This window comes from Atractosteus spatula, chromosome 1, assembly GCF_055471065.1.
Source record: "Atractosteus spatula isolate fAtrSpa1 chromosome 1, fAtrSpa1.hap1, whole genome shotgun sequence".
NCBI classification, from domain to species: domain Eukaryota; kingdom Metazoa; phylum Chordata; class Actinopteri; order Semionotiformes; family Lepisosteidae; genus Atractosteus; species Atractosteus spatula.
The window spans coordinates 6,650,884-6,706,714 of record NC_142706.1 but is presented as its reverse complement, the minus strand read 5'-3'; the positions used below and the strand labels follow the sequence as shown (position 1 = coordinate 6,706,714).

Below are 55,831 nucleotides of genomic sequence, written 5' to 3'. Positions count from 1 at the left end.
AATTTGTAGCACTTTTAATAAAAATTACATTTGTTTGTCCATAATGAAATTTTGAACGAGGTCGCAAAACTACAGTAGGTACAACCTGAGAAGTCAGTTTGCAAATAGAGACGATATGTGCCTTCGCAGGTTCAGGTAACACGGTTTTGAAGGACGAATGCAGTACAGGCTCCGTGTTGTTAGGGGATAACATCATGGCATGTTGGGCAGAGTTTGTCCAGTAACCTTAAGAGACGTTATCCCAGAGCAACTCACACCCTGGGCTGCGCTCTTTTCCCTCTGCAATGGTGTCTTTCAGTGGGTGAGTGAAGCACTACATTTTGTAAATATTAACAATAAAAGTTTTGATAGATACTTGTTGTATCACTTGTCAGGGGTGTGTAATATGAATAAGCAGGCACCTGCTGGAATGATACTATACTCCTGGCGTAATAGCAGGACTGCAGACCCACGCTGATAAAATCCCAAACTGTGTCCTTCTTACAATTCCTAAATAAGCTTGAAGCGCTAGACTGCTGCCAGAATGAAAAATAGAGGAGCAGCTGCATCTTCAGATTACACTCCCAGATTAAACCCTTGGTCTCCCTCACCTTGGGTATTGTATCTTGCTCTGTGGAGGAGACCTACTGTACATGGGAGTATTTAATAACTCAGTTTCCCAGCCACGTTCTTTAAGAAAATGGCTGGTTTAGATCCTTGAATCAGTTAGCTTTTAACTGCCAAATGGGTTCCTCCTCATTTTAAACAGATTAGCAGAACCACAGGTTACACAATAGAGTCTCTTTAGTCTCTAAAACCCCATTGGCGTTTTTGAGATTGAGAGTGACTCAAGTGGACAAAGTGGACATTAAGGCTCAATGATTTCAAGACTGAGACAGGAGTGTCTGGGAAAGAAATCCATCATAGTTACAAGATACTTGTATAAGTGATTACTTCTTTAAATTAATAAGGCATTGGAAAAAATCTTTTTAATAGGTAACGTATTAGCTTACATAGTAACTACGCACACCACATAGATCACTGATGACTTAATCCTTTAGACAAAAATCTTATTAGACAAGAAACAATTTAATGTCTGATGGCTCTTCATGGTAAAATGACTAATTAATATTCTAATAATATCTATTCTAATGATTTCAGTGAAAATAATGAAGCAGACAGGTATTTGATGAATCTTAAGTATTTAATAACACAAATTAAACAACATTATAAAACATGGTTCGTTTTAAAGTTTCTGCAATACTGAAATTTTGTAAACCATTTTCATTTTAAATTTGACAAGTTTGATGACATAGTGATTAAATGGAACGCGACAAATGATTAGTGATAATGCCCTTTTCATTTAATACATTTCATGCTGGTTTCAAATGTTCTGATTAGAATTGCAAACAGTATTTTTATTAACAGTTTAACCCCAGATTAGTGTTTGTTAAATTCGTATTAATCAGGTTAGATGAAACCAGCGACTTCAGCGATGTCAGTACTGTATGTGCGTCATAAAAAATAAAACAATCGATCTTATCTTCAAGTGTAGAAGCCCACTCACATACCTAAGGAATCAATGATGCAGTACATTACTACAACTACTTGCAAATTACAACATTTTTTTATTATTCTATAGATAAAAGAAGCACTGCAATTATTTCACAATTTTACTAAAATAAATGAAAGCATCATAACATCTTTTTGTTAATATTTTTCAGCATCAAAGTAGTCAATTCTGGGTCTTCATTCTAAAAAAGAAAAAAATAAAGACGCTCATTAGTTACAAAATACTGAAAGGGTTGAATTATTTAAATCAAGAATTTAAATAGTTACTGTTTAGGATAAATTTAAAGAGGGATTTTACTATTCAAATATTGTATCTGTTTGCAGTATGCAGTGTATTCTTCTAAATAATGAATAAACTTCCCACTAATTGTAATTATTATAAAATAAATGTTTTTACTCACATCTCTAATCCTCCTTCTCAGGCTCTGTTTGGGTCCCAAGAGCCTGAAATGATACAGGTACAGTATTTCTGGTGAGAGACTCTGTTGGTATTCTGACAGTCTTTATACAAATACTAATATCTATCTCCTTTACTAGCATCTCCACACACAGCATAGATAAACCATTACAAACGAAAACATTCAATATTTTTTAAAGACTTAGCTAAAACAAATCTACTCTGTGACAAAAATTATTATTAAATGAAAACAGCATACATAACTACTTCAAAGTATTCACTTATGCTTACATTTCTTTCAATATAAGAAGTAACTATTATACCAGCAACATAAACATGTTGGTGCACTGTGTTTGCTCTAGTAAGACTCCTATTATGGGTCTCTAGGAGAAGTTTAACAGTTTTTTCAGCTGTATTGCGGGAGGTCGGTATGGTTAAATTTAATAAATTATAACAGAATGAATCTTACTGGAAGCTGTGGTCCCACAATTGGCCCCATTGGTCCTGTATTTCCAAAGCCAAAGGGATACAGCTGAAGGGAAGACAAAAACATTAATAGGCATTATTATTTCTTTTATAGTTGCACACATTTTTAATACTTTGGCAGAAGGAACTTTTAAGCTTACAATCTCAAGGCTTGGTCTGCCAGGCTGGGGGATGGACTGTTTAATAAATCCTCTGGAAGGCAAGAGCTGAAAATAATTAACACAAAAGTCAAAATTTTTCATTAATGCACAAGAGAGAATTACTATAAAAGTTTTAAAATACTGATACCCAGACTGACCATCATTAAATAGCAGCTTATTCTTATTCATGGTTGTAGCAACGCGGACTTTATCTTTTTAGGATCATAGCAGGGTGGAATTACAACCTGGACATGATTATAGTCAATTTAAAATGTATTCCACTAAAATCTGATTTTAACACTACAATACATTATTAGTTTATATTGAGCATCTTTTTCAGCAAGTACAGTACTTCATTCTTATTGATACTCAATCGCAAATAATAAAAAAAACATTATCTGAAACGTCTGCCACACATACTGTACATGCAGGTGATAATAACAAAATACATATGTGACCTTTTGGGGATGGGCAATTAAATTTATCCAAATTTATCCACTCTATTTTGGGGGTGTTGTTGAGCAAGTTGTTTTTATTTTTAAGAATGACAAAGCATTAGCTTTGCATTCAAGGTTTAAATAAGGATTCTGCCTTGAAGGGCTTTGAGCATGTTTAGAATAATTAAATATGAGCTTTATTTATTTAGCTATATTTAGAACTGTAATTCTTCCTTGACTGCATTTATAAATGTCTAAGTCTAAAATAAAAGTATTTGACAGGGACAAAATTATCTCGCCTTACTGGATGTGAATGAGTCTACGACCAGTGAGCATAATCTGGACTTTGTCTTACTGTAAAAAGTAATCATACTGACTTCTCTAGAAATGTATGGTGATTTGCTGTTTGAATCATCTGAAAATATGTTTTTTTTACATGCACGTTTGAATAATGAAGCAACAGACTGCAGTTAAAGATGGATGAGCTGGAATGCAAGAAGGAAAGGAGAGAATCTCCATTCACTCCGGACGTTCAAAGGCTCTAGAAGGGACGAGTAACTATGTAATTCAAGTTGTGGTGCTCTGACATGTTTCATTTTTCTAGGTCTTGGTTGTAATTCCACAAGGAATTGCACAATGATGCAAATGCACGAGGGGGTAACCTCCATGGATTTAGTGAAATCCTTAAAAAAGTACACAATTCACCTGCCCCTTACACACGTCTCCATAAAAAACAACCAACCCATCAAAAGCCAAGAAAACAAGCTCTGACTTACTGATCCAGGTTGCTGCTGAGCCCCATATGGGACAATCTGTAACACATACAGAAATGGAATTTCAGCAAAACAAAATCAAATACTCAAAAGAAGGAATGAGGTGTCCTTAACAGGAAAGACTTACGATTTCAAAGCTCGCTCGTCTTGCAGGGCCAACTGGTTGTTCACCTCCTTGCACAAAATCGGGGATTTGCTAAAAATAAGCACAAAAACATGCAGGTCATTAGTAACTTCAGGGAACAAAAAATATTAATTACTTGCAGAGCTTTGAAATACTAGTACACGTGCATAATAACATTTAATGAATGGATAAGCTATTTTAATGTAATCAGAACCAAGTTCGAATCATACTGCTCAAAGGGAGCAGCTACAGGAATATGCAGCATAACAACAGTACAAATTCTCTCAGAGAGTACAAAATCGACAACTGGACAATGTATGATGAGGCTGGCCATCTCTAGTCCAGGAGAGCCTCCATCCAACTGCTGTCACAGGTCATCCTTGAGTTATCAATTCATAAAGACCTGGAGCATGTGAGTTTTAATCAATTTAGCATGTCAGTTGTTTTGAGTGAGTTATTAGGTACTGTAACTGTGGTACTTGAGAGTTACAGGGTGTTTATATTTGCATTTCAAATGAAACAACTTTAATACATGTGCAAAGCCCCTGCTTAAGGAGTCTGAACAAAAGCATTTTAAGTGTGTACAAACCGATGACCTAAGAGAGACTCATTAAGCCTGTGGCACTGTGGCACTGTAGGACAGGGGTTGGCTAGTCCAATCCATGCCATCAATAAATTAAAGGAAAGTTGTCCATTCTTCAAAGGCGATGACTGAGCAGTGGGCCTGTATTTGCCAATATAAGGGAAACCGAAGTGATGCAGCACTCTACTGTTCATGTATATGTGTGTGTGAATGAATTTCAGATGTTTGCTGTGAAATGGCATGATGATTTAAAATGTGGTTCTGTTCTGAAGGCTAATACCAATTCCTGCTCACCTGCTGGGGCTCTTGCAGTATCTGAGGTGCCATCAGTGCTGGATTATAGTCATAATACAACTGGGCCATCTGCATGCACAAGAAAGGATTCAGAAGCGTTCGAAGGCTGAGGCCTCTATCTCGTCTTTGTACATTGGATTTTATATTAACTACTAAAAGTTAATTCAAAAAGTACCACTAATCTTTAAGTTCAGATATATCATCGCTTCATTAATGCAGTATTACTTAAAATAACCCTAGAGAGAGACTGAACCAAATTTACAATCCCAGTGGGACTCAGTGGGAAATCTGTTTTGGTATTTCTTGATTTTCATGTGCATTCACTTAATTTAAATTTTTTTCTCTCCTATCTATGATTAATCGAACATCTTTCATTAAATGAGTTATGTCATGTAGTCACAATTAATAAATAAAGCATATTCGTAATAATAATAAGTGCACCATTTGTTAGGAGTTCTGTATTATCACGTACTGTATGTAAGCCCATTTAATGCATTTTTGTTATACTTACAGGAATGGCCAAAGTGGAGCCAATGAGACATGCTAGCAGAAGTACAGCCTTCATTTTTTCTGTTAGTGAACCTGCCAGAGATAACCACAGATCACAGAGTTATTTTACCCTTCTTGAGGAGCATAGTTAACATGGAAACATCTGTGCTGAGAAATGTGAGTTTCAGCTATCAGAAGAAGCAAACATTGCTTTATACCTGGCTATCATAATTCTGCTAGTATACTAAGATGTATTAGAACTGATGCTATTCCATATATTGTTTTATTTTATAAAATAGAGTAAGCTAGCATTTGAGGCCAACTCTCTAAAAGACTGCAGATACCAGAAAGTACTGTTGAGAAAAAAAAGAAAAAAACAGCAAGGTTCTAAACAAAAGGAGAGGAATTATTTTAATAAATTCACCTGTTATAAATACAAAGTGAAGTCTTACATATATAATGTATATAAATAAATGATTTAGCATTGCTAAAGGTAAGAACTGCTGGGAGAGAGCATACAGGTTAGCATACGGTACCTTTCACGAGGTTTGAGCAGAAAACTGCGGTGGTTTAAAACTTCAAGAAAACCTCTACCTATTTATATGCTTCAAGCTCAAGGCAAAAAAAAAAGAATCTACACACTGCAAGATCTGGGGAGCAGCCAGTTGGATATTTTTATGCAGAAGCAGTCTTCACTGCACTCTATCTATTCATTATGTTCTATGCAAAGTAATGCGCTGTTCATAATTATGTATCATGATACTTTTATAAATCTGTCTTACTGACTTCCTTTATTATCATCATTATTATTTTGCAAATACAGCCAAAAAGGTTTATTTCACACCTGAGTAATTGTGAATGCAGAGTTAAAACTGTTGATGCAGATGCAGACAACATACAATTGAGTAAAGACATCAAGAATGTGGGAAATGAATCATCTGTGATTATTATTTCAACTGCTACTCTCTTACAAAAATACGGACATTACTGTAATAAATACCATGGCTTCATGGCAGTAATTTGGATACTCTCATTAATTGTTAAAGTATACTATGAAATATATATCATTTTAGAAGCCATGATGCTTGCTCGTGCAAAAAGATTTTTGTTCTTAAATATTTTAAAGTGTATTGCTATGCAATGATTCTGTATGACTTCCTGTTTGCAGCAACATATATCCTATAAACTATACACATATTTCATTTAGTCCCATCCCATTCTATTTGTTAAATTAAACCTATATTTATTATGACACATTGCATTAGCAGAACATTTATTTAATTCTCTCTACAAGCACCCTCCTTTCTTGCCCCTTGCTAATAAGAAGACTAAGATTAAATAAAAATTCAATTGAAGGGGGGAGAGAATGTCTGTCTCCTCTACAAATAACTGCCAAAATTTCATGGGGCTTATTCTTTCCTCTGACAGTCCTTTGCCTTTGTGAAAGACCACAATGTGAAATATAACTGTGGACCTCATGTCTCTATAAATCATCAACACCTTAAGGCTGTAGAGAAGGCGAAACTAGAACAGGCTAATCATAACTGGCTCATGTTAACACTTCTCCCAGGTGAATGGCTGTTTACAGTATATCTTAAGGAGATGTACAGAGCTGTTGGATTTTAGACCTCAAGGACTAGGTTTGGAAACTCTTGTGCTTATTCATTAAGTGGAGGAGATCAATGATCCTGACCTGTGAGACTGTAGGCCATCCCTAGTCTTTAAACTGCCCAGTGGCCATGCCGATAACCCAGAGTGAACATTCATTAACTGATAAGGTTTGAAAACATCTGTAGTTTGTAGTCTTTATCCATGTCTGTTATGGAAAAGCAATGTGTATTGGAGCTCTGCCCCGTTTGTATGGCACAGACAGGCACAAGTCCATTGACAACTCCAGCAGCTTGGTCGTCTCACCACACATGATCTGGCGCAGGCTGTTTGCATGAGAGGTCATGTATTTCCCAGGTCCCTCTTGCACAGCTGCCGCAAGACGTATCCTAACACTGTTGCTTCCTTTCAAAATACAGTTTTAAGCATACTAATATTGTGACAGTCCTGCATTTAATTGTAGAATAAAAAATTGGCTCTTGTTCCCATAACTTGACATGAAATAGAGAAAGACCATATATGCAAACATACTGTTTCTAATCAAATGGCTAAGATTTAATCCCTCTCTTTTACTGAGTATTAAATTAGCTACTTTCTAATCTCTTTGCAAAATCTGTCAGAAGTGCCAATGAGTGGTCTAGGAATTCATCTCTCATTTCTTGACTGATTCCAGGCCCAGGCAACCATTTTAAGTGCCACAAGTTAATATGGTTAAAATAGGTTACACTATTTCCCTGATTTTTTCCTGTAAAGCAGAACCACTATTTCTGAAAACATGAGAATTCTCTCTCTTTTCCTACCATGCATAGTATTTGTACTTCAGATGCGTGGTACAGTTGTATTTCACAGTTGGTACAGTTGTATTTTTTCTGGTTCTACGTAAATGTATGCTTCTAGTACTACAGTCTTTGTAATCACAAAATGTTATGTTATGTTTGCAAATTATTGTAAATACATTTTTTTGTCTTGTAAAGATTGCTGCACTGTTTGCTACTTTTTTTACCATACGAAGGAACATGAACCATTAAGTGTTCTGCTTTGCATCCTTTGACAAAAAGTAATAATAACTTCTGTGACTGTTAACTTTTATATTGTGCTTGTTTTACATATTTATATTATAATCTCCTTTATTAATATATTCACACCCACTAGGTTATCGCAGTACAACTGCAGCATTATGTTCAATTAAACAAACTTACAGTATGTATGTAAATCCTTCTCCATATCTTTTAAGATGAGGTCACAATATTAACTTATGATTCTTATTAGAATGTAAGATTTTTGTCTTTAGTTGTAAATACCTTTTATGAATATAGTTTTATACCTTTTTTGTCCATGTAAGAATAAAATTTACAGAATAAATGGACAACTTCATGCAAAGGCTTTGGAAGATAAAGGTGTACATTTAGGGTATAAAAGTAAAAGTTAACAAACAAGTCTTCTTTAGAATTGCTGCTTTTCTGATCTGTTATTACAGTGGAAAATTGATATTGAAGATGGCAAATTCAGAGAAATGATCGCTTGTGATACTAGAACTGTAATGTTAGCAGAACAATAAGAAAAATGATGAGCTGGTTGAACTTGATTTAGGTGAAAGCAGAACAGCATACTTTCAACTCTTTATTTTACATTTTCTCATTTGGCAGAATATAATGCTGCAAATGGTTATGTCTCTACTGAGGCAGCTATTTTGTAAACGCAAGCATTTTATAAATTGCAACAATGCAATTTAAATGTGTTTTTTTTCCTGAATGGATCATTTTATCGTGATCAAATTGGGTGGTATTACACTGAAGGTGATTTCCTTATCACAGTACTTAAGTACACATCTTTTATGGTCTTAATTAAAGTTTCCATAAAGGAAAAAATGCTGAAGTGAAGGGAAAGATGAACATGATGATAATATAAACTGACACAGACCCTTCCTTTGTGAGTCAAGAAACAGACTGAGTTCTATCGACTCCCTGTGCAGTTTAAAGATGGAAATGCCCAATACTGGGTTAGTGGAAACTATCAGTTTGCACCATTTAGCTGACTTGGCACATTTAGAGTACACCGAGAAGTAGACATGGGTTTGGCATTTTTTAAAATAAACTTTGATTTAAAAAATCATAGAACCAGAATGGGAAAATATGTTTATTGAATTTTAATCTTTTTTAACAGAATTTTTTTAACAGAAAGGAGCTAAAACGAAGGCTGTGTTTTGTGTACATAGGAATATACTGAGAGGAAATAAATGAGAATGAAAAGTAAACATTTACAGAATATTTTGATGGTCAGCATTATTTCTGAATTGCTAAGAGGTCAGTAAAAAAACACAACTCAATTTGCTGAGTTCGTGTAATGCCACTTGTGAGGATGTCATGGTGTACCTTCATTGTGCACATTCTAACTGTAGTACGGTCTATAATGCCACCATTTCATCATTCACCTATATACTGTTACTACTGACACCTGGAGAGGAACTATGCATCAGGGTAAATGAACATTGGAGAGCTGCAGTTATAAGTTGCATATAGTTTTATTGTCCATTCAGCAGCCAATTTGCCTCTGTTACGCTTTGCTGGGACAAGTGATACGGTAGTGTTATCGATTGTAAGCCTTCTAGTAGCTCAAACGCCACCGCATAAGAAGACAATTGTTGAATAAAACACCCAAAGCCATAGCAAATGCTTGCAGCAGAATTTTAAACAAGATAGGCAGTGGCAGAACACACCACTCTTGAGTTTCTGCGATAGCTGGTTCTGCATCTATTGACAACAAGGAGACGGATTTTCACAGTGTTATGTTGTTGAACAGGATCAGTCTTGAAAGAGTTCAGGCTGTGGTTTTTCACACCTGCAATTTCCGATGATAAACGGAAACAAACAAAGATTTTGTCAAATGAACCTTCAGGAAATCATATAACATATTTCATTCACAGAATGCTCTTTTAGATGCACAAGAGTCTTATACACAATACAGTTTTTTGCTGTGTGGGTCACATGGTGCATTTGAGTTGTCTACAGCTATAGTATTTAAATAATACATGGTGTACTGTATCTGTCAATAGATCAAACACAAGTCTGTATGCAGTGTGATGATAAGAATTGGGATTGAGAATGAAGGTGCACAAGGTCTGCAAAAATGTTCCTCTATTTAATATGCAATGCTTAGATGCCATCTCTGACAATGGTGGATAGGCTTTTGCTGGGTAAGGACAGGCATTATCTCATTTGATAGATGATGGATTGTGTGGATGTTGATCTTACTGTAACAGCTGTTGGAACATGTTGTAAGGACAAACTTTTCAAAGTCTCAAAATCTATGCACATCCTTCAGTGTTTGACTTGATATATGTCAGTGCTAGTGTCCTTTTGCAGCTAACCATTGTTTCCACTGACCATTATTGAAGGTCCATCATTCTCTCCAGGTCCTGGTAATAACATTTTATGGCCCCTGGCTTGTTTCTGTCTTGATAGTTTTTTTCTAATTTCTAATTTGCCAGCAACTACTGTATATCACTCTGCGACTTACAACTGGCAGCCCACTGAAGCAAAGCAGGTGTGGGCCTGGCCAGGACCTGGATGGGAGACCTCCTGGGAAAAACTAAGGTTACCGCTGGAAGAGGTGTTAGTGGGACCAGTAGGGGGAGGTTACCCTGTGTTCTGTGTGGGTCCTAATGCCCCAGTACAGTGATGGGGACACTAAACAGTAAAAATACACTGTCCTTTAATAAAACCGAGGGTCCAGACTCTCTGTGATCATTCAAAATCCCAGGGCATTTCTTGAAAAGAGTAGGGGTGTTACCCAGGAGTCCTGGCCAAATGTCCCCCTGGCCCTTACCAATCATGGCTTCCAAATAATCCTCATCTATCAAATGGCTTCGTTGCTCTACTCTCCTATGCACTGATAGCTGATGTGTGATGAGCAGACTGACGCACTCTGGCTGCTGTCGTATCATCCAGGTGGGGCTGCACACTGGTGGTGGTGGAGGGGATCCCCATTCCCTGTAAAGCTCTTTGAGTGGAGTGTCCAGGAAAGCGTTATGTAAGTGTAAGGAATTATTAATTTCAGGTGAATCTTCTTGTGAGCCCGAAATAAATGTCCCCCGAGCCAGCAGCCACTAAAGTGTATCCTCTTTAAATAAGAAAACCATGCTTTAAAAATGATTTTTTGGGTGACCCGGTAGTGCAGTGGTTAGCATTTCTAACTGAATTGGAAGAAGTGGTTAGAATACACGTGGATGGTAACATTGCTGTCTCTCTTAAAACGTTATTTTGTTTGGGAACCCATTGATGGAGATCTTTGATGAAAACTAAACAAAACAAAAAGTACACATGATCTTCTCCGTGGGAGATGCTGTTCAGTGTCCAGTGGTGGGTTGCTGTTCTGGACGTGGCTGTAACAGCCATTTATTGGATACTTTGGTTTTAGGTCATAAGGTATCTTTTTATGGTGTCCGTACTCTTGTTATTGTGACCAGCAATACTGACTCTTAAATCTTCCAGGCTGCACTGTTCACTGATGCAAATTCCGATTTGCATCAGGCTGTCTGAATTGACACATCATCAGCAATTGCCTTCAGTGATCAACAGAGGCATATGCCTGGTGTGAGTAATCTCTTATGATAATGCATACAGCAGCCTTCTTTTCCTTAATTTAACAAGCTGAATACCAAAACTATTGAAATTTATTGTGTATATTTTTGGGTTCAACAATATTTCATTGTTTGTATACAACATTCAGTATGTGATACCATATTTAATAATACCATATTTAAGTAGGTTTTAGCTGGGCTGGATGAAAGGCCTGCTAAATGTTATTAAATTAACATGAGCAGTCTACATGTTTGTTTTCCATTAGGGTGCAAATGATACGAATAGGTATGGAATGTTTGTCATTCATAACTCGGAAATAATTGGTTTAAAGGAAACTTGTTGTTGCTGAAATACAGAGCATGCTTCTGATTAAATATGATTTGATGCAATTTTTCATTCTGGTCATTGACCTCAGTGACCTATGCATTTCATTCACAAAAAAATACTACTGAAAATAGAGAAGTATTGCATTATATGTATTTTATTAAAGACATAATAAAAAGTACATGAAATACCTAAGCACACAATTATCAGACCATTTTCTCTCCACATAGCAACTCCATTTAGGATTAACTACTTTTTTAGGATGTCATTATTCTGTAAAAACAATTATGGAAATTACAGGAAAAAATGAAGTGCGAAGTTTTTGTTTAAACCGATGTCAGCAGCAAAGGCAGATGTCTCAGCTTTGCCGATGTAGAGGGGGATGTCACGCTGTTCATAGTTCTGCTTCCCTGGGTGGAAAAAACAAAACTGTTTATATATCCCAAAAAACAGAATTATAGCTGTGGTGTGTTCTGTTAAGTATGTGCCGGACTGCATACTTCTCAGAGAAGGCTTTAAATACGTCTTATATTTTAACAGAATATGACATTGAGGTGCAGATGAAATAGTTTTTACTTCTGTAACAGTGTGGCAGTGGGAGGCGCCGCGGCAGGCACTGGTATAACGTCAACGACCCTAACTGAGGGACGGAAGCACCGGTGTGAGGTTAGCAGGGACCAAAAATAACACAGAAGGGGTGAAAAATGAGACAAAAAGGCAAAAAGAAAGGTGTACCGCTGTCCATCGCGACCTCCAGCCTGGGCTTACCCTATTTAAACGGGGTCCAGCCGGGTAGAGCTGGGCGCGTAAGGCAAAAATAAAAATAAAACCTTACGCGTGAGCAATCCCCTCCGGGACTGTCGTTGTAAACAACTCCCCCTTCTGGGAGTGTCCCTGCTCGTCCCTTCGTGGGGTATCCAGTGTGCCCTGTATAGGACCTGCACAGCTGTGCCTGGGATAGCTGCGACTACAAAGGTGAGGCGTCACCCTTCCTCCAGGGCTCCGCCTCCATACTGGGCATGCCCCCACGTGACGCCACACTTCACTCAAAGTAACTCCCGTTCCAATTGGCTAACATGGTGTAACGCTTACGGCCGACAGGTACTGTGTAAGAGCCGGCGTACCAGAGCAGGTGACGTCACCGCCCTTCCCTGTGATAGCAGGACTACAGCTACTGGGCTGAAGAGAGATCTCTCTTTAGCTCACGGGGCTAGGTCGCTGCAGAGAGACGCGGAAGTCCCGGGTTCGAGCCCCGGACGGTGTGGGGCCGACCTGATGCGGCAAGGGCGCCCGCCTGAGCCCCCGTTGCGTTACAATGGCATCAGAAATTGTCTTGTCTTAGCATATCAAATCAAGCACGTTTATAACACGTAAACATACATAATGGTTGCATCTATGGATGTGCAAATTAAGTTGGTCCCCAATATATTCTTGTAGACTTGGGATGAAAGCTCTAGATCAATGTTTTCATTTATTAGTGTTGTTGTCATAATAATATAATAATTAACTATTTAAATTCTGTGAAACAGACACAATTGTAAATGCATCATTAACAAGAATGCTTACCTTACGATTCTTTTCATATGGTCTATTAATATCCCATATAAAATGGGTACATCTGCAAGAGAGAAATATAAAATATGTATAAGCCTGGAGAATTATGGAAAACATGTAGAGTAAAAATAGTGCAGATGTTTTCTGTTCTTACAGGGTGCTGTGCTTGTGGTGGGTAGCCATATGGATAAAGCTGCAAAAACAGGGAAAGGATATTATTGAATAATATATACACTGTATACACTGTTTATATAAAATAGTGTGTTGACTGGTATGACGAGTTACAGTTGTATATTGGTGCAAAACCATTTAGAAATAAAAACTGCTGGTATTTGAAAGAATTTACCTTTTGTGGAATTTTATATAGTTTCAGATAGTACCCAAAATAATGTATATCTCCAGTAATGGACAACAACCTGTCAGCTGAAGGCAGTTTTTCAAACAAATAAACCTCTTCTTTTGCTTAATTCTAAATATGTTGGTCCTGCTGTCTTCAGTTATTCATATGAAATAATAACTGAAAAGGTTAGATCATATTGAGCAAGCCAATGGCACTCGCAAGTATTGCTCTAACTTTGTCTCATTGCATGGTTATCAGTTGGTTGGTGAAGGTTCTGTTGTAACATTGAAGAAGCTACTTCCTCTTAACTGCTACAGTAAAATACCCAGCTACATAGAATGGTATGAATTCAAGTAGCTTTGGATAAAAAGCCCAAATTAATATTTAACAAATTCTTGGCAACACTATCCTAGAACTAATCCTAACCCCTGAAACCAACCGAACATTATACTTTAGTTCACAATAGTTCATAGCTGATGAAAAACAGCATGCACAGTCTTGTTTTAAAAAAATCTATTTATCTCTTAAAACCACTACTTTTTATCCTTCAGGCTAAGAATCAATAGGAAAAAAATTCTTACAATTTCAAGACTCATTCTCCCTGGGTACTGAGGCATCATGGGGTTAGAGAATCCAACAGAAGGCAACATCTACAAAACAAAATAAATAGAGTGTGTGTTAAAGCTACTGTATGAATTTATTGCATTCAGCTCTACTGTGCTACTGTTTGTAAAACCTCATTAAGTAAAAATGTACATTCCTACCTGCTGGGGATATCCCATAGGCATCACCTGAAAGGTGAAAAAACAAAGAGTATCAAAAAGTATTAGAACTGAAGAGTGCTAGGAATGTAGTCACTAAACCTGCCACAAAGCCGTTGCTATCTGCCTGCCTATCACGGAAAGGAAAATGAATTAACGTGCTCTAGGATACCACTTCCCTCAGCTTTGTGAAAAGCTCATTTCAAAGACCTAGTTCATTGAACTTTGTTCCCATCCTTCAACTTGATTGCCTCCTCTTAAAACATATAACAAACCTGAAAGATGTTCCTTTTAAGATATCTGTCTATATATTATATAATCTTAAAAGACTTTGCCCCTTACGTTCTTTTTCATAACTGCTAAAAGAAAGAGGTCTACTAAAAGAATATTTTTTTATTGGGTTAAATGACCCAATATCAAGGAGAACTCATGGATACCAGCACAGGCCAGTCTGTATATACTCCTTAACATTATAATGTTTGGCCAGATCCAACTAAGAAGAAAACATGCTCTGCCTCTACACTGCTGCTGGATGGCTAATGAGTTTGTTGTACAATGCTCCAACCGATTCTTTGTTTTTATGATGATAGCTAGTAGAAAAATATTAGTACTGTGCCACTCTAAATATTTGTCTATCACCTGTGTTCTGTCCCATGTAACACACTCCCAAATACATAATGTTGCTATTGACAAGACTCACAAATGGTTACACATTATTATTTTTGCTTAATCTATACAAAACAAATGGTAGTGTGCTGTGACCTAAATAGGTACTTTGAAAATCACTTCATAAATATGAAGCTTTATTTTTCTATGAGAAATTGACAAACACGTACTGTACAGTACTTGACAATAGCTGGATATCTAAGGACCTTCTATGGACCCTCTATACTAGACAGAGTTTTGAAGATCTGATCACTCACTACATCTACATCAAGGTTAGCAGCAGCTCCGTGTCCTTGTGTTGGAGATGAAGGTGCAAAGGGTGCAGGTTGCTGAGGGTGAGAAGGAAAAATTAGTGAACTTAAAGCTGCAGAGTTTGGACTCAATCTAACTAATATGAAAAATATGGCAGATATTTAAAATCATGTACTGTAGTGAAGCAGAACTCGTGTACTGTTTTGAACTCTTTAAAATGTGCACGAGGTGACATTTATTAATGTTGTGGTCACATATTTAGCCATTTTGCTTCTGTCTGTTAAGTAGGTAAAAAAATCTGGCAGCAAATAATGACTAAACATGTATTTTAGCTGTGTAGAAAATAACTCATCATTTCAAATCAAGAAGTCAGATTAGAATTGAAGTTTCATTTATTCAGCTCAGTAAGAAAAGCAGATAAAAGTTCCTTCACCTGTATATTTCCGATCAAAGCACTCCACAAACTAATAGGTTTGTTGTACCATTCTCCAACTGATTCTTTGTTTTTTGATGATAGCTAGTATAAAAACATAAGTACTGTGGCATTCTAAGGATTTGTCTGTTAATTTCATTCTGTCCCATGTAACACACTCCCAGATACACAATGTTGTTCATTACAACACTCACAAATAGTAACACATCATTGCCTCTTCTTTATCTATACAAAACAAACTGTAGCTGTGTACTGCTGTGACCTAAATATGTACTTTTAAAATCATTTCACAAATATTAATCTGTATTTTCCTATGAGGAATCGACAAAATCGCTAGCAGGATATCTAAGGACCTTCTACACTATGTGAAGTTTTGAAGGAATCAGGTCACTCACTACATCCACATCAAGGATAACAGGAGCTCCGAGTCCTTGTGTCCGAGATGAAGGTGCATAGGGTAGAGGCTGTTGAGGGTGAGAAGGAGAAATGACTGAATTCACTGCTGCACAGTTTAGACTCTTAATATTAGACTAAATACCATGAAACACATGAAACACACACTGACAGATATTTAAAATCATGTACTGTAGTGAAGTGAAGATCATGTACTGTTCTGAACTGTTTAAAACAGTATATTTCTTAATGTTGTGGTCGTGTGTTTTGCCAATATTTTTCTGTCTGTTGGGTAACAAAATCTGGCAGCAAACGATTATTAAACTTGTCATTTATCTGTTCTACAAATAAATCTAGAGGTTGGACTAGAATTTATGAACTCAACTCAATAAGCAAGACAGATAATATTTCCTTCACTTGCATAGTTCCAATCAAAATACTCCACAAACTCTACTGTTGAAGCACATACTGTTCCAATTCTAATTTTAAAATTATAAAACTGATGAAAAACAATCCTTAAGATTTTTAGGTTTCGTTCTTTAATGAGATTTGGACATGATTGCTTGTTCTATTTCATTAATAAGAATTTTATATATGATTTTATACACATTCACTTACTTATTTAATTTTTTGTGCAGGTTTGTGCTTGATTTAAGAATTATGTAATTTCCCTACAACACAAATTCTTACTTGTGTGCAAATACACTGGCTTTAAGTTTCTTACCTTTGATCCCACATTGCCAAATGGACTCAACTATAAAGCAAAAAATAAAGAAAATGTTTCACACCGGGCATGTGCAACGAACTTAAACATACACAGTGAAACACGATCCACGGGGCACAGGTGTAAACTATGTGTGAGTTCATTTAAAATCAGGAAGAGGAGGCTCTTCTTTGCCCAGAGGGTTGTAGCAGTAAGGGGCAAACTACCTTGTAATGCTGTTATATGTGCTGTCCTTTTACACTGGATAATTTAAAATTAAAATTGGGTTACGTTTGCTGTTATATGTATTCCATTCTTTACTGTGCATTTTTTCAGAGCTACAGTATGTGGTCCATTTATTTACTTAAATACATACAGTAATCATCAAGAGTTTCAAATCCCAAAAATAAGATGACAAAAATCTTATTTATATTATATACATTATACATACTGTAAGTGAAGAAAATGCATCAATCTCTGTTAGGCCCAAAGTTGTTCCTTTGAACCAATTGTTTTGGTTTCTTAAATTTAAAAGCCATACTTACAGGAAATGCCAGGGTTGTCCCAAGAAGGCACACAAGCACAGCTACAGACTGCATGATGTTAGTCTAAGGAGCAAAAGAGAGAACATTAATTTCTTCTCAGACAAACAGATGTGCCATAAAATCTGCGTACTGGAAAAGTGATGAACTTAGCACACTTCAATAATGATAAAGCAAAAGAATAAAACATAACAGTTTAAAAAGGGACGAAAGATCTTTTATTATGGTGGAAGTGTCTGCTTTGAAGGTTTGGGGTTTTCAGTTCATCTACTTTAAAGATCTCCATGGCTACGCACCACCTAAGACTTGCAACAGTTAACAGTTGCAAGTCAAATCTAACCTGAGGCCCTATTGCCTGGAGAGAGGAAATGTAAAGAAACACAACTGGGAATTCAGGAGTTCCAGAGACTGAACTTTGAAATGAGCAGGTGGAAATCCAGTAGTACGTTTATGAACAACGTACTGAAAAACAAAATACGATCAAGAAACATGGACTAAAATTGCAGGTGTTAGAATGTTAGTTGAAATAACGAGAGCAGGCATATGCAGTAGTTAGAAAAATATCACTGTCATGAATGGAAGTGCTAAAAAAATACAATTTCAGATTTTTAAAGCTATACTTATTTTTCATGAAAAGTCTAATAGGTTGACTTCCAAAAATAAATCCTGCATTGCATATTTGATCTAAACTCTACATGCTACTGTATGTAACGATAGGTATGTAAATATTGCACTCTTAGAGAAAAATTAGAAGTTTATTTTGCTCTTGAATGTCTGGTTTATAAATCTCCCTGCAACTTAATTGCAAATACTGTAAGTTTGGTTATAATAGTGGTAATTTATGAATCGACTGACAATTTAGAAAACTTTTGTTAGTTTTCACTTCATGCCATACTGTATATTTTTTTACCAGGTAACTTTATAGAAACTGGAACACCACCTGTTCCTAGGAACGCTTGACCACTATGAAATGGTGTTTGGTACAAGGTACATGTGAAGTGCCTTTCGTTTTGAACTTCTAATGAATGCTGTAAAGTCACATCTCAATTATACAAATAAAAAAGATCAATAAATCGGTAAACGAAATGCTAGTAGTTATTAGACCTCACTATTGGGGTACGGAATTGAATAATTAAAAAAATGTTCATTACTTTACCTTTCCTAGATGACTGGTGCTTAGATGTGGCAGAGAGATGTCTTTCCTGTTTCTCTGTTCTCTGCACTCTCCAGCGTCCATATTTAAACCCTGCTTCACTTGGACAGCAACCAATTGGAGCACAACAGGGCTCCAGCAAAACCTAAACTGTAATGCCAAGCAGTTTAATTTTATTTAAAATTAAAGCATAGATTTTATGTAATTGTATAGCATTAGATGATGCTTACAGCAGGAAAAAGGAAAGCAATATAAAGCAGTTTTAATATTTATTATGGTTAATTTCATGAGTTCAAGTCTAAGTGGCAACCAGAAAGCTGATTGTTAATTTTCTAATTTTAAATCAAAGTTTATTGTTTCAGTTGATAAATAATATTTGTTGTTTGTTGCTTGGTGTAGAGATTATACATCAACTCCTAAATTACAGCTGACATATGCACATAATGCATCTTGCAGAAAGGGTATTTATCCTTCATGCAAATAAGATTCAGGTGTTTAAGGCATTTCCTGGATATTTTAAAGTGTATCTTGGAGACAGACACTTGTTTTGGCTAATTAAAGATTGTGTTAAGTAGTTGTAAAATGGCAGTTTAAAAAAATTATAGAGAAAAGATTTCTCTTTCCGTTTCTGCTGACTGTATGCTATATTAACTGTGCTTCATTCTGCACACTTTTGTGTCAGTAAATATCCTTAACCAAATGAAGTATGTTAAATAACTAATATACCTTTAGAAATAAATGTTTTCACATCTTGCTGATTCCTTTATCCAAGGCAACATCATTCACAGCACAATTACAGTATATTGTTTGTGGGATGCTTTGAGCACCCAGGCTTCGAGAGTCCTGTCAGCAACATGGAAGTAAGGAGAAGCAAGAGATCCCTAAGCTCAAAGAAATCACCTGAGCAAAAGGAGAAACGGAGACAAATAATGGCTTCTGAAAACTCAAGTGAAAACTCTCAAGTACAGTGTTAGCAGTTTTTTAAACTGAAAAGTGTTAATAGCAGTATTTCGTGTAAGAAATACACAATCCTCCAGGTGACTGACCTGGAGGATTAATTTTTGATGTTCAGTACAGCTAGTTCTTTTATCTCTCCATGTTTAGGTTGTGTGATGGGAAGGGTAGTATTTTAGCAAAATAGTGGTCACTTAGGGGGCAAAAGTTTTAAAACAGTATCAAAAACATGCTTGTGACAAATGTGAAGCTTTTAGGAAGGGGAGCAGATTTGACAAGGTTTATTTGACAAGAAAGCCTGAGCTATTCTACTGAATATTGTGGATGGTAACCTCAGCAAAGGAAGCTGACAGGATGGCCTGGCAACAAAAGTGTGATTTTTTTCCATGAGATTCAACACTCATCTCTGGATATTCTATGTTACAGAAGCACTAGACGTGTGAGTGGAGGCTCAAGAAACTGTGGTGGAAGACACATAAACGATGATTGTTTCTTGAGAAACTCCAGTGCGCACTTTATGTTAAAGATTAATCAGTAACAGATAAATAATTAACTTAAGAAAGAACTAAGGAAAAGGTGCTTTTGTTCTAACTCATGTAGGAGAGCAGTGCTGGTAGGTTGTGATGCAATGGAACATTTGCTCAATACTGTACATACACACTGAATAACTGACTAAGAAGATTGTACAGATCTAATGTTTGCAGACAACTGGTTTTAAAGACAAATGGGATGAAGAGAAGAGAAAGAGTGGATGAGGAAAGTAGGAGACTGTGTGGGAATGTGCCATCAGATGCCCAGCAGGAAGATTCCCAGTTCTGCATGGATGAGCACGGGGACAAAATTAGTCAAGAGATTAGAATCGGGTATGGGCTGAGTGAGAGAGACAGAGACCTGGACACTGAAGTTAAACATAGCCAGTGAAATGCCCCCTAATAGTACAGCAGAAGGGAAGAAGAGAAAATGCAAGGTAATCAAGGAAACTGTAGCAAATTTAAAGACACTGGTTTTAAGAGAAAGGGAGCAGATCGAAATCTTTCAGTATTTCAAAAAACAATGAAGTCGAATCTTATGTACAAGATGGTAGAATAAGACAGAATCAACAAAACAGGTTTTGAGCTGATTTTTGGCATGCAAGTGCAAGTTAGATATTACTGAAGAAATGTCAGTTATTAAAGGGGAGAGATATAACTTCCTGGTTTACTCGAAAAAGTGCACTGCTGTACAAGCATCTTAGGCATTTTATGCACAGCCAGGATTTACAATGTGTTTTACGAGCATCAATAATATACTAAAAGTCTCTACTAGTGTCTTCTTATATTATAACTTACAACTTGCTAAATTATACTTTGATGTACACCTTAGTCTGGGTGAAAAGAATCCAAGCCTGTTATTTAGCAAACTTTAATTCCCATTGATCAGAATCTTCAAAAACTTAATCTCAAGAATTCGTAGTGAAGTACTCACAAGCATCCATTATGAAGTGCTGAAGTACCTAATCCATCTCATTTTCCAATCATACTCATTGTCAGGTGTTCCTTATCGTTACTATAACTGGAAACCATTTATAATACTGGTAAGCAATCTAGCAATACTAATTTGTTGAGGTGTTAGCTGTTTCATCATGTTGGTATTGTACTGTATATGTAAAAACTGTACTGAGGAAAATAAATGTTGATATTAACAACAGCTCGAGAAGGCCCTAATATTACCAGTATAAATTAGGGTGAATGGCATTGTACTGTAGTTCTAGGTTATACACCTGTCATTATAGTGCCCTTACCTTTTTGTGCACATACTGTATATACAGTACTGTATATATTGTGATGAAACATGGCATTTAAGTGGGTTCTTAGTATGATTTTAGGCAACTCCTTGTAAGTTCGTTATTTCTTTTTTATGTCACTAACAGAACATTTATTTTTTATATTATTTATAGCTACAGTACTTAATTAAAACACTAAAGATACCATAAATTATTGTCTGTGTTCTAATACATACACATATTTAAAAATAAAATCTATACACCAGTGTAGCATATAGAATAGTTTCTATGATGGTAATAACTTTCACTAGTGTGGCTAGGGCTGTGTTTACCATTAGGTATTCATTTTCATCTTAAAAATATTTTGCTTTTTAAAAACTTTCTTTCACATTCAGTCTGTGACAATATCCACTGGAGACCACATTGTTACTAGAATATGGAACGTCGTGGCTTTGTTTATATCAATATAAGTTTATACTATATTTATATATAGTTGAGTGATGATACCTGACAAGCTTTGTCAATCTCCATTACACTGGCTCTTTTTTCTGGGTCTCTGATAAGGTTATACTTGTTTTGGCATCATCTTGCCTCTGAATTAATGCGAGACATTATTCATTTTCATTACTATATTTAAAAGTCTTGGATTGTTCAAGAAAAGATTAATAGTATTTTTATTTTCATTGTCTGGTGGTACAACTTTTGGATCATTCAAAAATAAATCAAACCACAACTGTGAATGCAGTTTATTATGAAATCTTAGAAGTTGAGGTATAGACAGAAAAATGTGCTTCCTTTTAGAGCAAGGAAACTAAATATAATTCATCAGTGAAGTCATTGTTCTCCATTTTTAATGCTGTCCTTGCATATACTGTGTTATGACAAAGGCCATACTTACGCTTTTGAGTTGTTAATAACACCCTTAGAGTTTACTTGTTAAGATGTAAGAAATGAAGGGTTCTTTGCAAATTTCTCCTGCGTGTTGTTGGAGATGAGGAGATGTTTGCTTCTGTGCTGACTTCAGGAATGTCTGCCCAGGACAGAGAGACAGGCTGACCCTGCAGTTTTCATCTCATTAAGCAAATGAAGGCTGTCTTTCTTCTCGTTTGCATTTTATCAACAATTCATCTTTAGAAGGATTTACAACGCTTATCTTCCCATTGCAAATGCAGTGCTACATTTCATGACTCCAATCTCGTTTATTTTTGCTTGCATCCATGTTTTTAGGGGATATCTTCTGAGTTACACTCATCCAGCTTACTAATATCCAGAATTACAAAACACAAATTCACAATACAACTTCAAAGAGTGAGAAGACTGGTGTAAATTATGAGCATTAAAACAGATTTATTTAGAATATCATGTTTTGGACAGAAAAAAAGATTGACAAATTCTAGAAACATATAAATCATACACTTGTGTTAGAGTTTAAAAAACACAAAAAGAACATTTTGTTGTGTATTTTATTGTTTTAACATCATCAGTGGTCCTGCCTTGCACCCTGTGCCTTCTGTGTTGGGCTGTGACTCATGATTATTAGGGGTTGACAGTCCTGGTTTTAAGTCATGACTTAGTGTTAAGTAGTAACTGATGCCTGTAACTCACCTGCTTTCTGATTTAGACTTCAGAAGAGGGTTTACCAATCATGATCCTACTATAAACTACATATATTGTTTTTTTAGGCCTTTTTAAAAATTGGGTTTCAGCTTTTAAGATGCTGAATAGAAATAGTAATTGATATGAACTGCTCTCATGAGGCGTGCTGCCCTCATTCTGTGTTCTGGTGTGCTAACTGAGATCTAACCAATTGGGCTTAAGGAAAAACTATGACTCACAGTTCATGTCAGTTCATGTCATGCCCACCTGTTCATCAGCATTTGATCACCTATTAAGAACTGATTAGTCAAAAGTAAAGTAGAAAAATCTTAATTAGCAAGTTCAGGGGAGACTGCTTAAAGTTCTCTTTATGAGTTGTTGGAAATTGCACTTTAACTAGGATATTTTTTAAATCTCTGCCTAACAGTTATAGTCACCAATTTGCACTAGTAATTGGGGGTCCAGTAGAAACAAACCCAACAGTCACAGGGACAATTCAGGACCTGAACGGACAACTACTGCTCCAAGATGTAGCTTAATTATATATTTTTCCTCACACATATATCTATCTCAAACTCTAATGACTCAAATTCATTTCTTTTTCTAAATTGTGAAAATTACTTAAGATGGTAACTTGTTTTTCTCATGTTCTGCACATATGTTTCTTATTTGTTAAAGGGTTCATGTGTGGTGTGTTGTGTTGTGTTTCACCTGCTTGCAAAGCACACATTCCATCTGGTACAATAAAGGAAATAAGTAAGAAATCTATTTTCATTCCACCTCTTATCTTAATTACATAACTGAACTAATTAATTGACGAGGGAGCCGTGTCACCTGTTGTCTTAGGTCTTCATCACACTATAAAACAGCACGCCTCATTCCTGGTTTTCATCCCAGCTGAGCTTGGTTATATAATTGAAGCCCTCCCTGAACTTGCAAGTTGCTTGAAGGGAATATTTGCAAGTTTCTACTCAAACGTTTTAGATTTCATTTATAAAATGCAACAGTTGAAAGGCTGCCTCCAACATCATTAAGATCTGAAATTAATTATATTTTAAAGTCTGATTGTGTAACTGAGTACTAGGCTGGAACAAAAACCAGCAGTGTGGCTCTCCAGCATGACTGGGAACCCCTGCTCTTAAAGTAAAAACAAGTTTTTGAACATGAGTGGATCATTATCATTATTTTCAATTGAAAATAATATGAAATCAAATTACCAATTCTGTTTGAATCAGCATTCACAAAAAATCAAATTACATTAGGGAACTCTAATCAATGCTCAGTATTTCTTTGCTCACATGTTTTGCAGTAATAAATAAAACAAACACCTTTAGAAAAGAGTTGTTACCTCTGGGGGAAACAAACTAATTCTATTTTAAAAGAATAAAACAAAATACAGACTTTGAGTGAATGAAAAAATAATGAAGAATCTGTAGTGCATGATGCCGAACAAAAAGCTTAAGACAGGTCAATTGTCAACTCGGCGCTTGTGATAGCTGGAAAAGTCTCCTCCTCCATTACAATTGCCTACGAATTTAAACAGTTGCTTTAAGCGAGTGTTTGTGAATACAGACATCACTGTGACTACTAATTTCACAACGCCATGTTGGGAAAAATGTCCACAGGATCCTTTTTGTTTTGAAGAAATTAATCCTTATTTCTCATGCGCCAAGCCCACTGATAATACGTGGTGCAAAGCAAGCAGGAAATATCTGATTTATGCAAAAGGGAGGAGATGAACTCTCAACCCTGACGGAAATCTTTTTAAAATTATTTTTATTTAAATACAAAAAGGTAAAATAACAAGGTAGCAACAAGTGAATGAAACAGGGAAAAAAACACAAAAAAACAACCTCCCCCCCAAAAAAAACACTTTGTCCATAGTACAGAGGTTATGTGATATTAGGGCTTGCATTAAATACGTTTATATGCTAAAAGACTTTTGTAGAAAATATAATTTTGCAAACAAGGGAATTACATTTACCATTATACAGACTTCATTGTTTGGATTCGAGACACCGAGAACAATTTCTTTAAAAGTTAGATTTACACAAATATTACTATTGTATAGCCTAGAACAAACAGAGTGCCAGTAAGTTGTTGAATGGTGACATTTGAAAAAAATGTGTTCAGTTGTTTCAGTATCTGTTTCGCAGAAAGTGCATGTGTTACAGTCAAAGTTGAACCGTTTTCTCGGAAATTCCCTAGAGGGATATATGTTATTCAGTATTTTAAAAGGAATAACCTTGGTTTATGCGGAGAATAGAGAATCTACATTATATAATTAAAAATTACTTTATCCTTGATGGCTGGGAAGAATCTCTCAGCTATAATAGTATGGATGTATTGATTATTGCACTTTTTTCCAAGATATTATAAGTTCTAATTTTTTATCTTTGGCATAAGGAGAATTATATTACTATGAATAGAGAAGTTTTTTTTCCAAAGCTAGGAAAACAAGTGGAATTGCCTCAATAATTTCTTTGAATTGCTTTGGGGTTTTTTGGGGTTGAATTGTTTGGGATTTTGGGTTTGAGTCTCACTTATTACTTGTGATAATCCATTTCTTAATATGTTAGCATAGACGTGTGATAAAATCTTGTAATCTATATTTAATAATGACATTGGCCTCCAGTTGTCAATATATTTTACATTTTTACCTGTTTTAGGGATTAATGTAATGACACCTTGTCTCATAGTAGTAGACAAAGTATTATTGGATATACACTCCAAAAAGGTCTGGTATAGAGAGTTTCTTAAGTCTTTCCAAAAAAATAAATAAAATTCAACAGTTAATCCGTACGTGCCTGGAGCCTTGCCCTTAGCTAGCCTCTTAAATGCCAGATTATCTTCTTCAATTGTTAAATCTGAATCACACCTACCCTGTAGGACTGGAACAGTAATGGAGAACATTGCAAACACCAATAAATGATTAAATTCCTTACTTATGTACTTCAATTCCATTTCTCCTAATTATATGTTTTTTTATTTTGATTATATAAACAGATCATCTCTGAGGGTCTACTTATGTGCTTTTATTCATGCTATAGGTTTATTTTAATTGAACGTTTATTTTATAGTATCTCTGACTAAATCCAATAACCCATATCTCATATCTTCATGTACTCTGGAAATCTTGAAAAGAACCTTCAACTTCAAAATACCAGTTTGGAACGCTACCTAGAGTAGAGCTTGCATACTGTTTGCAAACCATTTAAACCTTTTCCCCATGATGATCACCTCAGGCTTATGAAGTCAGAAAGCCTCGATTACCGGTTTTGCATTTGGAAAACTTTATTTAAATATCTTTAAATAATGTGTTACATGCATAAAAAAGTACAGTAACATACTGTAGGTTAACATAAACATTAAAACAATTTCAATTTGTACATAACGTAAAAGGAAACAAGATGGAGTTATCGGTTTAAGTTCCACATAGTAATACTATTTCTTTCGAATATTAAACATAAAGGCTTTGATGGCTGATACGTCAGTCATCTCTGTTCACTGGAAGTGTGAAACGTCACGGGTGCCGCTCGGCATGTTGGCACGAATGAATTAACATTCTCAGGGGTAGATGAAAGGAGCCCTGTAGTCATCAGCTTCGGGCATTTCGTCATCGGCAGGAGTGTTGCGCTCTGCATGGTTGACATGCGCCCTCTCGGCGGCGGCTGTGGCCGCGGCGGCGGCTGCGTTGGGCTGCGCTGTGCCCGCGGCGGCGGCGGGCGGATTCCCGGCCGTCGCGGCCCTGACGCCCGCCGGTGTGGTCATGCCGAAGGCGGGGTCTCGGGACTGTGGAGCGGGCTGGTTGTTGCTTCCCTGAACCGGCACGGTGCTGCCTGGTGTGGGCGGCAGGTTGCCGTGCCCTGCTGGGAAGACGGCAGGTGCAGTGGGGCTGCCGCCCTGGCCGACTGGGAACAGCCCGGCTTCGGGGGCTACCGGGAGGATCCCCTGTCCCGTGGGGAAAACTCCCTCTGTCCCAGGCACCGTGCCACCAAATCCGCCGTAGCCTGATCCGGCAAAGCCAGGAACAAACCCTCCGAAGCCAGCCACCCCTCCTGCTGCCTGCGACGAACACACACGTAATGTAAAAACGTCTGCACCTGAGGACGTGAACTCGGGGGTGCGAGCGTTGTGTCAGGCTGGGCAGCAGAAATGGCTGTCAGACTTGCTACAGTAGGTCTGTAAATTTGGAAATTTTGAATGGAAATTCAAATCTGGAAATTCAAATCATTTGAATGCCTATAAGCTGCTGCCCTAATGAGTTCAGCATAGTCTCTGGGCTTGTCCGGTGCATTTTAAATAAGACATCAACATGGGAGAGAATCATACATACAGTATTTGTGGTGAAATTTAACTAATTTAATTATTAAACACATCAATAATTTATAATTGGTAACTACTACTGTACATTCCCTGTGTGTACAATGGTGGATACGGTTTTATATTTACCTGCATTTCTTCAGAACTAGCACTTCCGAAGCCACCACCCTAGAAGGCAAGAAAATGTCATGGCTGATGATCCGCATTAAAAATGTGCTCAAAAAAGTTTGTTTATAGATGTTCAATACAAGTATAATAAAATTCCATGCTTTTAAATATAGCGCTTTGCATCCGTAAACAAGTCAGAAAACCTCACATACAGGAGGGGACCTGGCAGTTCAGCCTGAGAATTGAGATTTTTTTGTCACCAATTGAATTTAGATACAACATACTGTACAGTAAAGTAGAACTTCTGAGCAAACCCAGCGTGGAATTTAGTTATTACACTGGGTACAGCTAGATCTCAATTTAATATGTCATATTAATTGCTGAGATAAAAATTAATATCTCACAGAGCAGCACCAAATTCTGATTGGAGAAAAAGAGTGCCACCAACACCAATAACGGCAGCAATGTGGCTGCCATCAGAGGTCTCCCATCCCAACACTCACTAGGCCCTGTGTGGAATAACTTCAGAAACCTGACAAAATCAGGTTACAAGGTGGCAATACTGTTGGTGCTATGTTTTGGAGATTATGCAAAATTGACTTATATTAAATTATAATTTCACTTCATAATCAATTATTACATTTAAATATGTAATACAGAAAGTTACAATCTATTCAAATATTCAACCATTACTGACTTTGATTTAAACACAGGATTCACAGGCTGGGAAGTTATCAGCTGAATTAGATATCCTGATTGACTACAGCTCTTTGTAAGTAAATGACAGATTCCAATCAAGCACCAACAGCCTTTCTGATTTGCTTGTAGTGAAAACAGTTCACAGAAATGTTCCTAACTAAATTATGTAAATTAGGAAAAATTGTGCAAATAATAATGAAGAAGTGCTGGTGTTTACCCCCATGGCAGACTGCATTGGCTGAATTTGGAGATAAAGGATTTGTGGAATCATCTGTGGGGAAAAAAAAGGATTCCGGTGAAACACAATCCAATTCAATCGTGATATAATACAATTATAAAAATAGTAGTGAAGGACATGGTAAGACCCAGCTCTTCTCAAATGCTTTTTGAAACTACTTCCTTAAATGTATCTCCTTTAGGAGAACATGCCCTTGAACAAACCACACAGTGAGATGATTAGGGACTGTATAATCCTCAGGTCTTTCTGCAGTTGGCTAAACAAGGCCTCTGTAAAGCTGCCATTACACACAAACACCCGGCCACTTCTGCCACAGTGCTGTGGTGTAAATAGAAGGTTTTGGCATGAGTCTCTGCGAGGCTATAAACTGAGTCACGTTATCAGCCCTCTGCATGATTTCCTGAGTCTGCTCCATATTGTGTTACTTGTATGTTACCTCTGTCAATACTGCTCAGTTTGAGATGACAGGGCTCTGTCAGCCTAGAACAAGTCTGATGGTTCGCAGTGAGCACCCTGTTTAATTATTCAGGGCTTGTATCGACTGTTTGAACAGTGCTTTGCCTGCATGACTGCAGATGCAGGGTGCTGTTATCGAGAAGGAGGCTCGGCTCTCTGCTCCCTGGCAGCGTACTGCCCGTACCTGCTGCTGTGGTGAGGCACCGGGCTGAGCAGCCTGAGGAGGCTGTACTGGCTGCTGGGGAAAAGCAGTATTGAAAAAGACGCCATAACCAGGAAACTGAAACAACAAGATTAAAGAACACAGCTTTCAGCGTTAGTTTGCCCTCAATGGGTTTCATACTGTAATATGACTAAACTGGCATTGCAAAATATCTATTTATATCAATCATTACACACAAGTAAACGTGTAACTGCTGTTATTTATAGTTATTTACTTGTGGTTCTCAAATCATGTCAAATTATTATTATTATTATTGGTCTATAAAATGTCAATCATATTTGATTAAATGTCATTGTTCATATCAATAGAGTTTTACTAATATATAATATTTACAGTACTGTTTTACTGCCATCTACTGGCATGAAAACATACATATAACCTTTACAATGGATGTTTAAATATTCAAAGTAGGTGCTTGGGGACCTTTTGTAACAGATGCAATTATTCAAAAAGCACTATAGAACAGATTCCAACCTGCTGTTCATCTTGGGCCTGTGGTGGCATGATGGGTAAAATTCCAAAAGTATTGAACACCTGAATGGGTCAACAGCATTGAAAGATGTGTTAAAATAAAACATGGATCAAGACCTGGCCTCTGTATGGCTGTGGTAGAATTATTAGTTGTACATAGTGAAATCAAATATTTGAAAGACAAAATGCTGCAAGACAAAGATTGCTCCTTTTTTCATAACCTTAAGTGGAGATGGTGCTGATTGCTTGTCAGCTTGATTTTGCTTCTGTAACACCCATGGCGCCCCCCCCCATGCCCCCCATGCAGAGTTAGTGTTGTTAGCGCTTGTTAGGTCTCACTGACGACACAGCAAGCTCACAGGAGCCATGTGGGTTACAAGGGTCTCAGGAGGCTGTTTCTCAGCTTGGACTGAATGAGTGGGATCATACTCTGCAAGGTCTGTTGGTTGAACCACTAACAAAACTCATTTTCTACACAACACTAAAGTTAGCATTTTGGTTAAACTTCTCCAAAGTCTTAGTTAATTATTAATCTCTGCAGATATTAGATAACATCATTAGGTGCAGACACGACAAATGCAAACCTTGTCAAGGATGAAGCATTAACTTATCCAATTGAAACTCTATGCAATTGATTTCTCACTTGCTCACCAGTTATTCTTCAGTCTGATAGGCCAAAGCCCTAACTTAAGTTTTTAAAAAGATGCATAGTTTATGAAATGTGTTCTTGTGCATTTAATTACACAAATAAATGGGTTTCCAAAGAAAAATAAAAGAGAAAAATGGTATATTTTGCTTGCTTCATTTTTCCTGACTGACGGGTTACCATTTTCTAACATGGGTGCTATCCATACGAGCTGTACAGCTTGAAACTATTCCCTTTACAATATCTAAACAGAAACCATGGAGTCAACATGTCTTTTGCTTTGTAATGAAATGGCGCCAACATACTGGAGGGAGCTGGGCTGGAAGAGTTGGCTGGTGCCCCTGGGTCCCGGGCTGCGGTCCGTTGATGCCAGTCTGTGGAACCTGAATGTTAGGCTGCAGCACCTGGATGCCAGGCTGTGGGGCCTGCGCAGTGGGGTGCTGCTGCCCTGCCTGGTCACCCTGCTGTCTGGGCACTGCTGTAGCTGTAGGTGTGGCTGGAGCACTTCCTGCTGTAGCACCAACCTGCTGCACAGGAAGGAGGCTGAGATCAATCTGATAATGCATTCCGTTGTCCATGAAGATACCAAAGTTCAGTAGAATTCTGGTTTGTCTACTACTGTGGGAGTCTGCTTACTCAACAGATAAACAGAAACCAGAAGACAGACGTTGAAACTATGAATGGTTGTGGGAGTGTGGAACAAGGTAACCTAGCCAGGCTGTCGAAGCCTGTACCCCAGTCTCCTCCAAGAAAGGAATGGACCCTGGCTCGATTAGCTATTAGCTACCAAACAGGCTAGATGGGCCAAATCGCTACACCTTGTTTGCAACCTTACTTGCTCTTAATGTTCTTAATGAAACTAGATCTCTTGTTCTAAGATCAGTAATAGTCAAGCGGTATATTAAGTTTACTGATCAAATAAAGCCCAACCTTTGATCTTCCTTTGTTAGGTCATGAGATATTTACAGTAAGTATTTTAAAGTTTTAACACCACTTTTTTATACAATATTGAAAAATTATGCAAAAAAATTATATGCTTACTGGTGTCTGCTGTCCCGGGACCTGAGGCAACAAGAAAGGAGTTTCATACTCATACTATGAAGTAAGAAAGAACACGACAAATAAGAACAATTAAAGAAACACTACTCTGTCTTGTTATTTAAGTCATATACCAATATACAGTTCATTTTTACACTATTTGAGAATTATTTTTGGAATCCATGTGTGTTAGAAATGTACCAAAAAACTCTCCATATTTGTGTGGTAATATCTGGACGATTACTTGATAAGACATATTGAAAGTCCCTCAACCCATGGCAGCAAAATCAAACGAAGTATAACTCTGCCACATCTGTTTTTTCCGTTCAGCGCTACAGAAAGCGCCGAGATTCCGAGCAAAGATTCAAGGTCGAGGAACGCGAAAATGTTTCCAAAGTTACGGATCTCGACCTACCTGCTGCTCCGCGTGTACCAGCTGCATCTGCTGCAGGCCTGGCTGATACTCCATGGGCTGAAAGCTAGGAGTCATCTGATGGGGCAGCTGTGAGGGCCCCTGAGGTGGGAGCTGTGATGGGGCCTGGCTTGTTGGTGTCTGAGACGGCTGAGCCTGGTTCGGGGGCTGCAGCCCCGTGTTGTGAGGCAGCTGTACCCCTGTGAACTGAGGGATCTGTGGGGGCTGCAGTCCAGTGCTGTGTGGTGGCATGTTCAGAGAGGGAAACATCTGGATTGCAACAGAGACCGCATGTTAGTCAAAACGTGGTGTCAGTGTTAAATATATATTTAAAAGCTATTGGTGTTGCTTTGAAGCAGCAGTGAGTAATCACCATATTTGATCACATATTACTTTCTGGGAGAACCCAACCAAAGTTAAAGAGAGTTGTATTCTGTATGCTGAATGATCTGAAGCATTCACTGTTTTAATCTGAGACCTCTTTGGGTAAGTACTGGCATACTTCAACAAATAAGAACTTGGCTATGGCCTGTGCCTTTTTCTACCAAAACTGTGAGTCAGCAAAATCAACAATTAATATTGTATGTTTGATTGCCTAAAGAAAAAAAAATCAACAGCTTACCATCGACTGCTGCTGCATGAATGCTTTGTAGCGGGCCATCTCTCGCATTGTCTTAAAAAGAAGTTTCGGAATTTGCATTATTTTTACAGTCTTTCTCTTATTGATTCTGATGAATTCAGTTTTCTAAAAAAACATTTTTTTTTCTGATCACGTTTTATTTAAAGTCATTAAATAAATAGCTTATAATCTTTGTGAATGTCCAGTATTGTGATAGATGATAGCTATTTTTATAAAAGGAAATTGAAGGTACTTCAATACTAAACGTTTTAGTTAGATTGAAATCATTGACATTTTCGCATGTGTAATATGCAGTCTGGGTAAGGCACAATTAAAATACAATACACTTGATGCTGACTCAGTGTGTGGTATTTGCTCAAGCTTTCTCAACAATACTGAGGTGAGCTTGTCATTACCTCTTGGCTCAGACTGAAATATCGTGGGTTCCCAGCCTGCTGCTTCTGAGGCTGTTGCTGATGGTGAATCTGCTGAAGCATCTGGCGCTTTAACTGCTGATAGACCTGAAGCTAAGAAAAGATTGCTATTTGCACACTGTTGTTTCCTCGAAAAGAAAGTGAGCTGGCTGATAAAATTTTAAGAAAATTTTTTTAAAAATTAAAATTTTTAAGAATTTTAAGAAAACAGTCCTGCTTTATGGGACTGTTCCTGGGCAGCGGAGCACTTTTAGCAACAGACTGCTCCAGCTACGGTGTTCAAGGGAACGTTTCTGCAGGTCTTTCCTCCTGGTGGCTGTCAGGGTGTATAATGCTGCCCTAGGCTCGGACTGTTAGCTCTTCATTTGCTCGTCTATGAACAGCATGTTTGCTCCATTGTACTTTTTGGACAATCAGTCTGTATAAACCTATGCACATTTTGCACATATTGTATTGTTTCTACAGTGACTATGATCATCACATTTTGCACACACCTTTGTATTTATTTATTTTGTTGTCTTTTGTCTTATAACTATTCTGATGTCTGGTTTTGCTTGTCTTGGGCTGGACTGCTGTAACACATCAATATCCATACGGGATTAATAAAGTCTTATCTATCTAAAATAAAAAATACGAAAAATATACTTACTGGCATACTAAGCGTTGTGCCTATGAGGCACATGAGCACAATTGCCGATCTCATTCTGGAACACTCTAAAAATAAGTAAATCACAGTTTTCTAATATAATTATTTTTCTCTTTTAATAAGCGAACAACAACTAAAAATATTTTAGATGTACAGGTATTCAGATATGGCTTCTGCTAAGCTGTACAATATCTACATCATACAGATTGCATATGTTATCCTTGAACAGACTTTCTGAATGAGTCTCTGTTGTAGGACTGGTCTTTAAAAAATAATTCACTTCCATTGTAAATAATTATACCGTAAGATCTGAAAGTCACAGAGTTGCTAATATTGTATCCTTATCGGTATCGACAACTTAGATGTGAAATTAAATAGAGAAAGTGAAAATGGGGTTCTCCTTCTTTAATTTAACCCCATTTAATCCATGTCAAATAATAATTCTGTTTTCTTTTTTAAAGATTTATGAAATTGGGAAGTCTAGCAATACAAACATATCTGTAATATGTACACCTCATTCTTAAGCAGCTGAATTTGGCATATTACCTCCCAAAACTCCTGTGTGCATTAATGTAATCTTACAAGATATTGCTGCAAATGGCATTTCATTTAATAAAATACATCTGATTTTTAATTACAGCTTGAATATAATTTCAATATGTACACTTTCTCATTTCTTTGTAACTCAAAAAAGTTTTCTCTAAGATCCTATTTCACCTTTTCTTTAAGATAGAGAAAATTATAGTTAGTAATGGACTAATATTCTAAACAACCTTCATTTGAAGAAGTAGTTTATATAAAATGTATCAAAGCAATTTATCAAGAGTGAAAACCAACAAAACAGTTACTGTGATCTAACACAGTGATTTATAGCTTTTTAACATTACGAAGCAAAAATATATACATGTTTTTACCTTGTTCTTGGAGTTATGTGCGATCTCTTCAAAATAGTTGTCCCTAGAACTGAATGAGATTCACTTGAAAAATACTTCTTTCCTTTCCGAATGCAAAATCATTGTGTCCAAGAAGAATTTAAACTCTGTCGACTGGACAAAGCCAGCCAATCAGTGTAAGAGAATGCTATGATCTCAGTGGACCTACCTTCCACAACATGAAGAAAGTTGACACACAGACAACCACAAATTATGCTTAATTACATCTTTTCTTAAGCTGCAATACAGCAGGTGTCTAAAAAAAAAATCAATGTGAAAGTGCGAACACAAAAGCACTTAAGAGATTTTTATTTATTACTATATTTACTTGCAATTACTGTAGCAATGAAACTTTAAAAGGGCAAGCTGTTTTTGAAGCTAATTAACAACCAAAATGACTTGTACTGTATGTGAAGAAATTAAATCTACTGTAAACATAGTAATATTATTTATGTGTTTTTATGCATTTATCTGTAAACAGACTGTTGCTTCCATTTCAAGATCATTATTTTCCATAGTAAGTTGATATTGATATAGCAGTAGCCTTAGTATTTTTTTCTATTTGAGGCTATTTTTATTTTCCAAGCCCCTGAAGGACTGTGATGAAACAAAAGGCGTCAACTCCTACTTATTAGTTTTTGTGCAGCTGAAAATGACCACCCAATTCAAAAGTGTGTGTTTTTTCATTTGAAACAATACATGTAACTGTAGGTGACAATTTGTTGAGACAAAGCATATTTTATTAAATAATAGACAGTTGGAAACTCATATCCACACTCATGTTTTAGTACATACAATATGAAACAAAAGGAACAAGATGAAAACTGCACAAAGTAATGATGGTAGAGTTTTTTATGATACTGCATTCAAATTGATTGTACAATATTTCTGTACTGGGTTTTAGTCTTGCATAATGTAGTGTGCTTACTGAATGTCTCGTTGTATATGAGAAACCAGACAATATAAAGATGCATGCAGTCTGTAACACTATATACAGACAATAAACAAATAGAATTCATAAGATGATTAAGTCATTTCCTCAAAATGAAGGGATAAAACAGCCTAAACATTGTAATTACTCGTCTTACGCAGAGGGGAGGCAACCAAAACTTATTTGCTATTACAGGAAAAATTAAGGACATTACTAAAGTACGATTCAACTCTCACATCAGTAAAAAAATACTGCTTACCCCTTACAAATAATGTTCATGGGTGATTTGAAAATAGATTGTGCAGTATTAATCTAATAAATGGGCATTATAAGACACTTTCTTATATTGCTGTAGTGAAGGTCACTACATTAAAGATATAACCAAACAACCATTTAGATGAAGCTTGGGGATGGAAAAATATGTCACCTTAAATGTCCTTGCATGCCTTGAGATTTTATTAAAGCATGTGTTCTATTTAATACCCTCACTGGAAAGTAGTGTTAAATCTTATTCTAGGACAATAGAGTTTAACTAACCCAGTGATTTTGTTTTAACACAGCTGGTGACAGAATTTTGCATGTTGTGTGAGAAGCTTAAACCAGGACTCATTGCTGAAGTGAACAGCCACCCAGACCAATGAGCCATGCCATATCAAGGATTTCAGGACCTCTGTGCTGTATTTGACACAGTTTTCTTTACTTGGACACTCAGGATACACACAAAAAACAACTAAGGGCACTGAGAAGACAATCCTAATCCGTGGCGCCTTGTTGAAACCGTAGTGGGTGATCAACAGCAGCTGAGGGACAGGAGTGGCCGAGGAGGAGTCGGAGGTGACAGGGCCCTGATAGGAAGACAAACGTAGCTACACCACTTCCAACATCTGCTGCCATACAAATCCCAAGGAGAGAAATGGTGACTAATTCATTTCAACACCATCGATCTCTCCTCCCGTGGGACAAATGATCTGGTCCCTCAGTTTGCAGCTGTAAGCCCCTGGTCATGTTCAGTCTGTGTACTTTCCTACCCTCCACCCTCGGGTTCCCCAAGCTTACACCCTCTTGTGTCCCTGAGTGCAAGTGTGTTTGTGCATAAACTTTTGCACACTGTGCTGTACTATGCACACCCTCACTAGGTATTAAAAAACATGCTGTAAGTAAACGTAGACAATTACAGTCTTAAAGGAACTCCTTACAAAGGTAGAACATTCCAGTTTCTGGGCCAAACGACAATAAATTTGACCAACAGGCCTCAGCTCTTGCTGACCATCCAATCTCTAAATTAACAAACATTTCTGATGTCTTTTATTATTCACTTATGTGGCTGATACCTTTACCCAGTGTGACTCTGCAACAGTTGCGATGAACTGATTGTTTACAACATTCGGTGCCCATTCAAACAGCTGGCCTTGCTGGAGCAAGCTGGGAGAGCACCCTGGATTTATTGGCAGTGACCACACCTCTCCATAGTTATGACTGCAGAGCCCTGTGGTATGTATAATTGGTTCACTGGGACCTTTGAGTAAGAATCAGTCAGTCCAATCAAATGGCAATCTCCATTTTGGATTCTTATTTAGAGTGTTCTTTCACTTTTTTTAAAAGCAATTATCAGACATCCCATCGTTATTAGATATTCATTTACCACAACTTATTAGTCAATGCCCCTGTGGTACAGGATTTTTTTTATCATTATGTTTTCTCATTATTCATAATAGTGTAGTTGTGATTCTGTTGAGCTGAATGTTGATTTAGTTTGTTCAACAACTGGTGAAAATAAACACACCACCAAACAGCAATGAAGATGTTTAGTGAAAAGCAGCTTCCTTTATTTTGTAATAAGCTGATTTTTAGTGTACTTAACAGAAAGAAAGTCTGAAGGACTATCACATGACAATAAATACTGAATGCATATACAGTGAATATATCATTTTGCGTGGGTAATCTGCTTTCATTTTCTGGCTTAATGATGAGTAGGATTCAGATGGAGAATACAGGTGAACACAAGTAACGCAGGCAGAACAGTGCACTGAGGAATTCCTGAGTGAACAGGTTGTGGTTGTGAGCAGACATGACCTACTCTTGGTTAGTGCTCTCTTCCTTGCACACGGGATGCCATTCACCACAGAAGAGCAGTCATGGAAATTAAAGGATTAGTTACTTAACACGGAGAGCCCATGATTCACAGAGTTAACAGCTTATGGTAAAATGTGCACACTCTATCAAATTGAATGCCAGAACTAACCTTTCTTCAAACAGCACGGAAAATGTTGGAGAACTTTTCCATGTGACAGTAAAAATGCATTTAATGTTACTGTAACACAGCAATGGTACTGAATGTTTCAAAAAGAGGTGTAATTGAATCAATCAGAAGCAGTGTTAATATTCATATTAATCTCTAACAATAGCAAGACAAACAGTGATGCTTTTATTTCTTGGATTTATGTTTAGCAGTGAGTGTCTGGTTTCATAATTAGATTATCGACAAATGCATAACTTTGTAGGAGGAAGCTGGGGATCTCATGAGATTGGGAAGGTATTAGACATACAGTATTGTTAGAGTAAACAGGTGGTCTTGATACTCATGTTTATCTTATATTATTACTATAGTACGCCATCTTAGGGGACAGAAGGACTTTGGTTGGTATAATATTTAGGGTTTACCTTCTCAGCATGACGTTTTAGACTTATGACTATGTCAGTTCAGCAACATAAAGCCAGATTTAGAAGTCACTACTTGATTTCATGTGTTTGTAATGAAAACCTTGAAGCAGTAAGATAATACTGTAGCTGTTAAAGGAATAACATCATAGGAGATGGTGATACTGTACTTCTAGAAGGGCCTAGGAGAGGCCTACCTGTTCTTACTTGATTTTTAGATTAATTACACTCATCATGTTGGTTTAAAATGCAGGATATTTTTAAAGTTCAATGCTAATCACATGTTTAGGCTTCTGTTACTTTTCCTCACACTAATTAACCTTTGCGTAAAACTGTACGTCTGCTAAGATCTTGGTAACTGCCCATTTGACATCACTTCAAAACACGCACATCACGTTTTTTGTGTTAAGCGAGTAAATTATTGGCCTGAAAACCCAAACCATAGATTTATCGTAGTATGATTACCAGTGTATATACTCTGAGTATTTTATCTTGATCTGATTAGAAGATCACTTCTAAAAGAGTAACGATAGGTGTCGATCTTTAGAACGGTGCCCTGGCTTAATTTTCACTTCAGGTTTGATGATCTGTGTTATCTAAATATCCCAAAGGTTATTTCCCAATTGTCCACCTGACAGGCTGTACCGTGGATTTTCTAACACAGAATGTGTTTCATGTTATCATGAAGTGGATCCCTGTCTAGAAGTGAAGCACATTGGGATTAAAAATTGTGATATTAGATATAGGCAATTACAATTTATTAGAATTATAAGATAAGATAAGATCACTTTATTGGCCATATACAATTTCTTGTATTAGGATTTGTCTTTTCACCTACCCCAGCTTGCTCTCCATGAGACACACAGACAGGGAGAGAAGCTTGAGGTCAGAGCACAGGGTCAGCCATTTATACAGCATCCATGGAGCAGTTGGGGTTAAGGGCCTTGCTCAGGGGCCCAACGGAATAGGATTCCTCTGCCGGCCGCAGGATACCTTCCAGCCACGGGTGCAGATCCTTAGCCATAGAGCCACCGCATAAAAAGGCTTGATCTAGAAAGCAGAAAAATTAAAAGTAAAATGTCAGTGATAATTTCAGTCTGAGATCGTATATATGATCTTAGATTGATTCAAAACACATAATAAAATAAATATATGTGGATGTGGTAATCTCCTCTGTTTTGGCGTCACTGTTTTTCATGCTATATGAGCTAAACTATAACATTTGTTGGTATTCTTTCCAAAGTATTCAAGATTTTCATTACGTATAATCTTAAGTTTCTTTTTTATCTAAACTACTGACATTAGGGAGATAGATGTTCGACCCGAATCTCTCCCTGTGGTGTATGTACAGTACAGTACACTCTTGTGGGAATAAGCACTGTGTTTCAATCGACTTGGAAACATCAGTTTCACTGATCCACTGACAGAAACCAGTGGGAGGATTCAGGGACCTACAGCTGATTTCACCCCCCCCATGGACAAATAAACCATTCGGGAGACACTTCATCTCACTAGACAGCCTTCGAATAGAAACAGCTGAATTCTGATTCTGACAGGCATGAGAAAATTATTTCAAGTAGGTAGCTGCGTCAGCATGCATAGGCTGCAAAGGAACAAGTAAAAGTTTATCACCCGGCTTGACACCCGAAGAAGGCTCCACAGCCGAAACATTGTGTTTCCTTTTCCACTCTTTTCGGCATAAGAAAATTATGTTGTCACAAATGCTAATAAGGCTTTGAGGTAATAAAACACAGTGAAACAATTTCTTCTGAGAAATGTTTATTCACAATGCCTTTAATTTCTTGACTGTATCGCTCTAGGTTGGGCTAACCTTATCAAGATCACACCTCTCTTGTCCCAGTTATTTATACAATAAAAGTGAGACAGACATCCTATTGACATAGTGTTTACTATCTTTCTACATTTTAAAAGTTTGCTTTAACTTAAACAGATCTTTAGAAATGGAGGAAATTAATACGAAATTGTGTGTGCTTGACTCCTCACTTTAAAATGGATTCTTTGTGGACTAGAATGACATAAACTTCAATTGGTTCTAATTTAATACTAACCACGGAGTTTAAAAAAACAGCTTCTTAATGCCTGTAAATAATATTGTAATTTCAATAAATTCCAGTAAAAAAAAAGAAACGGGTTTTCTTTCCTGTCTCAGGTTTCAGTGCCTCGTGATTTCCTGCAGAGCCGCAGCATGTTAGCTAACCATCGTGTGTTTGTCTGTAGCGCCACCTAGTAACTAAACTTTGCTTAGCTACTGTACTTCTGTCTGAATAACTTTTGAGTGTGCTGCGCGTAACGTTCCTATTACAGAAGCGGTTAAGGAAAATTTGGTGGTAGGTATTGTAATTCAAGGATTAATTTAGTCAGTGACCAAAACGTTTTACATATACAAAAGACTCACTGCTTTTATAGAGCTTGCAATGAAAATGAACACATATTTATGAGAATGTGTGATAATTCTGTTCTTTAGTTTAACCTTTCCTTGCTGTGATATTATCAAAGGGGGAGGTACAAGTTCTCAAATTTAAATGAAGTGTAACGAGACGGAAAAGAGGAAATATATCGTGTATTGTGAAAGTGACCAGGACCACAGCACAGGCTCAAAGCGCTGGACAACACTAATGGCTTGCTCTTCCGAGATCCTGCTTTAGTTGGAATTTCTACTTATTATATTACATGTCATTAAAATTATTTTGAATTTTAACTGAAACTGCAAAAACAAATCAAGGCCAGTTAACGATGTCTATTGACATTATGTTGATTTTGCTTTACTTTTTTTTTTACAAATTTGAAACAGAGTGAAGTTAAGCTTACTGCTCATCCATGAACAAGTTTACTGTACCTCATTCATCCCATATCTCCAGTTGGCATCTCCTCCTTAGTAAAACAGGGACACATGAGTGTTTTATTATTGCCACCTTTTGGCAAAGGGGTGACCTGTTAATTATTTCCATCTTAAAAGGCCATGTACAAGGATCACAGGTACAAGGTTTAAAATATTTTTATTTCTTATAGAGGCAAAAGTATACCCAAGATGCGGAGGTGATTCAATAACTATTGCCTGCTGTTTATACTGTACGTCGGTAGAGGGTTGGAAATTTAGAGCTACAATTAAATCTGAAAATATGTGTCCAGTATATGCTACCAGTACAGTCAAGCATCAGGATAACTAGGACAACTAGCCAACTATGGCTTCTATTATTGTCATAAAATATTGCTACTGTGGCTCTAAATGCTAACATACAAAGAACTAGTAGCTTAATATCTAGTATTCATCAAAACCAATAAATCAAGGCATGATACTAGTTATACTATAAAAGGCTGGAAGAGATCCTTGGATTAATTAGCTACCATGAAGAAAGCAAGCTAGATGAAACAAATGATTGAACAAATACTTTTCCTGAGGTTCTTGTATTTATAAATGTCTAATACATGGAAAAAAAAAAAAATATTCCATCATACATTGAAATGCATTTGAAATCAGAAAATTATTTATTAAAAAATGCTCCATTGTACATTGCAATGCTTCTGCACTGACCGCTCAATACAACGACAGACACCTTCAAAGCCCAGAAGCTGCTCACATGATCCAGCACATGAACATCAGAACAAAAGACAAATTGTCCTGAGAAAGGTAAGAAGAACAAAAAAAAAACATGAAATGCTCACTCTCATCAATCGTGTTCACATCAGAGTTGCCAAAACAATAATACAACATGGTATTCAGACTATAAAAGGGGAATTTTACAATGATGAAAAAATAATGCATCGGTATGCAGGCTCTGAATGACACTTTTCGTAACAAGAATGACCTGCAATTCTAACATTTTCCTGTTACTATATCGTACACAATAATGGTGCCGTGCTCGATAATCTGAGAAAATTTATCTGCGAACAATAAAGTGCATCACAAAACCAAGTAAAAAAACGTGTACAGTGAGTGAAATATGTAATAATACAACTTCTTTAAAATAAGTATAGAAAAGGACACTGTGGGTCAGAAGAGATCCACAGTGAGGGTAATGATTTTAGTCACTACTGGAAGTGGGGATGAACTGTTTCCCTTTTGCGACCGAGAGATAGCTGAACAGTTTCTGAGGATGCCTGGCCGAAAATCATGGGAATGGGTCTTAACCCAACATGCTTTTCCTAAACCCCCGACTCGAAATGTTGAGTTGTCATCTGTTAGTGGCACAGACACGGTGTTTAGATTTTAGACGACGTCGCCTCGGGGTATCCCTGCGGTTCCCTTAGCGGTCGCTGCCGCCGTGGTCGGAGACAAACGCGAGAAGCCCCGAGGAAGGTTTTCGGCTGTTGCTGTCGGCTCTACAAACACGGCCCCGTCGCCCGGTCCTGTCGACGACGGCGTCTTCCTTAAGGTAGCCGGTGTTGCTTCGCATGGAGTCACCTCACCCGCGCCACCGCCCCTGTGGACGCCAGCTGGCTTTCTTCTCTTAGCTGGCGGATGAGGACTTCCAGGGACTGCGCCGGTTCCTCCTGGGAGTTCAGGCATTGCAGTGGTTGGGCTACTCCCCTGGTGGGCAGGATCTATGCCTTGGTCCCCTCTACCGTCCGTAGGTTCACGGTTTTCTGGGGTTGGCAAAATACCCCTAGGGGTAGGGATGTCTTCCTCCGTTGCTCCGCCGCCCTCGTTCTTTGTGATGCCCCTGTTAATTCCTCCAGTAATTACTGGGATTAATATTCCGCTGTATACAATCTAAAGTGTAGGGATGAAGAAACATGTTAATTTTACGTGGATGTTGTTGTTTTTTTTTTATCAATCAATCAATCAAAGTTTATTTATCAAATGCACAACAATACAGCGTGCAGCAGTAGTTGCTGGCAATGAAATGTCTTTTCTGCGAGCTCACCGGGGGACGGTAAAAATCACAAAATTAAAGTTACAGAATAAGGTTACATACATATTATGTTAATACACAATAGTGCAATAGAAATTGAATAAAATAAACTCAAAATAAATAGAGCTGCGATGTGTCCAGGGTGTATGCAATACATTATGTCCAAGTAGTGCAGTATGCCGAAAACAATGGAAACTGTATGTCCATGTAGCCATTACGGGTGATTTGCTGAAGGAACTGCAGGTTGGCTATTTAGCCTGACAGTTTGCCAAATTGTTTTAATCTGTAAAGCTAAGGAATCTGATTAAACCCAAATTCAACTCATCTGCTAATTATAAATAGCAAACCTACTGTATAATTCAATGTTTGGATTCCACTGGGTAGAAAAAAAAAATCTGGCCACCATCATACCTTCCTGCATTATACTATCATCAAGTACTGCCTGTGTAAATTGCATTTGGTGGGTGGCTGATTTTTAAAAATTTCATCTGGGCCTTAAAGTGAATCAAGTTGATACACCCTTCATTCGAATCTTTCATGAAATAAAAAAAAAAACAGTGTAAAACTAAACAAAGACCTGGCAGTGACGTGTAGAGTTTAAGATTTATAGATATAAAACAGGAAATGATGAGCTTGACATGGACACATCAGTTACACTTTCTAATTGACACAATAGGGGAAGCAATAAAAACCTGAAGAGAATGCTGGGAAATGTAGTTAAAACTGTCGAATATTTAATCAAGGGGTTTATGTTACATTTGTACAATGCAGTAGTGAGATATCACTTAGAATGCTTGGTACAATGTTATGGAACAAGCTATCCAGCAATGTTGTTGAAGTCAGTACCCTGTTTTTTTTCCCCAAGAAACAGCTGGATAACCCAGCCCTTGGCTGCTACTGTAGCTACTATGTTAGCTACTAGCTACTAGCAAACAAACAAAGCTATAAGGGATGAGTGAGTTACATCTCTTTTCCAGTGTGAGCCCCAGTGGCCTAATGGATAAGGCACTGGCCTCCTAAGCCAGGGATTGTGGGTTCAAGTCCCATCTGGGGTGTCTTGTTTTAAGAGCTCTGTGATGAGTGAACAACTTGACTGTGTATGTTAATAAACACACCTCTTTTCCAGCTTTTCTTATGTTTCTTATGAACAATAATGTGCAAATAAAGTATGGAAAAAAGTAAATACAGTGTTTGCTGTACCCAAAATGTCAGTAAATGTAATTAAAATAGAAAGACTACTTTCCCTAACACACAGCATACAGTAAATGCAATCCTCAGGAGGTGAAATAGGAAAATTATTTCATTCTAAAGGTAATATTAGTACAGTGCTAACACCTAATACTCTAAAATTCTAAATTGCAAGACTCCAGATGAGAGAAAAAATAAAGAATACATTTATAAGTAATTGCACTGGTTAATAATATAATTAAAAATAATTCAATTAATGGTTCCCTTCTTTGATTTTACCATTTTTCATGAAAATGAAGTACTGTACATCAGTACTTGAAATGTAAGGGATTGTGCAAAAATAAGCTACAGTTTTAATTCATTTTACTTACTGGTTGAAGCTGGGGTTCTTCAGAACTTGCTGACCCAGCCTGGAAAAGACAGATTATCAAAGTACTGGTCAGTTTATTATAAGTATTGAAATTACTTCCAGAGTTACACTGAAGTTTGTGAATATTTTTGGAGCAAACAATTACAAAATAGCAATATTGTTTATAATATGACTCAAATGAAAAAGACTTACTGTTTGTGCCTGCTGAATCATGATTGTGTACATCTGGAAAGAAAAATATTATTTCATTTTCAAGAAAAGAACAGCAAAAACAAATCAAGCAGAAATTCAATATACATCATAACCATATTAGTGCTAGTGCTTTTGTATTGAAGAGGCAAATGTGCTGCTTCTCAATTAAAGATGAAAAGTGAATTGCTATTCGATACTCTAGGATAAGTTTTAGAATAGAATAGAAAAAAAATATTTTCTGTTCTATAATACAATAATAATGGAAAAGACCTTAAGATGACCATAATACACAGAATAATGAGAGCAAAACTTACTGGTGGCTGAACATCAGTGTTGGAGAGAGGACTTATAAGTTGTATCGCTGGAAGGTATGTGAATCCACTCTGATACAATGGAAGAAAGATGTGGTTATACTATAGTTTGATGTAGAATTTTTTTTTTAGTTTTTCTCACCAGTTCATTATTTAATAAACTGCTTTATTAGAGGCATTTGTATACGTTATGATTACGTGTCTATATGCAGTACAGTATTAAATCTAGAATATGAAATCATAGAAATTTAATTTTAAAAGTAGGAATTAATCATTGTCTATCAGTTATGGTAGGAAAGATAATTAAAAATCATCAATACATTTGAAAGTTGATGAATTGCCATACCATAATTACATTTTGTAACATAAAGACTACATGGCTATGAAAAGTAACTACAGTAGAAGCAGATGTACTGATTCAATGTGTTTATTGAATTTAATAAATAAGATGTATGTTAAAATTGATCTACTGTATATCGACTGTGAAGTATAGCTATCAGACAATAAGAACATATATAGAAGAAGGGACAGAAGAATAAAATATTAAGAGTTCTAAGTTAATTAAAGGATTAATTATGTTCATATTACCTGAGTCTGTTGATCTGACACTATTGGAACCTGAGGCATAAATGGTATCAATTGGAAATTTCCATACATGGGATCCATATTCATAACCTGAAATGCAGACCAAAAATATATTTTCTCTTAGTAGTGTTTACTTCTACTAGTGAGCTAAAAAATGTTTAAGACAAAGCAAGACCAAGGCTTTTTGAAATTGTGTTTTCTCAAAACCTCAAAATTAAGTATTCATTTTAACTGCTCTTATTATCAATATTGACTTACTCTTAGTTCTTTCTTGTCTGCTTAACAGAAGAAAAGAAGCACAGTCCAGGAAATCAGGGTATTTCCTTTGAATAATGACCAATATTTTTTTTTATTCATGTGTGGATTGCAGATGAGATTTTCATGCGCATCTTAAGCACTTTTTAAAGTTTTGATTCCCACTTATTTATTATGCCCCCACACAGGGACAACGAGAAGGAATTGCAGACAAACACATATGCAATCCACTCGTCCACTGAGTCATTCACTGGAAACGGGACGAACACTTCAGCAGCAGCCAGGAGGAGACACGCCTCTCTCACTGACATCAGTGCCAGTCTGCAGACACACGGTAAATCACAGAGTCCAAGAGAGGCCAATCATAGACTCCAGGAGACCACAGGCAGACTTGTCCCAACCCCACCTCTGAGCTCCACCACTCGGGGAATCCTGTATAATCGGCGATTGACGGGACCCACACTCTAACTCAAGACGTCTTGACTCAAGAATTCGAGAGCGAGCCCAACCTGCTCTCCCTTTTACTGGTTAAGCCACTCAGGATCCTGTCTTATGGATATTTCTGATGGATGGAGTAGGTGATTAGGGAGGTGAAAGAATGCCAGTTCTTTCTAGGCATTCATTTTAGGCACGGATTATAGACGTTAATGCTTATTTGAAACTGACAATAGGACTGGGGTCATCCTGAAATCTAAGCTCTGGTTTGTTAAGTCATTTATACAATCTATATTGTCCTGCTTTTCCTTTCTTGAAAAGTCCCACGATTCTTTTAACTGTGACTGATACACAGGTACTGTAGATTTTCTAAATCTCATTTTCTTTCATTTTCGGTTATAAGAGGTGGGATGGCACTCAACATCCCACACCCCAGTTGAAAAAACACAAAAACAAACATGAAATGAAATTCATAAAACCTGCATTAGAAAGCACAGGACAAAGAGAGCAATTAAATCCACAACGTTTTGGATACGGACTCACTTGCTGTTGTGTTGTGAGAGGCTGCTGGGGCATCTGACCCTCAACTTGCATCGGAAGAACTGAGGGGAAGCCAGCAGTCGTGTCGAAAGGTTTAACATTCCCTGCCTGGATCTAAATCCCCAAAAATAAACCAGGAAATACGGGGAAAAAAGATCTTTATTTTTTTCACTCCCTTGCTGTCCTTCATGCTGTCTATCCATATGTCTCATTCAGCTGCAGCTGATGTTTCCTTTGTTGTAAGCTTTGAAATGAGAACTAAAGGGATGCTTTTTAAAAATAATTGATAGGTAGACACGCATCACTTATATAAGGTAAAAACAATTCCTTAATCCACAAATATATTTCAGTGTTTATCATTTATACAAAAGCATGCCATAAAGTTCTGACAACAAGTTCTAAAAAGACAACAAAAATAACATTTAGCATGAAAAAACTGAGTTACCTGGGGTGTATTCATAACATTGCCGTAGCCTTGTCGAAGCATCATCTGAAATAATAATGAAGATAATGTGAAAAGTTTTTGAATACAAGAGTCCAGTTTCTTGAACTGAGCACATTTAAAAATATTAAAATGCCATTGTTTATTTTTTTCCAAAAAGATTTTGGTGCAGAACATACAGTACATGTAAGTTACTGTATGTAAATCAAGACTTACTAAAACTAATTAATCAGATGTGGAAAACATTCTTAAAGACTGCTGTTAATGCCTTTTAAACAATGAAGACAAAACAGGCCTTCAACATGACCATTAGTCATTTGAAATTTCATAGGCATCCGGTTTTTCCTGAGTAAACACTGGTCAGATTCTTTTTCCATAAGGACCTACTGTAGATACACGTGTCCTATGATACCAAATATACAGTACCACCCTTTCCCAGTGTTTTATAGAAAAAAAATCAAATTTTATTACTTTTTTTCATTATTTCTTTGAAATGGCAAGTAATTCTGCAACACATCAACTGAGAATTCATGATGATATCCGCACTGTACCTCAGCACTGATACTTCCTATAACTCTTCCATTGTGAATCACCTGTTAAATGAAAAACAATTTGGTATTCTTGTCTTTTTGTGTAAAAAAGCAAAGATTTCTTTTATCAGAAAGCTGAGCAGATACTTACAGGTCTTCCTGAACTCATCACAAGGCAGAGCATGAAAATCACACCTTTCATATTGTAAATGGATGTGTGAAGCGAAGAGCTTTGTTAGTGTCAAAATGTAGAATATTTTCACAAATTAAAATTGACTCATTAAAAAGTAATTCCACTGTATTTTTCCTTGTTAGCTTTCCCGGTACATGCAGCACTACTGTGTAATACAGAGCGCAGTATTGTAATATCTGTTATCATTAAAGTTTTCACTTTGTCTGTGAGAATTTAAACTATGTTCTCTTTTAAAAGGAGCCAATCAGGTCAAAGTAAAGGGATATGTATTAAGTCTAAATTTTACAACGTTTCATTTGCAGGTTTTCTTTAGCACATATCATTATACCTTCCTCCAGACACATACAGTATGTGTGTCATCATGTTTTATAACATGTCATTATGTCAAGTCTTTCAAACTACAGTGTTCATCATATTAACCCAAATAATCCTGAAATATAATTGTATTTCATTGTAAGGGAAATTGAAAGTATTTGCTTTTCTTAACCATTCACAAGATCCTTTCAGAAAGGTTTGTAAGGATATTGTCTGAATTCCAGAAATGTCAAAGAAACATGATGTGCAAAATACCAAATTTTTCTGATCTATTGACAATGTAAGGGCAAAGATTATTGTTCATTTTTTTTACATTAAACATTAAGTCCTGAGAGTTTAGTTATTTTCTCTCTGCTACTTGTCTTCAGTGTTCCTAGCAAACGTCATGATTTTAAAAAAGCTCAGACACCAGTCTCAAGTGCTTAATCCTTTGTGGAAAGCATGCTTAGTTGAAATCATTCAACTGTCTAGCTCAGTGGATATTCATGTGGAACCAGACAGTGCTTTATGGTACAGTATACATATATTTTTCAGGTCTGTACTTCAAGGGAGTTATGCCTTCTATTTAATTTCTCTTTATTCCATGGAACACGTGCTAATCTGTAAATCAATCAAAGAGAAGCCAATTAATGTCATCGTGACATTTTTTACAATTACTTAATGCTTTCAGGTGGAGGTCTGCTGTATTCATTGAATTGTTGAAAGGTCCCATCTGTTATTCAAACTCAGACAGCTTAACCTTCATTTAAACATAAAACAAAGCTAGAGAACAGAAGAAAAGTTGACAAAATACTCTAAATGAAGCATCACAGAATGCAACTTTTTAGAAAACGGTCAAATGACCTTGCCAATAAATGTTCTTGATACTGTATTGATAGGTATTTGAATCATTTAAGGCCATGAATGGTGTCTCTGCCCCTTATATTTCTGATCTCACACACTGCTCACTCCACTCCCCAGCTTTCTAAGGCTGTTATCTTGCTTACTCCCTAAATAAAATTGCAAACTGTGGGTGATAGTGTTTTCTCCTATTAGGCACCCATGCTGTGGAATACTCTTCCATAAGAGACAGGGTATTTTTGCTAATAATATTCAAATCTCTCCTTACAACATTGTTTATGCTGATGCTTGGTGGCTGTTCAGGTCAGGAAAAGACAGACATTTGAGCCAACCGGCCACTAGAGGCTGTTACAGGCCTCTGTTACAATTTTGTAATTAGGCACACTTGTGGTGACTTTGTAGTGACTAGATAGTTTAGATTGAATTGGTTCACATTGTCACATGGGGGTGAAGAAGTGTGTTTGGGATATAAAGGCCTTCATTGCAAATTTTTGTGTTGTAGTGGGGGTGTATGTAACAATACAGACTGTTTTCACTGTGTACTGTATCTTCGTACCACCATTGTTTTATTGTGCTCAAGCCCTGTGAGCCACCTTATCTAGGTTAATGTCTGTCACTCATCCTGTAGATATTATGATATATTTTGCACGGATGTGTTTTCTTATGTTTATAGTTTTTGTTTTTGTTTTTTTATATTGTATAGTGACTTTAAATATTTCTTGGTGAAAGACACTCTACAAAAATAAAGATATTTGATATTTGCTATTGTAAAACAGGTAGGAGCATGAAAGTGGTGGCCTAGACACATAAGTACAGCAGAAATTACAGCCAATCATATCAGTATCTGTGACTTTATGAGCTGTGAATGGAAATAATTGCTTTAGAGCAGATCAAATTCTGTACCAAAAATGCAAAGTAAATAACTTGGTTCTTGTTATTTTTAGCTCAAGGAGGTAGGCATTTATATAAACATACTTTATTTGTGCTTAATACAAGACAAAGAGTGGTGGTTTCAAATTTCTTAGTGATATAACACTTAGTGACAGTTGGCCGAGGAGAAGGGCTGTTTACACTGGCAAACTTTTCTCTCAGCTGTTCTTACTTTTGACCACAAGGTGGCAGCAGGACCTTCCTGAAAAACCCAGTGGAGACTCGCTGACGTGTACAGGAGCATTACTGTACTTCACACTAAGACAGTTGTGCTAGGACCTAAAGACTGATATTAGATCATTTCAGATCTATTCACTATTTAGTCATATAAATGTAGCAATGCTTTATTTTTTAAAATAATTTTAAATATCATGAATTGCATTACCATTTCAACCAGAAGCTATATACTGTAAATACCTTAAAGCAGCAATGCAGAGGTTACTTCCAAACTGAAAAGAAAAAAAATCCTCAATGCTTCGGCTGTGGAGCCTCTTCAGGTGCGTAGGCAGAGCGCAGAGATATGAGGAAAGAAGGGGGTGGCCAAACGAGAAAAGGAAAAGGTGAGAAGAGTGGCAAGACTGGGCGCCGGGGGTGATGATTTCTGGGGGGAGTACGGAGGGACAGCGTGTCGTCAGCACCATATTGCCTCTGCTCTCTAAATAATTAAAAAGACTTCTGGTTCTTGGAGATGCAAACTTATATTTAGTTATTTAAATGAAGTTGGAAAAGGAATGGAGGAATGGAGCCTACTTTCCAGTTATGAGTTAACTGATGCCTTTCTTTGGGGTCTCTTTGGGGAATTCAAAGTCCTCGATAATGATATGATCAAGATTATAGCCCAGATGTGTTCTCAGACCAGGTTTACATATATCCCCCAGCTCTTGACAAATGACAGATGTCTTTTAATCTTTTCTTCCTCTACGCAAATGAGTACAGTACGTGCACACAGTATCTAAAATTTCATGATCGTATTTTGTGATATCCTTCCGTTGCTTTTAAATCTGGAAAGTGGAAGAATTTTATTACAAGTTTATTTTTAGTGAGTACTTACTCCTTTCGTGGTGTTACAGGTTGTTTGTTTGTACTCGTGCACTGTATTAGAATCGGTGTAGACAAAACATTACTGCAATAAGTGGAATTTATTTTTCAGCCAGCAGATGCTGAATATTTCGTCAGTGCAGTTTGCGGTGTTTTGAAATACGGGATAATCACACAACGCTGCTAGCAGAAAGGTTTTGGAAAATTCCAGGGGAGCAGAATCATGTAGCAACAGGCGAGTGGTATACGATTACTGAGGTACATGTGACACACAGAGACATACAGACAGCTTTTTAACGCCGGTTTCAGGTGCTTCCATTTGACAGAGATTAGCGAGTTTTACTGGATTTACATTAATCCAGTAATAGTAATGTCAAAGTGCACAAACTCATTCTGAGGTATAATTATCTTGCAAAACTATAATTTCTTAAACAGTCCTGCAAGGTCAACACACCGTTGCACACCAAGCATAGACTTGAATAGAAACTGGGCATATTTATGCAATCTTGAATTCCACCAAAATGTATCATTCTATAGACATGGAACCTAAAATAGACGAAACATGGGTGTCAGCATATATCTTACATTGTTGAACATTGAAACAATGTAACAGGTAGTCTCACAGGTAAAGAAAAAAGCAAAGATAACTCTACATTGTCACCTACCTACTAGAGTGAACAAAAAAAAACCAATATGTAAGATTACCATACTGAAGTAAAATCAGAATATCTCATGAACAAAATGTCTCGTTTTTGTTTTAAACGAGAATATACTGTAATCTTCTTTACAAGATCATGAAACGGGATTTTTTTTCGGCCTCTGTAACTTTAATAGAGGCCAGATTTTATATGGTCTCTATCATGTTTGCAAGTATTTGAGAAATAAAAAACACAAATCTAGTAGGACTTTTAATTTCTAATGAGAGTATACTGCTGTAGTCTAATGTACAGTAATTTGAAGCAGTCAACAAAATGCAAGTACATACAGTATATCACAGCAAAACATGTTTTTCCAGGTTTACATTGTTCTTAAGAGTGATACAGTATTTGAAACACTAAGATGTAATACAGGTCTGACATAATCTAGTTTTTAGTTTCTAACAACTCAACCTTGTGAGGTATTGGATCATGAAATAGTTGAACAGTTCTGAGAACATACAGTAGATTCCCAAATCTCTGCCTGCTCAATGTGTTATATAAGAAAGAAAGCCCTGTTTTTCACCAGAAAGTAACAGAAATAATTACACTGCTTAACCGAAATGTTTCTTTTTAATGTTTTTAGTGTTGTAACTCTAAACTGATTGATAGACATAGGAAAAAACATTTTGTTTCAAATGAATGTTCATATTCATACATTCTTAAACTCACCCCTTCAGAGCCAAAACAGTGAGTTCCAGTATGTTTTCTGTACAGAAGAGGGAGCTATTTACTACTGATTAGCAAAACATTAAGTCAAATGTATTAGATTTTATGACAAAAACACATACATGTCAAATAAAACATGTAAACACAGTATATAGAAAGCAATCCATTTGATTAAAATACTTTCAAAGGCAGCAATGTAATGGGAAATGTTTTTAAAACGACTATTTATTTTCTGAAAAAGTATGTTTCTCAGAACCAGCTTGATACAGCAATATTCTTAAAGCGTTTAAGACCTACAGTACATATTCAGTACCTACATAACATATTCAAACAAATTTAGAAATGTTTTCGAATTGATATCTAATCCCTCAGTAGCTTGAGTAATAGATGAGCATGTAGCTATTGCTTCATTTCTAATTAATGGCTCCTTGATCACTTAACAGTCTACAGGGAGCATGAGGACAGATTCAGAACTTCTAAAATAATCATGCTGTGACTAACAACATTTGTTCATCCTTTAATCCAGGTTTTTCAGTTAGATGTGGAAAACAAATTGTGTATGATATATTAATCACTGAGAGGCACAGTTGCACATGGTTAGCATTGCTGGGGACCTACAGTAGGTTCAATCCCAGACCTTGGGTGATCTATTTTTTTCTATTAAATGTGAATAATACACAGGAAGTATGCTCTCTCTGTGTTCGCGTGGGTTTACTCTGGGTGCTCCGGTTTCCTCCCACAGTCCAAAGGCATACGAGTACGTTAATTGGCTTCTGGGAAATTTGGCCCAGGTTCAGCTGTGCGTGTCTGTGCGTCCTGTTCAGTGTGTACTCTGCCTCTCTTCCGTTACTTGTTGGGATGAGCTGTAGCTCCCCTGCGACCCTGAGTTGAAAGAAGTGCTTACTAAAGGGATGGGTGGATATGAATCACTAGATAGAGAACCGAGGAACTGAATAAAAAAGTTGTATAATTTATATACTGTATGTTAAAACATATTTAACAAACCAAATGTAAACTGTCAAATCACTTAGAATTGAAATACTTATAATTTAAATGGACTGGGGCACCTCCTTTGTGCACAGGCTGATTTAAGTTCATAGATGTCTCACAGTTGTCCTTGGGTGCGTTGTGTGTAGTGTGTAGCTTTCAGACATGGCAAACGTTACCGTAACAAGCAGTCTTCTGATAAAAAGGGTGGTAAAACACTCAGAAGTTGCGTGGAAATAATTTTATTTATACAAGTGGAGTTAGGAAAAGATGTGAGGTTGCAGAAAGTTGGAGCTCACACTCAAGTTACTTTTTAACCGTTTCACACAGTTTAACAGTCATTTGCGCAAAAGCTGTGCCTGTGTGGCAAATTGTTTCTGGATAAATGTGTTATATGAAGTGACAGACCAAAAGATTACAAGTACATCACTGCAGTGAATATGTGAGTTAAGTTGCTGAAGAATCCTTTCACTAATTGAAGTTTCATGCATTGCTATAATGAGAATGGCTATTGAACAATTAAAGAACATCTCCACTCCGGTCCTAGTATAACTCTTGTTATGGACATGTTTTCCACCATCGAGCTATCAGTGCTCTATCCCAAATTTGCGTGTAATGTAAACATCTTGGAGAAGCTAATTCTGAACCAAGATCCATCACTCAGGAAAAAAACCCCACAGGAAACAAGACAGATAATAAAATAAATCTGCTGTCGACACGATTTCAGATGGTGTCTCCCCTCGGAAATGTGGAGGCGGCGGTAGTAGGTCCGGTTGTGACTGGGGCCGGTGTCGGTGTCGGTGGTGCTGGGGCCGGTGTCGGTGCTGGTGGTTCCGGGGCAGGTGTCGGTGCCGGTGTCTGTGGTGCCGGGGCCGGTGTCGGTGTCGGTGTTGGTGGTGCTGGGGACGGTGTCGGTGCCGGTGTCTGTGGTGCAGGGGCCGGTGTCGGTGTTGGCGTTGGTGGTGCTGGGGACGGTGTCGGTGCCGGTGTCGCTGCCGGTGTCTGTGGTGCCGGGGCCGGTGTCGGTGTTGGCGTTGGTGGTGCTGGGGACGGTGTCGGTGCCGGTGTCGCTGCCGGTGTCTGTGGTGCCGGGGCCGGTGTCGGTGTTGGCGTTGGTGGTGCTGGGGACAGTGTCGGTGCTGGTGTCGCTGCCGGTGTCTGTGGTGCCGGGGCCGGTGTCGGTGTTGGCGTTGGTGGTGCTGGGGACGGTGTTGGTGCCGGTGTCTGTGGTGTCGGTGCCGGTGTCGGTGCCGGTGTCTGTGGTGCCGGGGCCGGTGTCGGTGTCGGTGTCGGTGTCGGTGGTGCCGGGGATGGTGTCGGTGCTGGTGTCTGTGGTGCAGGGGCCGGTGTCGGTGTCGTTGTTGGTGGTGCCGGGGCTGGTGTCGGTGTCGGTGTCGGTGTCGGTGCCTGTGTCGGTGGTGCTGGCACTGGAGTCGGAGCAGGCGCTGGACGTTTAGGTATGATGGGAATGTGTGGACCTACAAGCCTGGGCAGCAACCGGAGGAACTTGAAGAGAAGATTCAGCTGTAGCTGAAAAACACAGTGTTAGCGCAGTGGTTTTAAAAACACCCCCCCAAAGGATTGTTTTCAACAGCTCGGTTAGATCCTAATGAAAGCGGATAGAGGGATGAAATATGTGACTGGCCTTGCTGGGAGAATACACTCTCTAGCTGCAGTGAGGAGTGAGCTGGCGAGTGTGTAAGGGAGGGGTGGAGGGGAGACACGCTAAAGAGATTTAAATAAGCAGGCGAGTGGAAGTGTACAAGATCTAGCCTTCCTCCTGAACTTCTGCTATAAACTCCATCTATTCACTAAACACTAATTCAGTTTTCTAGCAAAAAAAATTGTAAATTGTGTTAAGGAAAATTGGAAGGAAGTGTTACAGTACTTACTTCATTGCTGTCACTGAAACTTCGTTCTTCGCGGTAGTTAGATATCTAAAACAACAGAGATGTATAGTGTGTCAACACTGATGTTTTTTCATTTTCTATATACCGTATATGCATATCTTTTGTAATGTACACATACGGTTTTATCACATACGTATTGACTAATAATTTTGTCAGTAATGATATTTAATGATTAAGTTTAATAGCAGTTGAGCAAACTACTGTACAGTATATCAGTTATCCAAGGGAGAAATAATACTAAATGTAAGTTTAAAGCCATTGGTGTAAATTTCTTCTTTGTCTTCCTGTATAACCTCTGTGCTTCTTATTATCAGTACTGCGTCAAAGAAAAATTCTAAGCCTAAAAGACAAAAAGATGCAATAACATGAAGTATGTTTAATTTGGTAATTTTTCTTTAAAACGGGGTAGCCCATCTTTAATCTGTCTTTAGTGTTCACTGAGGTGCAGTTCATACAATAACAACAAAAAACATTTTCATGCTGTCCGAAAAAATCAGTGAAAACTTAACAAATTAAAATAAGTTATTGATTAAACAAGCCACACTCATATTTGAATAGAATATAGTTTAATTTTTTTCTTTGGCTTTCTGTTTTATTACATTTTTATTTCTGTTGGGTATATTTACTACAAACTTAATTATAAACCTATGTTGCATGCTTGTGTTTCAATTTCCATTTCGGTGTTTGTCAGTGTGTTTATAAAATAAATGTTGTGTACTGAATATCATGACATCATTACAGAACAAATATTTTTGTAAACCATTTAACAAGAATTCTTCATGAGACTGGGTCTCTTTATATGT

General features: G+C 37.2%; 4 protein-coding genes and 1 non-coding gene across 6 annotated transcripts; 1 reads left to right on the top strand and 4 right to left on the bottom strand.

Moving 5' to 3' along the window:
- Window positions 1-1,956: 1,956 nt before the first annotated feature.
- Window positions 1,957-5,363, bottom strand: LOC148840531 (uncharacterized). The gene is made up of 7 exons (XM_088915045.1): window positions 5,297-5,363; window positions 4,786-4,854; window positions 3,912-3,980; window positions 3,788-3,823; window positions 2,575-2,640; window positions 2,418-2,480; window positions 1,957-1,995 (listed from the first exon to the last, which is right to left on the bottom strand). The coding sequence occupies exons 1-7, from the start codon at window positions 5,348-5,350 to the stop codon at window positions 1,957-1,959; spliced, it is 396 nt and encodes a 131-aa protein (XP_088771171.1). The 5' UTR covers window positions 5,351-5,363.
- A 6,567-nt stretch (window positions 5,364-11,930) lies between these two features.
- On the bottom strand, window positions 11,931-18,667 carry LOC148840530 (uncharacterized). Its single transcript, XM_088921401.1, has 10 exons — window positions 18,587-18,667; window positions 17,434-17,496; window positions 16,910-16,939; window positions 16,188-16,256; window positions 15,365-15,436; window positions 14,445-14,471; window positions 14,262-14,330; window positions 13,495-13,533; window positions 13,353-13,404; window positions 11,931-12,196 (listed from the first exon to the last, which is right to left on the bottom strand). Exons 1-9 carry the CDS (start codon window positions 18,665-18,667, stop codon window positions 13,378-13,380), a joined length of 477 nt encoding a protein of 158 aa, XP_088777527.1. The 3' UTR covers window positions 11,931-12,196; window positions 13,353-13,377.
- A 7,504-nt stretch (window positions 18,668-26,171) lies between these two features.
- Window positions 26,172-34,218, bottom strand: LOC148840529 (uncharacterized). Of its 2 annotated transcripts, none has more exons than XM_088915567.1 (12): window positions 34,123-34,218; window positions 33,212-33,276; window positions 32,545-32,655; window positions 32,132-32,182; window positions 31,513-31,779; window positions 31,101-31,154; window positions 30,365-30,586; window positions 29,417-29,476; window positions 28,904-28,999; window positions 28,243-28,296; window positions 27,348-27,386; window positions 26,172-26,960 (listed from the first exon to the last, which is right to left on the bottom strand). In XM_088915567.1, the coding sequence occupies exons 2-12, from the start codon at window positions 33,263-33,265 to the stop codon at window positions 26,463-26,465; spliced, it is 1,506 nt and encodes a 501-aa protein (XP_088771693.1). In that variant the 5' UTR covers window positions 33,266-33,276; window positions 34,123-34,218; the 3' UTR covers window positions 26,172-26,462. The 2 variants fall into 2 exon arrangements, with proteins under 2 accessions (XP_088771693.1, XP_088771701.1); XM_088915575.1 differs by having other exon boundaries at window positions 30,365-30,583; window positions 34,123-34,214.
- A 7,001-nt stretch (window positions 34,219-41,219) lies between these two features.
- On the bottom strand, window positions 41,220-47,653 carry LOC148840527 (uncharacterized). Its single transcript, XM_088912419.1, has 9 exons — window positions 47,603-47,653; window positions 47,473-47,514; window positions 46,925-46,969; window positions 46,483-46,593; window positions 45,253-45,339; window positions 44,668-44,736; window positions 44,354-44,386; window positions 44,163-44,201; window positions 41,220-42,461 (listed from the first exon to the last, which is right to left on the bottom strand). Exons 1-9 carry the CDS (start codon window positions 47,651-47,653, stop codon window positions 41,958-41,960), a joined length of 981 nt encoding a protein of 326 aa, XP_088768545.1. The 3' UTR covers window positions 41,220-41,957.
- Window positions 43,586-43,658, top strand: trnar-ccu (transfer RNA arginine (anticodon CCU)). Its single transcript has one exon. It is a non-coding gene; the product is annotated as a tRNA-Arg (tRNA).
- Window positions 47,654-55,831: the final 8,178 nt, after the last annotated feature.

Excerpts from the sequence above, each read along its gene's own strand:
- LOC148840530 (XM_088921401.1), bottom strand. The coding sequence starts at position 18,667 with ATGGACGCTGGAGAGTGCAGAGAACAGAGAAACAGGAAAGACATCTCT. Across the intron at positions 15,437-16,187 it reads TTATCCTTGATGTGGATGTA|CAACCTGCACCCTTTGCACC; the intron begins GTGAGTGACCTG and ends TCTCACCCTCAG. Across the intron at positions 14,472-15,364 it reads CTAACCTTGATGTAGATGTA|GTGATGCCTATGGGATATCC; the intron begins GTGAGTGATCAG and ends TTCACCTTTCAG.
- LOC148840529 (XM_088915567.1), bottom strand. The coding sequence starts at position 33,265 with ATGAGATCGGCAATTGTGCTCATGTGCCTCATAGGCACAACGCTTAGT. Across the intron at positions 31,155-31,512 it reads TGGTACACGCGGAGCAGCAG|TATGAGTATGAAACTCCTTT; the intron begins GTAGGTCGAGAT and ends CTTACTTCATAG. Across the intron at positions 28,297-28,903 it reads GTGCCTCACCACAGCAGCAG|ATGATTCCACAAATCCTTTA; the intron begins GTACGGGCAGTA and ends TTTTCCCCACAG.
- LOC148840531 (XM_088915045.1), bottom strand. The coding sequence starts at position 5,350 with ATGAAGGCTGTACTTCTGCTAGCATGTCTCATTGGCTCCACTTTGGCC. Across the intron at positions 3,981-4,785 it reads TACTGCAAGAGCCCCAGCAG|CAAATCCCCGATTTTGTGCA; the intron begins GTGAGCAGGAAT and ends GCTTATTTTTAG. Across the intron at positions 1,996-2,417 it reads TTGTGGGACCACAGCTTCCA|GCTCTTGGGACCCAAACAGA; the intron begins GTAAGATTCATT and ends GTATCATTTCAG.
- LOC148840527 (XM_088912419.1), bottom strand. The coding sequence starts at position 47,653 with ATGAAAGGTGTGATTTTCATGCTCTGCCTTGTGATGAGTTCAGGAAGA. Across the intron at positions 46,594-46,924 it reads ATGTTATGAATACACCCCAG|ATCCAGGCAGGGAATGTTAA; the intron begins GTAACTCAGTTT and ends TTGGGGATTTAG. Across the intron at positions 44,387-44,667 it reads ACACTGATGTTCAGCCACCA|ATGTACACAATCATGATTCA; the intron begins GTAAGTTTTGCT and ends TTTTCTTTCCAG.